Source organism: Arachis stenosperma, chromosome 7 (genome assembly GCF_014773155.1).
Source record: "Arachis stenosperma cultivar V10309 chromosome 7, arast.V10309.gnm1.PFL2, whole genome shotgun sequence".
Taxonomy (NCBI): Eukaryota; Viridiplantae; Streptophyta; class Magnoliopsida; order Fabales; family Fabaceae; genus Arachis; species Arachis stenosperma.
In genome coordinates this window covers 17,037,303-17,109,391 of record NC_080383.1, presented here as the reverse complement: position 1 = coordinate 17,109,391, position 72,089 = coordinate 17,037,303, and the positions used below count along the sequence as shown (strand labels likewise).

Here is a 72,089-nt window from a genome sequence, read left to right as displayed (position 1 = left end):
TATGTCATTTACTCATCTTTGTAATTCTTAAGCTACTAGTTCCCTATAAATAGGACTTTTTACTATTGTATTTTTGAATCTTTGGATCTGAGATCATCTTTTGATCATTTTGTATCTTTAGATCACTGGGGGCTGGCCTCACGGCCATGCCTAGACCTTGTTCTTATGTATTTTCAACGGTGGAGTTTCTACACACCATAGATTAAGGTGTGGAGCTCTGCTGTACCTCGAGTATTAATGCAATTACTATTGTTCTTCTATTCAATTCAGCTTGTTCTTGTTCCAAGATATCACTTGTTCTTCAACTTGATGAATGTGATGACCCGTGACACTCATCATCATTCTCACCTATGAACACGTGACCGTCAATCACCTCCGTTCTACCTTAGATTGGGTAGATATCTCTTGGATTCTTTAACCGGAATCTTCGTGGTATAAGCTAGAATTGATGACTGCATTCAAGAGAATCCGGAAGGTCTAAACCTTGTCTGTGGTATTCTGAGTAGGATTCAATGATTGAATGACTGTGACGAGCTTCAAACTCGCGATTGTGGGGCGTTAGTGACAGACGCAAAAGAATCACTGGATTCTATTCCGACATGATCGAGAATCGACAGCTGGATAGCCGTGCCGTGACAGGGTGCGTTGAACATTTCCACTGAGAGGATGGGAGGTAGCCATTGACAACGGTGAAACCCTACATACAGCTTGCCATGGAAAGGAGTAAGAAGGATTGGATAAAGACAGTAGGAAAGCAGAGAGACGGAAGGGACAAAGCATCTCCATTCGCTTATCTGAAGTTCTCACCAATGAATTACATAAGTATCTCTATCTTTATCTTTATGTTTTATTCATATATCATCCATAACCATTTGAGTCTGCCTGACTAAGATTTACAAGGTGACCATAGCTTGCTTCATACCAACAATCTCCGTGGGATCGACCCTTACTCGCGTAAGGTTTATTACTTGGATGACCCAGTGCACTTGCTAGTTAGTTGTGCGAAGTTGTGTTTATGCCATGGTATTGAGCACCAAGTCTTTGGGGCCATTACTAGGGATTATTTGAGTTGTGAAAAGTAGTGATCACAATTTCGCATACCAAGTTTTTGGCGCCGTTGCCGGGGATTGTTTCGAGTATGGACAACTGACGGTTCATCTTGTTGCTTAGATTAGGTATTTTTCAGAATTCTTAGGAATGAGTTCTAGAGTTTCATGATGATCTGTTGAAATCTGGCTGGCTGTGAAGCCATGTCTAATCTTATTGGACCGAGGTTTCAACTTATCATCACAAGAGCTTGTTGATTTCTATCAATCTTGCTGTTGAAGCAATGATCTGCTGAGGCTTGGCTGGCCATTGGCCATGTCTAGTGTTTTGGACCGAAGCTTTCTTTGAAAGCTTGGCTGGCTATGAAGCCATGTCTAATTCCTGGACCGGAGTTTTAGACTAACATTGCAATGATTCCTGGAATTCTCATTAAGAATTCTGAAAACTTTATTTTCTTTTTTTTTATATATAATTTTCGAAAAAAAATTTATTACAAAATCATAAAAACCAAAAATATGTTATGTTTCTTATTGAGACACTAGTCTCATTTTAAGTTTGGTGTCTTGCATGCTTTGTTTATTTGATCTTGGTTCTATTTTCAAGTTAATAATACAGGGAACTGAAGATTCAGTACATGCAGCAGAGGAATTATACAGAAAAAGCTGGGCGTTCAAAACGCCCAGTGAAGAAGGAAAAACTGGCGTTTAAACACCAGCCAGGGTGCCTGGCTGGGCGTTTAACGCCCAAAAGGGTAGCATTTTGGGCGTTAAACGCCAGAATGGATACCATTCTGGGCGTTTAACGCCAGGATGGCACAAGAGGGAAGATTTTGTTTTTAATGCAATTTTTTTTCAAGTTTTCAAAGTTTTTCAAAATCAAATCTTTTTCAAATCATATCTTTTCAATCAAATCTTTTTCAAAATCAATTTCTTTCCTTTTTCAAAGATACTTGCTATCAATTAATGATTTGATTCAACATTTCAAGTATGTTGCCTTTTTTATTGAGAAAGGTTTAATGTTTGAATCATATATTTTCTTGTTAGGCAAGTCATTAAATTTTTAAAATCAAATCTTTTCTTGTCTTTTTAAATTGTTTTTCAAATCATATCTTCTCAATCACATCTTTTTTCAAAAAAAAAAGGTTTTCAATCATATCTTCTTCAAAATCTTTTTCAAAATGATTTTAAAATCTTTTTAATTAATTTTCGAAAAATCTCTTCCCCTCTTCTCACATCCTTCTATTTATGGAGTACCACTCCTCCTCAATGCACAATTCGAACTCTATCTCACTAAGTTCGAATTCTTCTACTTCTTCCTTCTATTTTTCTGTTCCTCTGACACCTCAAGGGATCTCTATACTGTGACATAGAAGATTCCACATTTTCTCGTTCTCTTCTCTTTCATATGAGCAGGAGCAAAGACAAAGGCATTCTTGTTGAAGCTGACCCTGAACCTGAAAGGACCTTGAAGCGAAAGCTAAGAGAAGCTAAAGCACAATTCTCTGTAGAGGACCTAACAGAATTCTTCAAAGAAGAAGAACCCATGGCAGCCGAAAACAACAACAATGCCAACAATGCAAGGAAGGTGCTGGGTGACTTTACTGCACCTACTCCCGACTTCTATGGGAGAAGCATCTCTATCCCTGCCATTGGAGCAAACAACTTTGAGCTTAAGCCTCAATTAGTTTCTCTAATGCAACAGAATTGCAAGTTCCATGGACTTCCACTGGAAGATCCTCATCAGTTTTTAGCTGAATTCTTGCAAATCTGTGACACTATCAAGACTAATGGGGTTGACCCTGAGGTCTACAGACTTATGCTATTCCCTTTTGCTGTAAGAGACAGAGCTAGAATATGGTTGGACTTACAACCTAAAGACAGCCTGAACTCTTGGGAAAAGCTAGTCAATGCCTTCTTGGCAAAGTTCTTTCCACCTCAAAAATTGAGTAAGCTTAGAGTGGAAGTCCAAACCTTCAGGCAGAAGGAAGGAGAATCCCTCTATGAAGCTTGGGAAAGATACAAACAATTGATCAGAAAATGTCCTTCTGACATGCTTTCTGAATGGAGCATCATAGGTATTTTCTATGATGGTCTCTCTGAACTATCCAAGATGTCATTGGATAGCTCTGTTGGAGGATCTCTTCATCTGAAGAAGACGCCTACAGAAGCTCAAGAGCTCATTGAAATGGTTGCAAATAACCAATTCATGTACACTTCTGAAAGGAATCCTGTGAACAATGGGACAAATCAGAAGAAATGAGTTCTTGAGATTGATACTCTGAATGCCATATTGGCTCAGAACAAGATATTAACTCAGCAAGTCAATTTGATTTCTCAAAGTCTGTCTGGAATGCAAAATGCACCAGGCAGTACTAAGGATGCTTCATCTGAAGAAGAAGCTTATGATCCTGAGAACCCTTCAATGGAAGAGGTGAATTACATGGGAGAACCTTATGGAAACACCTATAACTCTTCATGGAGAAATCATCCAAATCTCTCATGGAAGGATCAACAGAGACCTCAACAAGGTTTCAACAATAATAATGGTGGAAGAAACAGGTTTAGCAATAGCAAGCCTTTTCCATCATCTTCTCAGCAACTGACAGAGAATTCTAAGCAGAACCACTCTGACTTAGTAACCATGGTCTCTGATCTAATCAAAACCACTCAAAGTTTCATGACTGAAACAAGGTCCTCCATTAAAAACTTGGAGGCACAAGTGGGATAGCTGAGCAAGAAAATTACTGAACTCCCTCCTAGTACTCTTCCAAGCAATACAGAAGAAAATCCAAAAGGAGAATGCAAGGCCATCAACATGGCCGAATTTGGAGAGGATGAAGAGGCAATGAGCGCCACTGAGGAAGACCTCAATGGACGTCCACTGGCCTCCAATGAGTTCCCTAATGAGGAACCATGGGAATCTGAGGCTCAAAATGAGACCATAAAGATTCCATTAGATTTACTTCTGCCATTCATGAGCTCTGATGAGTATTCTTCCTCTGAAGAGGATGAGTATGTCACTGAAGAGCAAGTTGCTAAATACCTTGGAGCAATCATGAAGCTAAATGACAAGTTATTTGGTAATGAGACTTGGGAGGATGAACCCCCTTTGCTCACCAAAGAACTGGATGACTTGTCTAGGCAGAAATTACCTCAAAAGAGACAAGATCCTGGGAAGTTTTCAATACCTTGTACCATAGGCACCATGACCTTCAAGAAGGCTCTGTGTGACTTAGGGTCAAGTGTAAACCTCATGCCTCTCTCTGTAATGGAGAAGCTAGGGATCTTTGAGGTACAAGCTGCAAGAATCTCACTAGAGATGGCAGACAATTCAAGAAAACAAGCCTATGGACTTGTAGAGGATGTTTTGGTGAAGATTGAAGACCATTACATCCCTGTTGATTTCATAGTCCTAGAGACTGGGAAGTGCATGGATGAATCCATCATCCTTGGCAGACCCTTCCTAGCCACAGCAAAGGCTGTGATTGATGTTAACAGAGGAGAATTGATCATTCAAGTGAATGAAGAATCCTTTGTGTTTAAGGCTCAAGGATATCCCTCTATCACCATGGAGAGGAAGCATGAAGAGCTTCTCTCAAAACAGAGTCAAACAGAGCCCCCACAGTCAAACTCTAAGTTTGGTGTTGGGAGGCCACAACCAAACTCTAAGTTTGGTGTTGAACCCCCACATTCAAACTCTAAGTTTGGTGTTGGGAGGTTCCAACATTGCTCTGCGTATCTGTGAGGCTCCATGAGAGCCCTCTGTCAAGCTATTGACATTAAAGAAGCGCTTATTGGGAGGCAACCCAATGTTATATTTTAACTATTTTCCTTTGTTATTTTATGTTTTCTGTAGGTTGATGATCATGAGAAGCCACAAAATAAATTGAAAAAGCAGAAACAGAATGAAAAACAGAAAGAAAAATAGCACACCCTGAAGGAAGGTCTTGCTGGCGTTTAAACGCCAGTAAGGGTAGCAGTTGGGCGTTTAACGCCCAGTCTGGCACCATTCTGGGCGTTTAACGCCAGAAAGGGGCACCAGACTGGTGTTAAACGCCAGAAAACGGCAAGAAGCTGGCGTTAAACGCCAGAAATGGGCACCAGCCCGGCGTTTAACGCCAGAATTGGCAAAAGGGTGCATTTTTGCACGCCACTTGGTGCAGGATTGAATTTTCCTTGACACCTCAGGATCTGTGGACCCCACAGGATCTCCACCTACCCCACCACCCTCTCTCTTCTTCTTCACCCATTCACCAATCACCTCAACCACTCTTCCCCAAAAACCCCTCACCTATCAAATCCCATCCTTCTCTTCACCACTCACATCCATCCTTCATAAAACCCCACCTACCTCACCATTCAAAATTCAAACCACTTTCCCACCCAAACCCACCCATAATGGCCGAACCCTACCCCTCTCTTCACCCCTATATAAACCCATCTTCACCCCTTCATTTTCACACAACCTAAACCCTACTTCTCCCCTTTTGGCCGAATCACAAAGCCACCTCCATCTCCTCCATTTCTTCTTCTTCTACTCTCTTCTTTCTTCTTTTGCTCGAGGACGAGCAAACCTTTTAAGTTTGGTGTGGTAAAAGCATTGCTTTTTGTTTTTCCATAACCATTTATGGCATCCAAGGCCGGAGAAACCTCTAGAAAGAGGAAAGGGAAGGCAAAAGCTTCCACCTCCGAGTCATAGGAGATGGAGATATTCATCTCAAGGGTGCATCAAGACCACTTCTATGAAGTTGTGGCCTTGAAGAAGGTGATCCCCGAGGTCCCTTTCAAACTCAAAAAGAGTGAATATCCGGAGATCTGACATGAGATTAGAAGAAGAGGTTGGGAAGTTCTTACCAACCCCATTCAACAAGTCGGAATCTTAATGGTTCAAGAGTTCTATGCCAATGCATGGATCACCAAGAACCATGATCAAAGTGTGAACCCGGACCCAAAGAATTGGCTTACAATGGTTCGGGGGAAATACTTAGATTTTAGTCCGGAAAATGTAAGGTTGGCATTCAACTTGCCCATGATGCAAGGAGATGAACACCCTTACACTAGAAGGGTCAACTTTGATCAAAGGTTGGACCAAGTCCTCACTGACATCTGTGAAGAGGGCGCCCAATGGAAGAGAGATTCAAGAGGGAAGCCGGTTCAATTGAGAAGGCACGACCTCAAGCCCATGGCTAGGGGATGGTTGGAGTTTATCCAACGCTCAATCATTCCCACTAGCAACCGGTCTGAAGTTACTCTAGACCGGGCCATCATGATTCATAGCATCATGATTGGAGAAGAAGTAGAAGTTCATGAGGTTATAGCCCAAGAACTCTATAAGGTGGCGGACAAGTCCTCTACCTTGGCAAGGTTAGCCTTTCCTCATATCATTTGTCACCTCTGTTATTCAGTTGGAGTTGACATAGAAGGAGACATTCTCATTGATGAGGACAAGCCCATCACTAAGAAAAGGATGAGCAAACAAGAGATCCCACTCATCATGAAATCCTTGAGATGCCTCAAGGGATGCACTTTTCTCCACAAAACTATTGGGAGCAAATCAACACCTCCCTAGGAGAACTGAGTTCCAACATGGGACAACTAAGGGTGGAGCACCAAGAACATTCCATCCTCCTCCATGAAATTAGAGAAGATCAAAGAATCATGAGAGAGGAGCAACAAAGACAAGGAAGAGACATTGAGGAGCTCAAGCACTCCATAAGATCTTCAAGAGGAAGAACAAGCCGCCATCACTAAGGTGGACCCGTTCTTTAATCTCCTTGTTCTTTATTTTTCTGTTTTTCAAAAATTTTATGCTTATGTTTATCTATGTTTGTGTCTTACGATCATTAGTATCTTAGTGTCTATGCCTTAAAGTTATGAATGTCCTATGAATCCATCACCTTTCTTAAATGAAAAATGTTCTTAATTGAAAAAGAGAAGAATTGCATGAATTTTGAATTTTATAACAGATTAATTATTTTGATGTGGTGGCAATACTTTTGTTTTCTGAATGTATGCTTAAACAGTGCATATGTCTTTTGAATTTGTTGTTCATGAATGTTAAAATTGTTGGCTCTTGAAAGAATGATGAAAAAGGAGACATGTTACTGAGGATCTGAAAAATCATAAAAATGATTCTTGAAGCAAGAAAAAGCAGTGAATACAAAAAAAAAGAAGCGAAAAAAAAGAGAAAAAAATGAAAAAAAAGGAGAAAGAGAAAAAGGAAAGAAAAAGAAAGAAATAAAGTTGTGATCCAAGGCAAAAAGAGTGTGCTTAAGAACCCTGGACACCTCTAATTGGGAACTCTAGCAAAGCTGAGTCACAATCTAAAAAGGTTCACCCAATTATGTGTCTGTGGCATGTATGTATCCGGTGGTAATACTAGAAGACAGAGTGCTTTGGGCCACGGCCAAGACTCATAAAGTAGCTGTGTTCAAGAATCATCATACTTAACTAGGAGAATTAATAACACTATCTGGATTCTGAGTTCCTATAGAAGCCAATCATTCTGAATTTCAAAGGATAGAGTGAGATGCCAAAACTGTTCAGAGGCAAAAAGCTAAAAGCCCCGCTCATCTAATTAATACTGATCTTCATAGATGTTTTTGGAATTCATTGCATATTCTCTTCTCTTTATCTTATTTGATTTTCAGTTGCTTGGAGACAAGCAACAATTTAAGTTTGGTGTTGTGATGAGCGGATAATTTATACGCTTTTTGGCATTATTTTTAGTATGTTTTTAGTATGATTTAGTTAGTTTTTAATATATTTTTATTAGTTTTTAGTAAAAATTCACTTTTCTGGACTTTACTATGAGTTTGTGTGTTTTTCTGTGATTTCAGGTATTTTCTGGCTGAAATTGAGGGATGATGAGCGGATAATTTATACGCTTTTTGGCATTGTTTTTAGGTAGTTTTTAGTAAGTTCAAGCTACTTTTAGGGATATTTTCATTAGTTTTTATGTTAAATTCACATTTCTGGACTTTACTATGAGTTTGTGTGTTTTTCTGTGATTTCAGGTAATTTCTGACTGAAATTGAGAGACTTGAGCAAAACTCTGAAAACAGGCTGACAAAAGGACTGCTGATGCTGTTGGAATCTGACCTCCCTGCACTCAAAATGGATTTTCTTGAGCTACAGAACTTCAAATGGCGCGCTCTCAACGGCGTTGGAAAGTAGACATCCAGAGCTTTCCAGCAATAAATAATAGTCCATACTTCACTCGGAAATTGACAACGTAACTTGGCGTTGAACGCCAAGTACATGCTGCTGTCTGGAGTTAAACGCTAGAAAAACGTCATGATCCGGAGTTGAACGCCCAAAACACGTCATAACTCGGAGTTCAACTCCAAAAGAAGCCTCAGCTCGTGGATTGATCAAGCTCAGCCCAAGCATACACCAAGTGGGCCCCAGAAGTGGATTTATGCATCAATTACTTACTCATGTAAACCCTAGGAGCTAGTTTATTATAAATAGAACATTTAACTATTGTATTAGACATCTTTTGACAGTTTAATCTCTAGACTGTTTAGCCTTTGATTATTCGGTCTCTTGATCACTCAGGGGGCTGGCCATTCGGCCATGCCTGAACCTTTTACTTATGTATTTTCAACGGTGGAGTTTCTGCACACCATAGATTAAGGGTGTGGAGCTCTGCTGTACCTCAAGTTTCAATACAATTACTATTATTTTTCATTCAATTCTCTCTTATTCTTATTCCAATATATTCATTCGCACCCAAGAACATGATGAATGTGATGATTATGTGACGCTCATCATCATTCTCACCTATGAACGCGCATGATTGACAACCACCTCCGTTCTACATGCAACCGAGCTTGAATATGTATCTCTTAGATTCCTCAACAGAATCTTCGTGGTATAAGCTAGATAGATGGTGGCATTCATGAGGATCCAGAAAGTCTAACCTTGTCTGTGGTATTCCGAGTAGGATCCTGGGAATCCGGAAAGTCTAACCTTGTCTGTGGTATTCCGAGTAGGATTCCGGTAATGAATGACTGTGACGTGCTTCAGACTCGCAAGTGCTGGGCGTTAGTGACAGACGCAAAAGAATCAAGGGATTCTATTCCAGCAGGAGCGGGAACCAACCAGTGATTAGCCGTGCTGTGACAGAGCGCGTGAGCGTAGTTTTCACTGCGAGGATGGGATGTAGCCTTCGGCCAGTGTGATGCCTCCAGACGATTAGCCATGCGAGTGACAGCGCAGAGGACCATTTTCCAGAGAGGATACAAAGTAGCCATCGTCGAACGGTGAACCCCTATACACAGCTTGCTATGGAAAAGAGTAAGAAGGATTGAGTTGAAGCAGTAGGAAAGTAGGCGTTCTTGAGCCATACAGTATCTCCATTCGCTTATCTGAAATTCCCACCAATGAATCTGCATAAGTATTCTATCCCTTTTATTATTTCTATTTTATTATTAATTTCGAAACCATAAGCAAATTTAATCTGCCTAACTGAGATTTACAAGGTGACCATAGCTTGCTTCATACCAACATCTCTGTGGGATCGACCCTTACTCACGTAAGGTTTATTACTTGGACGACCCAGTACACTTGCTGGTTAGTTGAACGGAGTTGTGAATTCAACCGGTGCCATAATAATGATTTCATACAAATACAAAGAATATGGATCACAATTTCGTCCACCAAGTTTTTGGCGCCGTTGCCGGGGATTGTTCGAGTATGGACAACTGACGGTTCATCTTGTTGCTCAGATTAGGTAATTTTCTTTTCAAAAATCTTTTTCAAAATTTTTCTTTTCTTTTCGTTTTTCTAAAATATATTTTCGAAAAAATTTAATAAAAATCCAAAAAATCATAAAATCTTAAAAATAAAAATATTTTGTGTTTCTGTTTGAGTCTTGAGTCATTTTTAAGTTTGGTGTCAATTGCATGCTTTTAAAAATTTTTCTTGCATTCTTTTCGAAATCCATGCATTCATAGTGTTCTTCATGATCTTCAAGTTGTTCTTGACAAGTCTTCTTGTTTGATCTTGATGATTTCTTGTTTGTATTGTTGTTGTTTTTCATATGCATTTTCGTTTGTTAGAGTCCATGCATTAAAGATTTCTAAGTTTGGTATCTTGCATGTTTTCTTTGCATCAAAAATTTTTCAAAATTATGTTCTTGATGTTCATCATGATCTTCAAAGTGTTCTTGGTGTTCATCTTGACATTCATAGTGTTCTTGCATGCATCTTGTGTTTTGATCCAAAATCTTTTTCTTATCTTTTATATCTAATTTTCGAAAATTAGCTAACAATTAATGTGATTGGTTCAAAAATTTGAAGATTGTTACTTTCTTGTTAAGAAAGGTTCAATCTTTAAGTTCTAGAATCTTATCTTGTAGTTTCTTGTTAGTTAAGTCATTTAAAAAAAAAATTAATTAAATCTTTTTCAAAATATCTTTTTCTTACCTTTTTATCTTATCTTTTTCAAAATTTTATCTTTTTCAAAATTTGATTTCAAAATATCTTATCTAACTTTTTTTTCTTCTTATCTTTTTAAAATTTGATTTCAAATCTTTTTCAATCAACTAACTATTTTTCCCTCTCTAATTTTTGAAAATACCTCTCTCCTTTTCAAAAATTCTTTTTAATTAATTAAGTGTTTCATGTTTTAATTTTAATACCCTTTAATTTTCAAAAAAATACTAACCCCTTTTTCAAAATTATTTTTCGAAATTCCCTTCTCTTTTCTTCTTCTATTTAATTATTTAATTACTAACACTTCTCTTCACCTCTCTTCATCTAAAAATCCGAACCCATCATTCTTTACTCTTCTCCCCTTTCTTTTTCTACTAACATAAAGGAATCTCTATACTGTAACATAGAGGATTCCTCTTTCTTTTCTTGTTTTCTTCTCTTTCATATGAGCAGGAACAGGGATAAAGGCACTCTTGTTGAAATTGATCCAGAACCTGAAAGGACTTTGAAGAGAAAATTAAGAGAAGCTAAATTACAACAATCCAGAAATAACCTTTCAGAAATTTTCGAACAAGAGAAGGAGATGGCAGCCGAAAATAATAATAATGCAAGGAGAATGCTTGGTGACTTTACAAAGCCAACGTCCAAGTTTGATGGAAGAAGCATCTCCATTCCTGCCATTGGAGCCAACAACTTTGAGCTGAAACCTCAGCTAGTTGCCTTAATGCAACAAAACTGCAAGTTTTATGGCCTTCCATCTGAAGATCCTTATCAGTTTTTAACCGAGTTCTTGCAGATCTGTGAGACTGTAAAGACGAATAGAGTTGATCCTGAAGTCTACAGACTCATGCTTTTCCCTTTTGCTGTAAGAGACAGAGCTAGAATATGGTTGGATTCACAACCCAAGGATAGCCTGTACTCATGGGATAAGCTGGTCACTGCCTTCTTGGATAAATTCTTTCCTCCTCAAAAGCTGAGCAAGCTGAGAGTGGATGTTCAAACCTTCAAACAAAAAGATGGTGAATCCCTCTATGAAGCTTGGGAAAGATACAAGCAGCTGACCAAAAGATGTCCATCTGACATGTTTTCAGAATGGACCATTTTAGATATATTCTATTATGGTCTCTCTGAATTTTCAAAAATGTCATTGGACCATTCTGCAGGTGGATCTATTCACCTGAAGAAAACGCCTGAAGAGGCTCAAGATCTCATTGACATGGTTGCAAAACCAATCATGTACACTTCTGAGAGGAATTCCGTGAATAATGGGATACCTCAAAAGAAAAGGAGTTCTTGAAATTGATACTCTGAATGCCATATTGGCTCAGAACAAAGTGTTGACTCAACTGGTCAACATGATCTCTCAAAATCTGAATGGATGGCAACATGTATCCAACAGTACTAGAGAGCAGCTTCTGAAGAAGCTTATGATACTGAGAAACCCTGCCATGGCAGAGTTAATTACATAGGTGAACCTTATAGAAACACTTAACTCATCATGGAGAAATCATCCAAATTTATCATGGAAGGATCACAAAAGCCTCAACAAGGCTTAACAATGGTGGACGCAACAGGCTGAACAATAGCAAGCCATATCCATCATCTTCTCAGCAACAGACAGAGAATTCTGAACAAAACCTCTAATTTAGCCAATGTAGTCTCTGATCTGTCAAGGCCACTTTCAATTTCATGAGTGAAACAAGATCCTCCATTAGAAATCTTGGAGGCACAATGGGCCAGCTGAGTAAAAAGTCATTGAACTCCTCCCAGTATTCTCCCAAGCAATACAGAAGAGAATCCAAAAGGAGAGTGCAAAGCCATTGACATAGTCAATATGGCCGAATGCACAAGGGAAGAGGAGGACGAAAATCCTAGTGAGGAAGACCTCCTGGGACGTTCCTCAAGCAAGAAGGAGTTTCCTATTAAGGATCCAAAGGAATCTGAGGCTCATACAGAGACCATAGAGATTCCATTGAATCTCCTTCTGCCATTCATGAGCTCTGAAGACTATTCATCCTCTGAAGAGGATGAAGATGTGACTGAAGAGCAAGTTGCCCAATATTTAGGGGCTATCATGAAGCTGAATGCCAAGTTATTTGGTAATGGGACTTGGGAAAGTGAACCTCCCTTGCTCATTAATGAACTGGATACTTGGATTCAAAAAATTCTACCTAAAAAAAAACAAGATTCTGGCAAGTTCTTAATACCTTGTACCATAGGCACCATGATCTTTGTAAAAGCTCTGTGTGATCTGGGGTCAGGGATTAATCTTATGCCACTCTCTGTAATGGAGAAGCTGGGGATCATTGAGGTACAACCTACCTTGTTCTCATTACAACTGGCAGACAAGTCATTGAGACAAGCCTATAGAATAGTAGAGGACGTGTTAGTAAAGGTTGAAGGCCTTTACATCCCTGCTGATTTCATAATCTTAGATAATAGGAAGGAAGAGGATGATTGCATCATCCTTGGAAGACCTTTCCTAGCCACAGCAGCTGTGATAGATGTCAACAGAGTGAATTAGTCCTTCAATTGAATGGGGACTACCTTGTGTTTAAGGCACATGGCCATCCCTCTGTGACAGAAGAGAGTAAGCATGAAGAGCTTCTCTCAGTTCAGAGTCAAGAAGAGCCCACACAGTCAAACTCTAAGTTTGGTGTTGTGAGGCCACAACTAAACTCTAAGTTTGGTGTTAAGACCCCATATCCAAACTCTAAGTTTGGTGTTGGCAACTATACAACATTGACCTGATCACCTTGTGGCTCCATGAGCCACTGTCAAGCTATTGACATTACAGAGCGCTTGTTGGGAGGCAACCCAATTTTATTATCTAATTTTATTTTATTCTATTTTATTGTTATTTTGTGTTTTATTAGGTACATGATCATGAGGAGTCACGAAAAAAATCATAAAAATTAAAAACAGAATAAAAAACAGCAGAAGAAAAAATTCACACCCTTGAGGACGCACAGGCTGGCGTTCAACGCCAGTAAGATGCATCTGGCTGGCGTTCAACGCCAGAACAGAGCATCATTCTGGCGCTGAACGCCAGAAACAAGCAACATTCTGGCGCTGATGCCAGGAATGCCCAGAGAGAAAAACTGCGCTGAACGCCAGTAACAAGCATGAAACTGGCGTTCAACGCAGAAACATGCTTTACATGGGCGTTGAACGCCCAGAATGTGCACCAATGGGCGTTTAAACGCCAGAATGATGCACGAAGGCATTTTACATGCCTATTTGGTGCAGGGATGGAATTCCTTGACACCTCAGGATCTGTGGACCCCACAGGATCCCCACCTAACATATTCCCACCTTACCTCCTAATCCTATTTTTGTGATTTCTCTTCCCCATGTCACACTTCCCAACAACTTCAATCTCTGAATCCCTCTCTTCCCAATGAACACTCTTTCCCAAACCCTTCACCAATCACCTCAATTCCTCTCCCAATTACCTCCCTTCACCATTCACATCCATCCACTCTTCGCCATAAACCCCACCTACCTTCAAAAATTCAAAACCAATTTTCCACCCATTCCCACCCTAAATAGCCGAACACACCATCCCCCCTCTCCCTATAAATACCCTTCCATTATACTTCATTTTCACACAACACAACCCCCTCTTCTCACCCTTGGCCGAACCATCACTTCCCCTTCTCTACCATATTTTTCTTCTTCTTCTTCTTCTCTCTTTCTTCTCTTCAATATTTTAAGTTTGGTGTGGTCTAAGCTTTTTGTTTTTTCCATTACCATCAATGGCACCTAAGGCCGGAGTACCTCTAAAAAGGAAAAGGGAAGACAAAGCTTCCACCTTCATGGAGATGGAAAGATTCTCTCCAAGAGCCATCAAGACCACTTCTATGATGTTGTGGCAAGAAGAAGGTGATCCCTGAGGTCCCTTTCAAGCTCAAGAAAAATGAGTATCCGGAGATCCGACATGAAGTCCGAAGAAGAGGTTGGGAAGTCCTAACCAACCCCATGCAACAAGTCAGAATCTTAATGGTTCAAGAGTTCTATGCCAATGCATGGATCACTAGGAACCATGATCAAGGTATGAACCCGAGTCCAAAGAATTATCTCACAATGGTTCGGGGGAAATACTTGGATTTTAGTCCGGAAAATGTGAGGTTGGCGTTTCACTTGCCTATGATGCAAGGAGATGAACGCCCCTACACTAGAGGGTCAACTTTGATCAAAGGTTGGACCAAGTCCTTATGGACATTTGTGTGAAGGAGCTCAATGGAAGAGAGACTCCAAAGGCAAGCCAGTCCAACTAAGAAGACTGGACCTCAAGCCTATAGCTAGATGGTTGGAGTTCATTCAACGCTCCATCATTCCTACTAGCAACCGATCTGAAGTTACTGTGGATCGGGCCATCATGATTCATGGCATCATGATTGGAGAGGAAGTAGAAGTTCATGAGGTCATCTCCAATGAAATCTACAAAATAGCCGACAAGCCTTCACCCATGGCACGGCTAGCTTTTCCTCACCTTATTTGCCAGCTATGTTACTCAGCTGGAGTTATCATAGAAGGAGACATCCTCATTGAAGAGGATAAGCCATCACCAAGAAAAGGATGGAGCAAGCAAGAGAGACCCTTCACGGTTCTCAAGAGATGCATGAGGAAGCTCATCATCAAGAAATCCCTGAGATGCCTCAAGGGATGCACTTTCCTCCCAACAATTATTGGAAACAACTCAACACTTCCTTAGAAGGTTGAGCCAATGTGGAACAATTAAGGGTGGAACATCATGAGCACTCCATTATTCTCCAAGAAATAAGAAGATCAACAGCAATGAGGGAGGAGCAACAAAGGCAAGGAAGGGACATAGAAGAGCTTAAGGACATTGTTGGACCTTCAAGAAGAAGACGCCACTAGAGGTGGATTCTTCTTTGTTCTTTATTCTTTCTATTTTTCGGTTTTTAATGTTGTGTTTATCTATGTTTTGTGTCTCTACTTCATGATCATTAGTATGTAACCATGCCTTAAAGCTATGAATAAAATCCATTAATCCTTCACCTCTCTTAAATGAAAAATATTTTAATTCAAAAGAACAAGAAGTACATGAATTCCGAATTTATCCTTGAATTTAATTTAATTATATTGATGTGGTGACAATACTTTTTATTTTCTGAATGAATGCTTGAACAGTGCATATGTCTTTTGATCTTGTTGTTTATGAATGTTAAAACTGTTGGCTCTTGAAAGAATGATGAACAAAGAGAAATGTTATTGATAATCTGAAAAATCATGAAATTGATTCTTGAAGCAAGAAAAAGCAGTGAATGGCAAAAAAAAAATTGGCGAAAAAGAAAAAGCAAGTAGAAAAAGCCAATAGCCCTTAAAACCAAAAGGCAAGGGTAAAAAGGATCCAAGGCTTTGAGCATCAATGGATAGGAGGGCCCAAGGAAATAAAATCCAGGCCTAAGTGGCTAAACTAAGCTGTCCCTAACCATGTGCTTGTGTCATGAAGGTCCAAGTGAAAAGCTTGAGACTAAATGGTTAAAGTCGTGATCCAAAAGCAAAAGAGTGTACTTAAGAGCTCTGGACACCTCTAACTGGAGACTTTAGCAAAGCTAAGTCACAATCTGAAAAGGTTCACCCAGTTATGTGTCTGTGGCATTTATGTATCCGGTGGTAATACTGGAAAACAAAGTGCTTAGGGCCACAGCCAAGACTCATAAGTAGCTGTGTTCAAGAATCAACATGCTTAACTAGGAAAGTCAATAACACTATCCGAAATTCTAAGTTCCTAGAGAAGCCAATCATTCTAAACTTCAAAGGAAAAAGTGAGATGCCAAAACTGTTCAGAAGCAAAAAGCTACAAGTCCCGCTCATCTAATTATAATCAATATTCATTGATATTCTAAAATTTATAGTATATTCTCTTCTTTTTATCCTATTTGATTTTCAGTTGCTTGGGGACAAGCAACAATTTAAGTTTGGTGTTGTGATGAGCGGATAATTTATACGCTTTTTGGCATTGTTTTTAGGTAGTTTTTAGTAAGTTCAAGCTACTTTTAGGGATGTTTTCATTAGTTTTTATGTTAAATTCACATTTCTGGACTTTACTATGAGTTTGTGTGTTTTTCTGTGATTTCAGATAATTTCTGACTGAAATTGAGGGACTTGAGCAAAACTCTGAAAACAGGCTGACAAAAGGACTGCTGATGCTGTTAGAATCTGACCTCCCTGCACTCAAAATAGATTTTCTGGAGCTACAGAACTCCAAATGGCGGGCTCTCAACGGCGTTGGAAAGTAGACATCCAGAGCTTTCCAGTAATATATAATAGTTCATACTTCACTCGGAAATTGACGACGTAACTTGGCGTTGAACGCCAAGTACATGCTGCTGTCTGGAGTTAAACGCCAGAAAAACGTCATGATCCGGAGTTGAACGCCCAAAACACGTCATAACTCGGAGTTCAACTCCAAGAGAAGCCTCAGCTCGTGGATTGATTAAGCTCAGCCCAAGCATACACCAAGTGGGCCCCGGAAGTGGATTTATTTACTCATGTAAACCCTAGGAGCTAGTTTATTATAAATAGAACATTTAACTATTGTATTAGACATCTTTTGACAGTTTAATCTCTTGACTGTTTAGTCTTTGATTATTCGGTCTCTTGATCACTCAGGGGGCTGGCCATTCGGCCATGCCTGAACCTTTTACTTATGTATTTTCAACGGTGGAGTTTCTACACACCATAGATTAAGGGTGTGGAGCTCTGCTGTACCTCAAGTTTCAATACAATTACTATTACTTTTCATTCAATTCTCTCTTATTCTTATTCCAAGATATTCATTCGCACCCAAGAACATGATGAATGTGATGATTATGTGACGCTCATCATCATTCTCACCTATGAACGCGCGTGATTGACAACCACCTCCGTTCTACATGCAACCGAGCTTGAATGTGTATCTCTTAGATTCCCTAACAGAATCTTCGTGGTATAAGCTAGATAGATGGCGGCATTCATGAGGATCCAGAAAGTCTAACCTTGTCTGTGGTATTCCGAGTAGGATCCTGGGAATCCGGAAAGTCTAACCTTGTCTGTGGTATTCCGAGTAGGATTCCGATAATGAATGACTGTGACGTGCTTCAGACTCGCAAGTGCTGGGCGTTAGTGACAGACGCAAAAGAATCAAGGAATTCTATTCCAGCAGGAGCGGGAACCAACCAGTGATTAGCCGTGCTGTGACAGAGCGCGTGAGCGTAGTTTTCACTGCGAGGATGGGATGTAGCCTTCGGCCAGTGTGATGCATCCAGACGATTAGCCATGCGAGTGACAGCGCAGAGGACCATTTTCCAGAGAGGATACAAAGTAGCCATCGTCGAACGGTGAACCCCTATACACAGCTTGCTATGGAAAAGAGTAAGAAGGATTGAGTTGAAGCAGTAGGAAAGTAGGCGTTCTTGAGCCATACAGTATCTCCATTCGCTTATCTGAAATTCCCACCAATGAATCTGCATAAGTATTCTATCCCTTTTATTATTTCTATTTTATTATTAATTTTCGAAACCATAAGCAAATTTAATCTGCCTAACTGAGATTTACAAGGTGACCATAGCTTGCTTCATACCAACAATCTCTGTGGGATCGACCCTTACTCACGTAAGGTTTATTACTTGGACGACCCAGTACACTTGCTGGTTAGTTGAACGGAGTTGTGAATTCAACCGGTGCCATAATAATGATTTCATACAAATACAAAGAATATGGATCACAATTTCGTCCACCAAGGGACCTGAGCAAAAATCTGATTCAGAGACTGAAAAGGACTGCAGATGCTGTTGGATTCTGACCTCCCTGCACTCGAAGTGGATTTTCTGGAGCTACAGAAGCCTAATTGGCGCGCTCTCAATGGCGTTGGAAAGTAGACATCCTGGGCTTTCCAGCAATATATGATAGTTCATACTTTGCCCAAGATTTGATGGCCCAAACCGGCGTTCAAAGTTACCCTCAGAATTCCCAGCGTTAAACGCCGGAACTGGCACCAAAGTGGGAGTTAAACGTCCAAACTGGCACAAAAGCTGGCGTTTAACTCCAAGAAGAGTCTCTACACGAAAATGCTTCAATGCTTAGCCCAAACACACACCAAGTGGGCTCGGAAGTGGATTTTTATGTCATTTACTCATCTTTGTAATTCTTAAGCTACTAGTTCCCTATAAATAGGACCTTTTACTATTGTATTTTTGAATCTTTGGATCTGAGATCATCTTTTGATCATTTTGTATCTTTAGATCACTGAGGGCTGGCCTCACGGCCATGCCTAGACCTTGTTCTTATGTATTTTCAACGGTGGAGTTTCTACACACCATAGATTAAGGTGTGGAGCTCTGCTGTACCTCGAGTATTAATGCAATTACTATTGTTCTTCTATTCAATTCAGCTTGTTCTTGTTCCAAGATATCACTTGTTCTTCAACTTGATGAATGTGATGATCCGTGACACTCATCATCATTCTCACCTATGAATGCGTGACCGTCAATCACCTCCGTTCTACCTTAGATTGGGTAGATATCTCTTGGATTCTTTAACCGGAATCTTCGTGGTATAAGCTAGAATTGATGACTGCATTCAAGAGAATCCGGAAGGTCTAAACCTTGTCTGTGGTATTCTGAGTAGGATTCAATGATTGAATGACTGTGACGAGCTTCAAACTCGCGATTGTGGGGCGTTAGTGACAGACGCAAAAGAATCACTGGATTCTATTCCGACATGATCGAGAACCGACAGCTGGATAGCCGTGCCGTGACAGGGTGCGTTGAACATTTCCACTGAGAGGATGGGAGGTAGCCATTGACAACGGTGAAACCCTACATACAGCTTGCCATGGAAAGGAGTAAGAAGGATTGGATGAAGACAGTAGGAAAGCAGAGAGACGGAAGGGACAAAGCATCTCCATTCGCTTATCTGAAGTTCTCACCAATGAATTACATAAGTATCTCTATCTTTATCTTTATGTTTTATTCATATATCATCCATAACCATTTGAGTCTGCCTGACTAAGATTTACAAGGTGACCATAGCTTGCTTCATACCAACAATCTCCGTGGGATCGACCCTTACTCGCGTAAGGTTTATTACTTGGACGACCCAGTGCACTTGCTGGTTAGTTGTGCGAAGTTGTGTTTATGCCATGGTATTGAGTACCAAGTCTTTGGGGCCATTACTAGGGATTATTTGAGTTGTGAAAAGTAGTGATCACAATTTCGCATACCAGCTGCAACTTCAAAGGTTGTATCTAAACTTAATCCTTGCTGCTGTGAATTGTTTTGAACATGGGAACCATTATATATCCTGCTAAAGTGTTTATCTAGTTGCAAGTGAAGTTGTTTGATTAAGTATGCTAATCTGCATAATGCTTGTCATCCATCACCTAGCTGAATTTTGTTTTGTTTCCCATATGCTTGAATAAAAGAGAATTGTTTGAATTAGAAAGTAAATATCCAATGTTGCATAAGTTAGAATGGAAGTTAATGGTGGTGTATGTGTTTGATTAAATGCATAACTCATAAAATAATTGCTGCATAATGTCATTTTCATTGAAGTGTGAGCTAGCTTGCTGTTATAAAGGTTCTTATCAGTAAAGAAAAAGCCCTTGAGAACAAAAATAAAATAGAAAGAAAAGGAAGAAGAAAAAGCCAATGTGGCAAGAAAAACAAAGAATAAAGGCTGGACACCAATAGCTTGGACCCTAGGACACATGCCTGTGGTGTTCTTGTACTAGGATATGCTTGGATAAGTAAATTCTGAGGGGTATTTCAAAACCCGGTCACTTAGATCAACTGATTTGGGATGACCAATTGAAAGTCCACAATAAAGAGCAACCTAGATACAGAACATTTAGTTATCCAAAGAGATGATGGGCATCAATGATCCTAGGAAGAAATAGTGAGCCATGTGTCTGTGGTGGAAATATGTTGAGTAAAAATAAAGCCAAAGGCTACTACTGCAACATTAGACACGAAGCCTCCAAAAGAATAATAAGCTTGTTAAGCAACATGAGAAAATAAAAGTTAGCAAGGGAGCAAGTAAAGAATAAACCTTATAACAGCAAGCTTAGTAAACCTTTGAGGAAAACTATATATTATGTAACAGCAACAATAACTGAGTTATCATTGTCTGCATAAAAACTCCATGAATCAAGTTCTGCTATATGCCTAATAAGGATATGTTTGCTCTTCTTGTTCATTTCATTTTTTCTTAGTTTTGATGCTTGCTTGGGGACAAGCAAGAATTAAGTTTGGTGTTGTGATGACAGGTCATCATATACCCATTTTTCAAGCTAATTTCACTTGTTTTACTAGTCTTTATGCACTTTCTTGCATCCTAAGTAAGCAATTTGGAATGAAAATGCATAACTTCTTTAAATCAAACAACCACCATTAAATTGATGCTAAATCATGAGGTTTGAGCTAAAATTAATTGATTTTTAATGAATTATAAACCTTATGAGTTTAGAGATACTTTGATTGGTTGTTTTGGTTTCTTGTAGGTGAATAAAGGAAGAAAAGAAGAAAAACGTGGCTTAAAGAAGTGTGGCCAAGAAATGAGAAGTGTGGTGCAACATAGAAGGAGGAGGCAAACACTGCCCTCCACAAGAGCACACTGCCCTACAGGAGAGCAACATATTGAACCAAGCCTTGAAAAGCATCACTGCCCTGCCCACAATAAGGGCGGAGCACAATTTGATGCCAAGGACCAAAGGAAGCAAAAACTCTGCCCTGCCCTCCTCAAGAGCAATATCGGGCTTTCATGGAAAATAATTCAAAGGAAATTGCTTCCTAGTGCTTCCTATGGGTTTCGAACCCAAGAGCAAGGAGGAAAGAAGTAGCGCTCAAACACAAGGAAAACAAGCAAAAATTGCCTTGCTTTCAATCTTCAAGAATCGAACACGGCACCATGAGAAAGCAAGGAACTAGACGTTACTTTGTTGCCAAGAAAACCAAGGAAAAAGGAGCAACATGTGCCTCCACCGAGTTTCGAACGTGGGACTTCACCATTGGCACATTGCCCTGCCCTCCACAAGGGCAGGGCAGCATTTCTTGGTGCATGGCGCAGCATCTTGGCACGGCCAGGACTTGAGCACTCGGCCAGCAGCACGCACGCACGGGCAGCACTTGGCGCACCATGACAACTCTGCCCTGCCCTCCACAAGGGAAGGGTAGCATCCTGCAGCATCACATGCAGCATGAGCACGCCATAAAGCCGCATGCACCATTTCCTGCTCTGCCCTCCACAAGGGCAGGGCAGCCTCCTGGAAGCTACTTTCTCATGGGCTGAAAATTGGATTAAAAATCCAATTTAATTCATTTCTTCACTAAATCAAAAGCCCATCCAAATTCCAAAATCCAAGAATAGAAAGTGTATAAATAGGAGATAGTTTGATGTAATTAGGGAGCTTCTTTGGATTTTTGAATTTTTACATTTTGAAATTTCATCTTCTCTGAGAGCTTTGAACTGAGATTTGAGAGAATTAGGAAGGAGAATTGATCTCTCTTCTTCCTCGTTCTTGCTTGAGCACTTTTTACTTTTCTTGTTTGAGTCTTGGGTGTGAAGAATTGAGGAATTTCTGTCTCAATCTCCATTTAAGATCTCTTTGATTACCTCACTGCATAATTGAGTTGAATCCAATTTCCTTTACTGCTTCCTCTTTAATTTCTTGATTAATTGCTTTGTGAATTTGGATCTGGGAAGGCAATTGAGATCTAGACCTTGCTATCTAGTCTCTGGAGTCCTGAGATCCCATTTTCCTTTTGGTTCTTCTGTGAACCCCTGCTGCAATTTAATTTCCCTTTCTGTTTGAGATCTAACAGAACTCAAATCATCTCTTGCTTTGATAATTGTTGCAATTTAATTTCCCTTGCTTGAATTCTGAAATCCCAGTCCTCAAATCCCTTTTCCATTCAAGCAATTTATATTCCTTGCACTTTAAGTTACTGCAATTTACATTTCTTGCACTTTAAGTTTCAGTCATTTAATTTCTTGTTCTTTAAGATTCAGCTCTTTTACTTTCAGTTCTCTTTAATTTCTGCAATTCACCCCTCTCCCTTTACATCTTCTGCTATTTACTTACTGTTGGATACAAAATCACTCAACCAATACTTGATTCGCTTGACTAAATCAACCACTGAACTAAAATTGCTCAATCCTTCAATCCTTGTGGGATCGACCTCACTCCCGTGAGTTTTATTACTTGATGCGACCCGGTACACTTGCCGGTGAGTTTTGTGTTGGATCGTTTTCCACACATCATATATATTCATTTTCATCATCCTCACAGATCATGTTTTTCAATTTTTTTTCTTCTCATCACTCTAATAACGGAGCAGCAGTACGTGACGGCAAAATCAAATCGGCTACTGAAAAATTCGTGGGCACCCCGGCAAGAAGGTTCAGCTCTCGGAGTCCAAGATTCGGCAGCTCTACCTTATTTCCAGAGACATTTTCTTGCAACAGCCAAATTTATGGGATCTTCAATCTCCCATTTAGATTTGTGGTACTCTAACTTCTTGCAATCCCTGACTCAACTGCTTTCTTTCTTAATAACAAGTGAATATGTACACTTTTGTGCATCCTTTACTCTAATGCTTTCTTTCTTGCAATCCCTTTTGTTTCGGTCTTCTTCTTTTCTTTTTGAAGTCGGCATTTGATTGATTTGTTATTGCATTTATTTTTTATTTTAGTTTTTTTAATAATGATTTTATATTCTTTTAATTTGAAAGTGACATTACTATTATATTTTTTAATATTTTTTTAACCATATTTTAAAATCTTGATTTTCATTTCATATCACTTCTCTAGAATCTTATTTTTTCAATACATTATTGACTAAGATTTGATAACTTTTACAATTTATAATACATGGTTTGGTATCTCTTTTTTGAATTTTGATAATGGAATTTGATAAATGTCTTGATTTTAACTCTTTATATGATCTCTTTAGATCTTTATCATTATCATAACCTCAGAAAAAAGAAAATAATATCACCACAAAAGCAAGAAGATGAAGAAACCATGATAGCAATCCTGAATGTAATAATTGAAAGAGAAGGGAGGAATTAAAGAAAGAAGGTGGTGGTTCAGGTTCACATTTCTCCTTAGCTTGCAAAACTTTCTCTGGCATGGTAGTTTTGCTTATGGTGCGTGGTTCAGTTGTGCCTCAAATAAGGTATTTATGATGGATATGAATGAATCCACAAATTGAGACAATTTCATTTCATAAATAACAAAGTAACTAACTCAGATTATTCTTTGTTTTTGCAAGTAGCACAAGTTCCATTAACACTGCCATACCCATTCTGACATTAGTTTATTTTTTATTTTGTAGTTATTAGTTTAGTGCCTTCATTGCCATACTCTAACCCATTCTGACATTAGTTTATTTTTTATTTTGTAGTTATTAGTTTAGTGCCTTCATTGCCATACTCTATTGTGGCATATATTTTGGGTGCATTAAAACATGCAAATGGAATTGAAGGTCGATCAACAATTATTGTAGTTTTCTTTTATTATTATTTGTCTATAAAAGAAATCAAGTTATTGAAAATTTCATATCAAAATATTGTAATCGAAGGATTACTATGGGTTCATAACACGCAGTAAAAGAAAAGAAAGTAATCCTAAAGACCTATTTTGTGCTTAAACTTTATTCCAATAATAAACAATACATAGTAGATCAAATCTAAATACTTGAGTATGTTAGTAAAAATCTTTTTCTCCTTCGATGGTACGAAGGCGCTATGTGTATCCACACCGAGACCAACATTTGCTGTCAACTCTTTGACCAATAGATATCTTATATAAATTGAGAAACCTCTTGCAACTCTTTGCACACCATAAAATTCTTTTCCAAGAATTAGGCTCACATACATTTATGTGTGTAGAGATAAAGGAATAAAATCCTTGTATTTTATTCTCTCTTCTTTCTCATATTCCTCTAATCTTGGCATACATATATATAGTATGAGATTTGTTACTGATTTTAAATTTGAATCTTAATTTAAATTTAAATCATATCTTAAAATTCTAAATTTGAATCCTACAAATTTATGAATCAAATCATAACTCAATTTGAAACAGAATCAGTTAGGATCTCATCCAAATTTAGAATTCAAATTTAGAAATAAAATAACTAATTATTCTCAAATCTCATTTAATATTCTCAATTATCATACTATTATTATATTCTTGGTGCTAGTAAAGAATATAATAATATTTCATTTGAATTAATATAATTATTTATTTGATCAAATCAAAATAATAATTAAATAATTCTATAGCAAAGATTAGAACACTCGTTAGTGTGTGATCCCATAGGTTCAATACTAAGTAGGTAGTAAATTAATCGTACTAAATTTACTAATCAAGGTTGGCGTCTAGCAACACTCCTCAACGACCCGATAGTATGAAGTAACATATTTTTACTAAGAACCTTAGAAGAACAAAGTATAATTCCTTCCATCTTTCCAACTCTTAGTTAACCCTTCGAGTATGGTTTAATTGTCAAACTCTAACTTGTTACCATTATTATAATGAACTGTGAATGACCTAAGAAACTCATTTTTTCATTCATTCAATCCCCTTGGCCAAGGTTTTATTCATCTCAGTCATTATAATCATAGAGTTCAAACTCTTTACCGAGAGTTGACGGATTTTTTATTGACTAATCATTAATTCTACAAGTATTTAAATCATACCCAATGTCCATTCAACTAGCACCCTAGGGTATTAGGTGTCCGGAATCAAAGTATAATAAATACATTGTTAATTACTATGATAGTCGCAGGTCAAAGGAAACTATTACTATGTTCATCTTGAGAATATTCTATTGACAATTATGCGGTAATTATAATCATTAGGAATTCTCAGAGTGAGTCAGTTCAATGGTCATATCTCTGTATGCACCATCTATATATATAATTTAATAAGTGAGATCTATTAATATTCATCAAATGAAGACCATTATATATATATTGATCTTTTCATATTATTAATGTCATTTTTAATAATCATTTTGACCAAGAACAATTTAGATTAAATTATAAAATATTTATCTCTCAATATTATGATCACTGTCACAATGATAAATCTCTAAATTTAATCAAGGATGTTATTATATTAATATTTTAATATAATAACATAACAAATTATTTGATATGTGATTGATTGGATTGTGGTCATACTACTTATTCCCAACAATCTCCCACTTACACGAAAGCCAATCATGATAGATTGGATCTTGGACATACTATTATCACAATAATCTCCCACTTGCACTAGAGCCAATCAATCATGTGTATAATTTTTCAAAGCACATTTGTGTTTATCAAAACTCTTTTGACATTAAACTCCTTAGCTTTTGAGCATATGTGCTTGACCTTTTGTAAAATACATCTAGTGAATAATAAATATCACGTTTTCTTAAAATATGAAATCTCCCACTACAATAGTGTATAATTTTATTTTAAGGACAATCCTTATTGAATATGATTATAAAAAATCTAAGCAACCATTAGATCTATCTTTATAGAATTGTATCATTATACAAATATGCTACTTTTTCAAAAAAGTTGGTTTGACTATCAAACCTTTTGTATATCCTCTATTGAGTGGTATACAATTATAATAAAAATAGTTGTACTCCCACTCTTTCTTTAAGATGGAATCCCTTTTCTAAAAAAAGAGTTTAACCTCTTATTACAGATATTTTGTCATAAGAAGAGTGATAATAAAAATAATCTCATTATTTCTTTAGGATAACCAATAAATCTCATTTATCGAACCTAATATCAAATTTATTGTTGTGCAATCTCTTAACATATATAAAACATCTCCAAACTCTAATGTTCTTGAGTTTTAGCTTATGCTTTTTTCATATATCATATGAGTAAAAAATTGATTTAGTGAAAAATTTGTTAATTTAGCAACATTTTTAAAATGTAGTCCAAATATTTAACAAATAATGATACTCAACTAAATCAAATTTCATGTTTTTTTTAAACATAATAGGGTACATAGAGTACTAATATTTGTGCATTGAGAAAATCTCATTCTCTATTCAATAGAATATCAATTAGATAATTAGAGATTTTACTTTAAGCTCTTATAATAAAAATACTCAATATCTTTATTATTGATCAAACCAATCCTTAAGAACAATTTTGATTCGCATCCTCAATGCTCATATTGAGTTTTTTCAAAAAAGACCATAAACCTTTATCATATTGAGGCCAATTATAAATTGTTTGTAACAAAATAAATCTCCAAAAATGCTTGCAAGAACAATTCTCGCAAAAGTCATTTGTCTGACATTGTAACTTCTAAAGTTGTTTAATTCAAAATATATTGCCTAATACTCTCACTAGTTTAAATAAAATCTTTGATAATCATACTATCTTATTTTAGGCACCATACATCTTCTCAACATGTTCAGTAATAAATAGTGGGTATATCCTTTTGAAATTAGAACTCATGGTTGTCAAAACAACCTATATTATAGTAAAATAATATTTTAGATACTTCACAAGTACTGAGTATTCCATCACCAATTTTATTGGACAATATTATTTCAATAGGATTATCATGTCCATGAAACCCTTTTATACATAAGAACAATTCTCAATGTATAGCCAATTTATTACTTCCAAGTATGCCATACGAAAGATGGACATATTTAAAATTTAAAATATGAAAGTAAATCAAGGAATCTATATTTCTAGCAAACTTATTTAGAATCGTAAATGAGTACCTTGGTTGTCAAGTTGTTACTCATACCTATTCCAAATAAATATGATTAAATTGTATCACATACAATTATAATCCCAAATAATTATCTGGTTGTCAAACAATTATTTAACTGAATTATATTTTATATCCCTAGGTAGTCTAGGTTCAAGCATAAAATTAATTCTCCTTATACATCATCATATGCATAAATAAATTCTATCTTTGAGTACAAAAATTATAGTTGTCAGGTTGCTCCTTGTAAACAAGAGATAAATTTATTTTTGGTAAACTCCTAATTTTTAGGATTCATCTCTATTGTTAGAGATTTTTTTTATCAGTACTCATAGATAAAATTTTATACTCCCAAGTTGTCTAGGTAAAATATAAAATTAAATCCCTAATACATCAAATGTATATACTGATTATTATCTTGAAAATAAAACTCCTGGTTGTCAGACCGCTCTTTATAATCAAGAAAATTAGAAAAACTAATTTCTAAAATTATAGTGTTCAAAACACATCAATCAAATCAAAATTTGATTTTTCATGTACTAACGTTTAGCTTTTAAAATTATCAAATCAAATTTGACCTTTATATATACACTTATATATAAGAAACAAACAAAAGATATTTTGCATCTTATTCCTTTTATTGTGATCAAAATCACAATAAAATTTAATAAATAAATAAAATCAAACAAATTATTTGATTATAAATATAACTTTTATATTAAAAGAATGATAATTTAATTGCAATTAAATAATTAAAATAAATTAACTATTAATTTATTAGAAAACATCTCAATGAAAATAAATACATCACATGCTTAAAAAAATAATTTGAATTAATCTTATTAATCCACAAACTTTAAGAAAATAGGAATAAAAATTTAAACACAAAAAAGTAAAAAATCTGATACAACTGAAGGATTACTATGGGTTCATACGCAGCAGAAGAAAAGAAAGTAATCCTAAAGATCTATTTTGTGCTTAAACTTTATTCCAATAATAAACAATACATAGTAGATCAAATCTAAATACTTGAGTACGCTAGTAAAAATCTTTTTCTCCTTCAATGGTACGAAGGTGCTATGTGTATCCACACCGAGACCAACCTTTACTGTCAACTCTTTGACCAATAGATATCTGATCTAGATTGAGAAACCTCTTGCAACTCTTTGCACACCATAAAATTCTTCTCCAAGAATTAGGTTCACATACATTTATGTGTGTAGAGGTAAAAGAATAAAATATTTGTATTTTATTCTCTCTTCTTTCTCATATTCCTCTACTCTTGGCATACATATGTATAGTATGAGATTTGTTACTGATTTTAAATTTGAATCTCAATTTAAATTTAAATCATATCTTAAAATTCTAAATCTGAATCATACAAATTTATGAATCAAATCATAACTCAATTTGAAACAGAATCAATTAGAATCTCATCCAAATTTAGAATTCAAATTTAGAAATAGAATAACTAATTATTCTCAAATCTCATTTAATATTCTCAATTATCATACTATTATTATATTCTTGGTGCTAGCAAAGAATATAATAATATTCCATTTGAATTAATATTATTATTTATTTGATCAAATCAAAATAATAATTAAATAATTCTATAGCAAAGGTTAGAACACTCGTTAGTGTGTGACCCCATAGGTTCAATACTAAGCGGGTAGTAAATTAGTCGTACTAAATTTACTAATCAAGGTTGGCGTCTAGCAACACTCCTCAACGACCCGATAGTATGAAGTAACATATTTTTACTAAGAATCTTAGAAAAACAAAGTATAATTCCTTCCATCTTTCCAGCTCTTAGTTAACCCTTCGAGTATGGTTTAATTGTCACTCTAACTTGTTACCATTATTATAATGAACTGTGAATGACCTAAGAAACTCATTTCTTCATTCATTCAATCCCCTTGGCCAATGTTTTATTCATGTCAGTCATTATAATCATAGAGCTCAAACTCTTTACCGAGAGTTGACAAATTTTTTATTGACTAATCATTAATTCTACAAGTATTTAAATCATATCCAATGTCCATTCAACTAGCACCCTAGGGTATTAGGTGTCCGGAATCAAAGTATAATAAATACATTGTTAATTATTATGACAGTCGCAGGTCAAAGGAAACTATTACTATGTTCATCTTGAGAATATCCTATTGACAATTATGCGGTAATTATAACCATTAGGAATTCTCAGAGTGAGTCAGTTCAATGGTCATATCTCTATATGCACCATCTATATATATAATTTAATAAGTGAGATCTATTAATTTTCATCTAATGAAGACCATGTATATATATATTGATATTTTCAGATTATTAATGTCCTTTTTAATAATCATATGACCAAGAACAATTTAGATTAAATTATAAAAGATTTATCTCTCAATATTATGATTACTATCACAATGATAAATCTCTAAATTTAATCAAGAACGTTATTATATTAATATTTTAATATAATAACATAACAAATTATTTGACACGTGATTAATTGGATTGTAGTCATACTATTTATTCCCAACAGTAGCACCGTAGCTGAAAATAATGAATATATTTATGTTATGCATTTTTTTTTACTAAAAAGGGTCTATTTGTCATCTTTATCATTGATTGATTAACTATTGTTCTTTAGCTTATTTCTTCCGTTGGGTGGTTAAGACTCGTATGAGCTATATGTTATAAGGATCTGTATTTTATTTTTATCCCTTTTGAAATTATATGATTTGCTTTGTGTATTATGGTATTTTTGAAAGACATCGCAGCCGTAGAAGGTATTAGTTCAAAGTTTTTATGATAAAAAAAAGTGTGAAAAATAACAAATATTGATAATCATGTTGAATACTACCTTTATTCTCTATTTCAGAGCTTTGGTTAGACATGGTGAATAATATTTGGAGTTACTTTTGCTCATGTTTTGATCTGTGAGAGTATGCATTAGAGTATATATACGTTTGTTTTCTTTTCAAATTTATTTTTTTTTATTTGTGATTGAACTTATGTAAAATATAATGATTAATTCAAATAATCAATATATATTGTTGCACGGAGAGGTTTCTTCATTTTATGGTATTATAAGTTCAAATATCTTAGTGATTAAATGATAGATTAAATAACATATTAATTATGTCATTGTTTTTTGGTATTATTGACAGCTTTGGGTGAACCAGTGTGCCAATCTGTGGTGATAATAATATTGAAAAGACTATGCGTGGCGAACCATTCACTGTATGCAATTTTTATGCCTTCCATATGTGCAAGTGTTTCTATGAGTATGATAGGAAGGATGGGAACCAGTGCTATCCCAGGCCATTCACTGTATTCACCATTCTTCATTCATATGTTGCAACTGTGCTAAAGATTTTTAGTATTATAAGATGTTTTAAATATTTAATGAATTACTTCTAAAAAATAGAACCATTGTATTTCAAATGGTTATGCTGTTTTCTTTTACTTTTTAGTCTCTCTTTATATTATATGAGATATTCCAACTGCATAATTAATTGAGAATCAACAGTTTTGGCAGAATTATTTTATTGACTTAAACCTTGACTAAGGATTAAAAACATGTCATTAATAAATAATGGTCCAGTTAATGGAATCCTCATCCTCTTGGTTGATTTTTTTATTAATTTGATTTTAAAATCTTAGTTTTGGATTTCTATTAATTAGTGCTAAAGAGACATTCTATTTTATCATTGTAATTGATTGTGATTTATGGGTCATACTTTTGCTTTAGTTTATTACTTAGTGTCTTATTAATTGATAGGGTTTGATAGTTGATAAAAAATTTCTAAGCGTGTGACTTTTTTTTTTTGTTTAGCAGAGAATCTTGGTGATCGTTTGAATGTTACTTTTTTAGTTTCATTAATAATATTTTTTATCTTCAAATAATATGACTTTTAAAAGTTTATTCTCTAAATATGGTGATAATTATATTGCACTACATTGTAATTTTTTATTAATAGAATTTTGTCATTTTTTTGTAATTTTATTAGTAAATGACATAACAAATCTTTTTTGTTATATTAAGGTAATAATTTGTTCATTAAAATTTTAATTTTATTGTTAAATTTTTTACAAGATTTTAATATTAAATTGTTTTATTCACAATTTTATTATACAATTATATTATAATGTGTTTATTATAATTAAACGGTATTTTTTATTTTTTTTATAAATTCTTGTATTTTTTTAAAAAGTAAAATATATATCCTTATTTTTATAATCTAATTTAATATAAAAAATTCATATTAAATACTTAATTTAGCTGGATTTTAATATTAATTTATTTTCATTATACTTATCATAGCCGTGCATGCACAGGGCACTTCACTAGTTATGACTTATGAACTAAAAAGGGCCAATTTTAAGAGGTTTATTTAGAGTTTTACTTATTATGCATGGTATAAAAGATAAAAATTATTTATAAATGCTTAAATTGCTAGCTCTAAAAAGTAAAAACCGAAGATGCTTCTCAATTGTTCTTGTTCTTGTTCTCAAGTCTCAACTAAAGTTTGCACTTTTGCCACTCTCCTTCTACCTCCAAAGTCCAAACACAAACATACTGATTATTTTGTTGAAGCTGGTTAATTGCTGCTTCTCTGTTTTCAGTTATGGATCCTGGAACAGCTTTGGAGCTCGTTAAGCACGGCGTCACTCTTCTCTTCCTTGACGTCCCTCAGTACACTCTACTCGGCATCGATACTCAGGTTAACCTAAACCTAAATCAAAATCAACACTCCCTATTTTTTGGTTTGTTGATGTTGGGCAATTCGTATAATGTGGATATTCTTAGTTCACAAGAAGTAATTTTATGGTGTATTAGGCTATTGGCTATGCTGAATTACTAGTGCTTCTTTGAGTTGGGAAATGGGGACGAGTAGAGAGATAGATGAAGTGAAATTACCAACTTTTGTGCCTTTTATTCTTTTGTCAAGATTTTTGGATTAAGCGAAGTAGGAAGTGTTGTGCAAATTGATTAGGAGGGTTTAGGAATGCAAAATTTTGCTCCGATTTTGTCACGTATAGTGCAGGAGTGTATTTAATGCTGTATTTTGTTATAGTATCTGAAAATTGAGTGAAACTCAGAAGCTTGTTTGGAAGTAAAATCTGCCTTTATTGGTGCTTTCAAGCATCAAGTCACTCATCGTTTTGTTTTATTATGCTCAGATGTTCTCTGTAGGGCCTTCTTTTAAGGGTATTAAGATGATTCCTCCAGGAATTCATTTTGTCTACTATAGTTCTTCAACCAGGTTTGCTCATGCTTCTTGATTATCCTGGCCTAATTTTTCTCCAAACCCACCTCTTTTATTTTGTTGGTATATGTTGTAACAACAGGGTTTCTGACACCACTCAATTCTCACCAAAATAGTAAAATACCATTATTAATTGAACCCTTTCCCATCATACTTTGCTGTTTCAAATTAGATAAATAAGAATGGCGGGTATGTCTTTGTTTGTTGATGCAATGCTTTTGTAAGAGTTCCCCCTTCTGTGTGTTTATTGTCTTATCTTTCCAATTACAATTGTAAATAATGTCCCTTGTTTAAGACTTCTCTATATTGTTAATTTGTTATGTTTTATGACCATTAAATATTATGCATGAGATATTACTTTTTTGTATAATTTTTTGAATAAATCAATAAACGATGCTTCTTTCCTCTGACATGCTTTTCCAATTGTTCGGTGCATTGTCTATCTTACTTCGGTTTTTTTCCTTATATTTTGGCCTCTGGCAGAGAGGGAAAGGAGTTCTCACCAATCATTGGATTCTTCATTGACGTTGGCCCTTCAGAGGTCAGAAAATCAATAGTTCAATCTCAATATCTGTTAAATCATTCAGTTACATTTACATTATTTTTTTCCATCAGTTTTGTATCAATCCTTTTTCCTTTCTTGTTTGGTCAACTGTCACTTTATCTTGATGCTATAATTTGTACTATACGTATCATATGACAACAGAATCACTTTTGAGATGGAGCAGTGTAACGATGAATTATAACCTTTCAAAATGTGGAACATCCATGCAGGTAATTGTTCGAAAATGGGACAAACAAGAGGAAAGGCTAGTCAAAGTGTCTGAGGAAGAGGTATATGTTTGCTTGACCTTATAAAGACATCAATTCATGTCTGAATTCCGAAATGTGGCAAATAATTATGATTGATATGATTATTTTGAAAGTAGTTGCTTAGTATTTAATTTACACCTTGTTTCTCAACTAAGATCACTTTGAGAAAGTATCCGGAAAACCCATGGATCATTAGATTTACCTTCATAGAACTTCAGCATTCTTATAAAATGCTTTTATCAAATGAAAGTATGCAAACTTTGAGGCAGGTTAACAATGTTTTGAGCTGCCTCATTGATACTTCCAAATCAATGTCTATTATCTCTATGTCTATGTTTTTTTTCCCCTTGTACTTGTTAAGTCCTACATTGCCATAATAGTCTTTATAAGTGCTTGGTCATCTTTTTTTTTTTTATTGGGTGGAGCTGGGCTTATTATGTTAAGATTAATTTAAATTATTGGTTTGTTCTTGTCTGTTGAAGTATGTGGTTTTGTTGAAATGAAAAATGATGGATATCATGCTACAATTTTATGCTAAGGATACTGGTATCTGTGTAAATCAGTGCAATTTTACTTTGTATGTCTTACGCCATTAAAATGTTTGTATGGTGTTAAACAAGAAAGTAAGAAATATCGCTCAAGTGTGTTAATTCTATTGGTTGAAATCCCTGCACTTCCATGTTTGGGATTTTTTTTCAAATAAATATTTTAAATATTTTGTTTACTAGTATAGGTAATTTGGACACTATTTAAATTGTCTCCAAATTACCTATATCGGTAAATAAAATATTTAAAAAAAATCCTCTATGTTTGGTATTTATTTAACTATTTATTTTGTTTTCTCTACTTTTTCTTTAGGAAGAAAGATATATCCAAGCTGTTAAAAATTTGGAATTTGACAGGCAACTCGGGCCTTACAATCTTAGCCATTATGAAGAGTGGAAGCAATTGTCTAATTTTATTACAAAAAGTGTAATAGAACGACTTGGTATGTATTTTCCTTACCGAGGTGTTCTTTCTATTGATAAATAGTTCTTTTATATGGTATGAATTTGTTCATTTATGAGTAGAGCCAATTGGAGGGGAAATTACTATTGAATGTGAAAATGATGTGGTAAGAAGCTCAAGTGCTCAAAAAACACCAATGGAGAATGCACTAGACAAGCAGCTTAAGGAAAGTAATTCTGCAACATCTGTTGGCGAGTCTCAGAGGAAGGGCTGTTACTATACATCTATTCCCCGTGTTGTAAAATGCAAGGGGATTAGTGGACAGGACCTTACTTCTTTGAATCTTGACAAGGTAGATATACGGAACTTCTGTTCTACGAAAGTAATTGTGAGAAAAGGGTTATCAGTAATTTAATTAACATTTTTATCCTGTCATTTGCTGACTTTTGTATATGTTTTTCTCTTGGTTTGCAATCAGACACAATTGTTAGAAACTTTACTGGCGAAAGAATATGGATGTTCTGAAGGCTTGCTTCTTGGAGAACTGCAATTTGCATTCATTGCCTTTCTGGTATTTTTATGACTAAACACAACTTCTTTGGAAGTCTAGTGATATTGTCAAAATCAAAATGACATTCTGCAATGCATGCAGATGGGTCAATCACTAGAAGCATTTTTCCAGTGGAAGTCTTTAGTTAGCCTTTTTCTTGGCTGCTCCGAAGCAGTAAGTATGATGTTCCAGTTCTACCTACTCTTAATAGTGCATGCATACACTCTTGTACTTTCTGCACAGGTCTGAAACTTTCCAGTTCCTTTTTGTATTCCTGTGCTATTTTTCACGAGAAAATGAAATTGAACTGCTGATGCTGAAAACTGGATTTTATTTATTTAAATATAAATGTTCAAAAAACTACGAAATGTCTGAGACTTGCCATTATAGTGTACTTCAACAAACTAGTTATAACTGGTCTTCTGCTTTAATAATTACACCAATCCCATTCTTCTGTCCTGTTTTACAATATGAACATTAAGTCAAATTGTTCTGTGAAATGTTATATGCCTTCTGTGCCTTGTTTTTCATGTGAGCTGTGTTAGATGCCTCTTAAGTCTTTCAATTTGGGTTGAACCATTTCTTAAGGTCTTCCTTCTACCTCTGAACCCGTGGGCTTAACATCTGTTGCTGGCATGTTCCTCTCATATTTAGTTGTGTGTTTTGAGCTACACAATAGATTTGTAAATGATGAGAGTAACCATTTTCTTTTGTACAAATATTACTATGCTAGTTTTTCCGCTATGAAGATTTTTTTCTGCTTTCTTGGGGAACCCCCCCCCCCCCCCCCCACTCTCTCTCTCTCTCTCTCTCTCTCTCTCTTTTGTGGGCATTGACTTTGTGTAACTTTTTGCAGCCTTTCAAGACACGAACTCAACTATTCACAAAGGTAACCTTTATAAATGCATTTATCTTTTTTTTTTTTTAATTAATTCCGTTTTGGTTAAAACAAAGTCCTGGAATTCTGTTAACTTCACTCTATAAAAAATGTGAGATGCAATCTTAAATCCAATGTCATATTATTCATCGAACTCTTGTCTATGTTGAAATCAGGACTTTTGGCTTCACATAATTTTGGGTGTTGGAAGATGAGTGCTAGGGAAAATAAAATAAGATCTGTTGAATTGACATTGTTTATATGCATTTTTGTACTGGATCTGAGAGAGAATTGTGCAGCAAATTGCACTGGTTGTGATGCTTGTATGTATGCAGACAGCTGTCATCGGAAAAGATCTGCAAATCACATACTTAAAATAAGGGGGAAAAAATAATGATTGGCAAAATTATTCAAGAGTGAAGTGCTCCAAATAATCCAAGTATATTATTGTCCTAATGTTCAATACATGACAACTTGGAACACCTAAATTGATGTTATTTTGGTAGATGGCATAATGTAAAATTTTATTCCGTAGGTGGTACAAGTTATTGCTCAACTTTTATACAAAAATTCATATAACTGTTTTTGTGTGCCTGTGTTTTTCAAGTTTTGATTTAATGATGGTGTTTAATCCTTATGCCTAACCTCGTTTTTTTCTCTTTTTCTCACTGTACTTTTAGTTCATAAGAGTCATCTATTATCAACTGAAGTACGGACTACAGAAAGATCGCATTGATGAATCAGGACCATCATTGTTGGATGATTCTTGGCTTTCTGCTGATAGCTTTTTGCACCGTCTCTGCAAGGTATTTTGCTGATGCCACGAACTCCGAAATCTCGTTAAAATTTTGATCCATTACCTATTTGTTTTTATCATGTTATACACGCACCAATCTTTCAGTTTATGCTATTTGGTCATTGTCACTCTTATCACGATGCAATTTTTATATTGTATGCTTTCCTGAATTCGGTGTAACAAATGGTTTTTGTCTATATTTGGAACTGCAGGATTTCTTTTCATTGTTGGAAGATGGGACAGTCGTAGACGGGGATCTTTTATCTTGGGTATGAACATTGAAACTAGGCCTTCAACGTTTTAGTTAAGCTTAACCGTTGTCTTTGATTCTAAGTCAACCATATGTTTTGTCGGTCTTAAACTTCAATCCAGCCTTACAGCATTTGCTGCTAACTGCAATACTTTTGGTGAGACATACTGAATTATAGTCTCTCTCTCGTGTAGGCAAGAAAATTTAAGGAGCTGTTGGAGAACAATCTAGGGTGGGAGTTTCAGCATGGTAGTGCTATTGACGGAATGTATTTTGAAGAGGACGATGAGGTTAGTCTATGAGTCTTGGTTTTTTGTACTCTGCATAATATGTGTAGAAAAATTCTTGAATGGACTCGAGTCTAAAAACTCGTAAAAAAGTTGGTAGGATCCACATATAAGTAAATTTGTCGGGCCCTTTTTACGTCCGCAATTGCGCTGACAAGATTTGTGATCATGCAAGAATGTCTTTGTCTACTGTTTTTAATCTTGAATGGTTGTTATTTTGCAGTTTGCTCCTCAAGTTGAGATCATGGATGATGAGGCTTGAGCTGTTTATTAAAGTGGATCATTAACTCTCAGTTTAGAATACAATGCATTTGGAAATTAAAGCATGAAGTATCATGCTTTTTGTGCCCTATGGCCAAGTTATTGTCATGGTTGATCCCATTCTCACATTGTACAGTTGAACATATGTAAATGCACTTCACCAAACAATAGAAACTCAGCTTAGAGCTTACAAGAGTTCACGTGCACTTCCAGCTTCCATTGTGCCTAAAGTCAACGGCACCTAAGGTACAAAGAGAAGAACACAAGAAAATTATGGTGCGTTTTTATTTTCTGTGTTTTCTGTTTTTTGGATTTTTTAATGAAAAAAGTGAAAATGATAAAATTTTGTTTTCTGTTTTCACCTCCTATTTTTATTTTTTTCTTCACAAAATTTAAAAAATAGAAAACAGAAAATGAAAACGCAAACAAAATTTTTAATTTTCCAGATAATTTTCTAACCGCCATAACACATTTTGCGGAGTTGAAAACCGCTGCAAATCCATAGTGATATTTTCGTTCGGCATTTTTAAATTCCTAAGATATTATATACGTATTTATTATTCTATTTATTTTAAATTTCTTCATATAATTGTAGATAATTTTAAATTGTTAATTATCTTTTGTATTTCTTTGTATATTATTTATTCTCAAATAGTAATTCACCAATTAAACCAATAGCTTGTAAGTTGTGACCTAATAATTCAACCGATTCAATTATCAATTTAATTCTGATAACAATGGCACCAGAATGTTGATAATCATCACACTTGGTAAATTAATCTAATTCAATTTGTACTTAAATTTTGATTGATTTAAATGTAGAAACTTGCAACTAAAAATCTTCTAAGTTCATCATCCTTCCTTCGGGATTTTGACATTTTCACACTTTTTAAGAAAATTACAGACATGGCTTCAACCAAAATGGATGCTTTAATATAGATTGTCCAGGGTTTGTTCAAACAACTCATGAACAATATCTTGGGTCAGTGGTGGTCTGGTGGATAAAACATCTGTTTATGAAGAAGACACAACAGAGAAGGCTTTTTCTATTACAAAAATAATTTTGCCACACTTCAACTTTTTATTAATGATACAATCCTTTATATGGGAGCAAACTTGAGAGATGTTACTATGTTTTATATTTCTCAGATATTTTTAAAGATTTGTATATTTCGCTTAAATAAAATTTTGAATTAATGTTATGGGACAGGGTAATACTACTCTTTAATTAATAAAATTTTATTGTAAATGTGTTTGGTATTAAGAGTAATATGTTTAAGTCTCTCAAATTATTATATGCATTAATCATTACATTTTTGTCATTATATATTATATTAATCAAAATAGTTAACCAAATAATAAACACGAGTTAAATTATTTCTAAATATGAGTTAAATTTAGAAACTAATATTTAGTGAAAATAGTTAGATTTATTAAAACCTATACTAATCAAAGTGACTCCTATATCCAGAGATCAAACGAGTGTCAACCCATATGTCTATTGTCATTACATAAATTTTGACTTTGAACTTTGTAACTCTTATTAGATTTTAATTTTTATAAAATTTATGTTTTGATATAGTTTTATAATTCTTGTAACCACGAAAAAAAATAAGATAAAGTTTCACAGAAGTTGCATAAAGGAACTCTTTCTAGGCATCCAACTATAAATGATAATTAAATTTATATGTGAAGAGGATATATAACATATAATGCTTATTAAAACAAAGTTGATGGATGCATATGCAGGACCACCAAATGTTTTCTAAATAAATTCAAATTACGAAATAGCTGCACCTAATGATAAGCTTGCACAATCTTGCAAAGATAATGAGGATTGGTCTATTTATTCATGTTAAATCAAGAAGCTTTGTTTTGAATTAATTAATAAATTAATGCTGTTACAATCATTGTGGTCTTTTCTTCTCCAATAATACAAATTATTGCATTCTATGTATTTTTGGTATAAAAGTTCATTGGAATTTAACTAGCTAGTCTGACTTAAGTTGAATTGATTCATTATATTATACAAGAACTAGCAAATATAACAAGATTGTATGATTATTTCAAAACATTATCTACTTCCAAACTTTTTTAATAATGGAATTGTATTATTTTAGTCTGGTCATCAACATCTAATTAATAATATTACAAAGAGGTTATAATAACATTCTATTGTAATATATAAAAAGTCTCCAAAGAAATATTATAGTTGTAAGTTGATAACACTAAAATTTTTAAGGTTTTTTGTTATAAATTTGTTATGTTAATATTAAACTAATATATAAAAGGAGAGACCAACTTAACGTGTGTTATAGTAAACTTATGATGCTGAAGTTCTTAAATTTTCTATAAATTTGTCATGTCAAACCTCAACTTTTCTTTTAAATTATGTTCACTCACTTATATATAACATCTATACCAATATATAATGGGGATATGGGAATTTGGTATCCAATTCCTTCTTCCCATTTTACCCTCTTTCTTTTTTTCAAAAAAAGGGTTTACCCACTTTACTTTTAATTAAAAAAAAACTGTTACTACGTATTTAATTTTTTATTTTTTTTAAAAAAATTGTTTTTACCAATGACAAAGTTTAAAACTAATTTATTTTATTTCAAGTAATAACATAATTTATTGATATTCTATAACAAAATTAATTATATTACAATACACTGTTTAAATATTTTTCTGATATCTATTGTTTATCTTAAAAAAATTACATATAAATGTGTATTCTTAATTAAATCTATACCAATTAATTAAATTACAATACACGGTTTATATATTTTTTTGATGTCTATTGTTTATATTTAAAAAAAATTACATACAGAAGAGTACTCCTTAATCAAATCTATACTAATATATAATGAATTATACCAATGTATAATGGGATAGGAAAATTTGATATCTAATTTCTTCTCTCTATTTTACCCTATTTTTTTATGTTCATTAAACACTGAATTCAATATAATAAACTGTTACTACGTCCTCCATTTTTTTATTTTTTATAAAAAAAGAATTTATCCCACGACAGAGTATCAAACTAATTCACTTTCAACCCCACGACATATTTTAAAACTGATTTAAAATAAAAAAAATGCTACCACTACGTACTCAATTTAAAAACCGACCCACTTTCAATAAAAAACTGATCCACCTTCAGTCGTACTTAACTCCCAAGAGAATTAAATTACTCTTTCACTTTCAATTTTGGTCTCGCAAACATTTTTCTTCTCTGCATCTCGCTATCACGAAATCAACAATCACGTCAACATCAACTACTTGGACAGAATCTGTTAGGCGAAGAAGACAGAAAATGACAGAAGAACAAAGACAGCAACACCTAACTAGAAGACGTGTAACTTATTGGGAGATAATTCGACAAGAAAACAAGTTGCCATATCAACTAATACAACTACATAAGTGGAGGTACCACAAACACAGGAGTAGCCCAAACACAGGAGAGCAAGTTCTTCAATTCTTTATTCCAATAATTTATCCTTTTATTAATTTTATCCGTTTTCAATTTTTCTTATTTCTCTTTCTAATTCTGAATGTGCTTCTCTGTATGTAACAATTATTTGGATGAGTTTCTGTGATTTTCTGAACTAGATAGTGACTATGCTAAATGTTGATTTTGGACGCCATGTATGAAAGGAGAAAAAAAATAATTAGGGATGATAAATAATTTTTATCGTTTTATTTTGGGTATATTCTTTATGTGAGTATTTTATACCAATAGTTGATCTCATTATTCAATTTTTAGTACTTCTCCTCTCACCATTAGGTGCACTTTTCTGTATTATTACTGTTGTCATCATTCTCCTTTCTTTAATATCGTGATTGTATCGCCTCCATTTTTTCCTCGCTTCCATTCACTACAATTGCAAATTCTATACCGTTTTACTGCAGTTATTAATTTCACGCATAACTTTCACCTTCATTTTCCTTTCTCTTCAGTTTACTTATCAAACTGTATTAATTCTTATATATTTTTAATCTATCTTTTACATCCAAAATTTTATTTCATCAATTTAATTTTAAAAAAATTATTATTTTTTTATCTGATATTTGTTTTTAAATTTTTTTTGACATATATACCTATCAATAATGAACCGAAGAACTCTCATAAATTATTTTGTTAATTTTTTTTATTTTTTAAATGGTTTTGTACAGGATAAAATTATTTTTAAAATTTTTTAAAGTATTAATTATGTAAAATATTTTTTTAAATTTTAAGTGCATCAATATTTACCCTTTAGTTAAATCTCAATTTTTTTAAACTGCTTTGTATTTAATGATGTTATTTTTTTAATTTTTTAAATTATTGATTATATAGAGTATTGGAATTAAAATTTGAGTACATAAATATTTATTTTTAAATTAAATTAAATAAATTATACAGCAAGAAATTTAACTATTTTGTATTTCACAATATTATTTGTTTGGCATATAGTCCTGATTATTTTATGAGTTTAATTTTGATGGTGATTAGATGCACGTGTAAAACTATTTTACACTAATAGCACATCAAAATTAAATTCTTATTTGATTAGCATAAAAAGATGAAAAAAATTGCAACTACCAATGATTTGTTAAAATATTGATATGTTTATTTCTTAAACTATTAACGATGTAGAGTTCTGACATTTAAGTACATGAAAATTTGTTTATAATTCAATTAAAATAAATAATTTATTTTTCAAAAAAATTAATTAAATAAATATTATTTGTTTGGCATATAGTATTGATTATTTGATTGGCATATAAAAGATGCAAAAAAAATATATATGTATCTATCAATAGTAAAGTGAAAAAATTCTCATAGATATTTTGCTAATTATTTTTTTAATTTTAATCAGTTTTATGTCGGTTAATATTATTTTTTTATTAAATATTAGATTGACATATAACATTAAAGATATGGTAGGATAATAACACTTATGAATTAGTTTTTTTAAATAACCTGATAACACAACAAATATCTAAATTTTTTGTTATATATTTTTTAACAGTTTCAACCCTTACAATATTATACAAGCTAATTTAGATAGCCAATATAAAGTAAAATAAGTAACAACAAGAAGATATAGAATTTCACTTTTTGTTATATAGTACAAAAATAATATAATAATATAATAAATTATAATAAAAATAAAGTAAAATAAGTAACAGCAAAAAGATATAGAATTTTATTTTTTATTTTGTAGTACAAAGATAATATAATAATCTAATAAATTATAATATTCTGGTACAAAAGAACATAAAATTTAATCAATAATACTATTTGTACACTAAAATCAGCCACCAATATATTTGTGTATAATAAAATGTGTAGTTTAATTTATTTTCAATGTGTATTTGTATTCTAGCATGTATTTTATACTGGTGGCGGACTTTGGTGTACACATAGCATAACTCAAACTTAATATTATTCTTTTCGGTAGCTTTTTATCTTTTTATATTAATTTTATTAAAAAATACTAATATAATTTACTTTTAACTTTTAACTTTTAAGATAAATGTAAGAATGTAACATTTTATGTATTAGATAATGTAAAAAATTTATTATAGAAGAAGTTAAGAATATAAGAGAGAGAGAGAATTTTTTAACCTATTAAATATGAGTTATATCAAGTGATGATTAAGAAATATATTAGAACTTTTAATTCAAAAAAAAATTTTTACTCTCTTTATACAGTGTTTTACTTTAACTAACTATTTTTTATGAATAGTATTTAAGTGACAAACAAAATAGTAAGAAGGTTCGTATTAGATTATGAAAATTAATATCATCCTTATAGTAGGATCGCATTATTTTAAAACATACAAAATAAAATAATAAAATATAGTTTAATTAATTTACACAATAAAACAAACGTACAACTTATAATAGTAGTCAAATGTAAGAAGTAATGACAGTCTTTTATTCTAAGGGCCTATATTAAATTGCAACTTAATTTTATAATTATTAGTTAAAAACTTACAATAATGTACTATTTTTATTATATTAGTTAAAATAATATATTTTAAAATTATTTTTTAAAGATTACTGACATCAAATTTTGATAATTTGAGCAAAAATTTCGAATGTTTTATGTGGGTACATTTTTTTAATAGAATAATAAGACAACTTAAAATTCACATCAAGAAAAAACTATTGTTTTTATACATTTAAATATTCAAAAGACATAAAAACCAATTCTTTTAACAACACTTCAACGACTCATAAAATTAACATAATAAATGATTATAGATTAAAGTGATAAACAAGATTGAAAGTTGTGATAATAGTACTTGGTGATAATTAATTACGATTGGGTGAAGAGAAAGTGTGAGGAGAAGAAAAAATGAGAAAGGAGAATAAGGCAATAATAGTGTGCGATAGAAATAATAGTAAGAAAAAATAATAGTGTGTGGTACAATAAGAAGATATAATAAAAGTATACATTAATAATTCAAAAAAAAATCTTAAAATTAAAGATAATTTAATAAATTGAATATAAAATTTAAAAAATAAAATATTTTTTATCTATTAGAATTATGAATATAAAATTAAAAAATAAAATATTTTTTATTTATTAGAATTATTAATAAAAATAAAAAAATACTTTAAATATAAATTTTTATATTTACTTCAAATTAAATACTGTTAAAAAAAATAAATAAATAAACTTTATAATATTTATAAATAATTACTTTATAAATATTTATCTTAATTTTATTACACATAATAACAACATAATAAATTTTTTAATATCTTATTTAATTTAAATTTATAATTTTTGAACGTCTAAAAGTTAAATAACTTATAAAATTTTTATATTTATTTTTAAATATATTTTTTAATTTTTAAATTATTTTATCAAATCTATAATTAATTGAATTAATTGAATTTGTCCCTACTATATTAAGGAATCAATTTAATTGAATAATCTTGAAGTGTTTATATAGTTATTTTTGTAGTAAATAAATCTGATAGTTGTTCAAGACTCAAAAAGTTATTAATAAGGATATGTATGATGAACTACGAAGATTTTTTTTAAGTACACAATTTTTATATTCTCCTATTTTGTTATTAATTATTCTTATAGTTTGATATTTAAAAATAAAAAAATAAACATTCTCATTTCTTTTTTTTTTCATTACTTATAAGAAAATGAAGACCTCTTCAGATTCATATTTTGGCCTACCACTTAAAAAATATGAACACAAATATAAATATCTGTGATATTTAAATAAAAATTATCTTTTGTAAATAACTAATATGTATTTTGATTTATATATAATTTTTTTGAATCAGGATAATATTATTATCATTATTTTTTGAACTATATATATATATATATATATATATATACTTCTTTATTGTGTGTTTTTATAATTTAATATTTTAAAATTTTTTTATAATAGTTTTAATTTTAATAAAATATTATATAAATAAAGTCATGTTAATATTAAAATAATAAAAAAATATTTATCTAATAAATTTAAAAAATAAGTAATAAATTAGCAAAAAATAAATTTTAATTAAAAAAAACAATAGAAAAGCGGCTGAACAGGCACGTTAGTGCCTGTTGAGCCGCTAGTAGAGAATAAAATTTATATAACTATCCTCTTATAATTTCTCACATTAAATTCTTCAATTATATAAAAAAATATATTTTAGAAAATGTTAATTATTCATGTACAAGGTCATGCATGATTATATAAAACTATAAAAGAAGAAAATGAAATAATGTTATCTTGAGTTAAAAATGACACCTAATTCTAAGGTTTTTTTTATATCTCATGTCAACACTAAATTTAGTTTTTAACTGCATAGAAAAAAAATCTATCTATAAAGTCATATTGATAATATAATAGAGAACATCATCTATATAGCTTATAAGAACTAAAAGATTATTTAGATAATTATTTAATTTTAAATTGGGCTTAAGAGGATTTAAATTGGCCAATTTAGGTTAATTGGCTAAAAATTTAAAGTTGTCAATTTAAAAGTTTGCAGATAAAATTTGAATTTAGTAAATTATTTGAAGTTTAAAAATATAATTATTTTTTCTAATAAATACCGTTGTCATAATTAACTATACACACTTGAATCAGGTACTCCCAATACACAAAAAATAATAATAAAAAGAGAATAACTAAAATAATATTTAAAATTTAAATCTCATATAGGACTAAAAGGAGAAAAAATTAAAGAAAAATGTCCCATTGTGCCTAAAGTCAAAGTCAAAGGCACCTAAGGTAGAAAGAAAATAAAAGAAAAAAAAAAAGATTTTCAGATAACCGATTTTTCTTTCTTGTGGTGTAGGACTCAGTTATGCAATGCTTCTTAAATTGAGATATTATTTCAGGTTTTAAGCATGCATGATAAACATTTATAGTGTAGAGATTATTAAGTAGTTTGATATAAGTATATAACACTTTTCAAAAGATTTTAAAATAGATATAACTTGAACATTTTTAGTGTATTGTTATGTCCATAGATCTCCATAAGCTAATTCATGCCAATGATTGATGGACAAGCACTACAAGCAATAAGCAAATAAATAATCCTTGACTTTCCTGTGCCAAGCAATTAGTTATTGGGTATAATTAAGAGTAGCTGTCTAAACATGGTCTACTAGAATTGAAATCTTGAAGCTAGTGGTAATTATTAAATGGTTAAAAAGATTTTTTTTTTTTTTTGTCATCATGAATGGTTAAAGATTAGTTCTCTGTTTAGTTATCAAAAAGATCAATAAAAGGATTTTGATATTGTAAGTGTCTTGTTTTAATAGCAAAAAAGATAAAATCTCTTTATTAAATAAAAAAATATTTTATATATATTTTTAATATATTAAATATACCAAAAGTTCATTATTCTTAGTTTTTTTTTTTCTGAGTTAATTCTAAAAACTATACTAAATAAATAAGTCATTTTAACAACTGTTTAATCAGATGATTCTGTTTTTTTCTCATGTTTTTTTTGTTATTAAATATTAAATTGATTAATTTAATTAAATTTAATTACTAAAATTACTTGATCATACCGTATCTAAAAAAAGAGGGCACTTCATGGATTATAAGAAGTATGTCATAATTGTACTTCCAATAACAGGCTAATGTTTGTATTTTTTCTTTCTTTTTTTTTTGAATTTGTTTCCTGGGTCTTGATTAGCGTTTGTTCTTAATTAAATATACATATTGCCAAAGTCAAGCATGTTAAAGTGTAAATGATTCTTTTTGGATGGAATGGTAAGAGCAGGACGCATTCAGAAGAAATCTAATTATGGAGGGCCGAAAATTAAAATTTTATATAATCAAATATAATAATATCATATATTTGATAATAGGTATAATTATAATTAATTTTTTAATTGAAAAATTAATAAATACTTATCAAATAAAAGAATTATCTCAATTTTTATAATTTTTTTCATAATTTTTTATGATTTTACATCTAATAAAATATAAAATTATCTATTTTTAAATATTTTGTTAATTAATTTACTTTAGTAAGTATTTATGTGCCAAAAATTTAATTTTTATGTTTTATATCATTATAAAATATGACATAAAATAATATAAATTAATTTCACTAATAATTTTATTATGTGAATTTAAAATATATTAAAGTATTTTTATATAATAATAACAGTAAAAAATAATAGAAAAATAATAAAAAAAACAATCAATTTGTCAACTAAAAAAATATTATTATAAATAATATTAAAATATTTTTTATATGATTATAAAAATTAAAATTAATTAAAAAAATAAATATAAAAAAAACTTTAAATTAAATAAAAAATATAAATAATATAAATGTATGTAAAAAATTTAAACTTTAATACATCAAAAATATTTATTCTTCTTTATTATTATTACGCTATTAAATTTTATTTTATATGATACATTTCATTAGCATCTATTATAATAACATATAAATTTAAAATTTATTGGGACAAGGCCACTATTTACCCCCTTTAAATTCATCCGTGAGTAAGAGTGATATCATTGTCTACGTCATGGAAGTTTGTAGGGCATTGTAAATTATCTTTATTTTTATATTTTTGTTTGTCATGATAGGACATTATAATTTTGTTTATTTATTGAATGAAAGACTATTGTATTATGAATAATTCATGTCGTACCATTCCATGCTACTATGTTTTATATTCTTCTAAACTTCCATTACCGGTCCTATATATCTTCTTTTGCAGCTTTCACACTGATTGTCAAATCCACGTGCATGTGTGACAACTTTATTTTCTTTTCAAACCTTGTATTAATTATTTTTAATTTTTAGATAAGTTGGCTAGGTCTAATATTCAGAATAATATTACATGATTAATTGAAAAATGCATGCATTTAGTTTAATTTTACATCTACGATGACTTGTAACGTAGAGATAGGACATGACAATAACCTTAGTTTTACATTCATGACAATAATATTACGATTTTATATTTTGTACATTTAATTTTTTTATTAATTTACATAAAATCCGTATAGAAAAAAATTCTCATGCATAGTTTATGAGAGGATTTTTTTAAAAATAAAATAAAAAATAATCTATTTTTTAATTTTAATTTTTTAAATATAATTTTTTTTATATTTAAGACAAATTTGCACTTTCAACGAACTCTATAATTTATATAAAATTTACTTGATCTTCATGCAAATTTTTATATTTTTATAGAATTCGGCTTATACCTGGCGAATTTTAATATGCTCTTTCAAAAATATCAGATTGGACGAGAAAAAAAAATTAAAAGATTAATAATGACAATTATTATCACTATTTTTAGAGTATATAGGAGTACATAAGAATAAGTTGTATTTTTTTGAAAAATATATTTTTTTTTAATTTATAATAAAAAAATTTTTATTAAATATGATGTATTTGTATATTTTTTGAGACGATAATAATAGTTATCATTATTTTATTTTAAAAGAAAATCCGTTTATGAGATATAGAGAGTAAGAGGTGTGTCATATATAATTATATATCACATATGTATGTAACGATGTATTGGTTATGAACATCCGTAGTGAATAGTCAGGTTGTGATAATGTTATTAATTTGAAAACGGCACCCTTTAATTTTTTATTTTCATTGATGTTATGATTTATTATCACTGACCATTAATATATATATATATATATATATATATATATATATATATATATATATATGGAGTTGCCACGATATATGGTAGTGTTATGAAAATAAATTGTAAATTTGCAATAACAGAAATATTCACTGATATATACATGGAGTTGCCACGATATATGGTAGTATTATAGAGATAAATTGTAGATTTTTTATAACAAAAATATTCACTGATATACACATGGAGTTGCCACGATATATGATAGTGTTCTGGAGATAAATTGTATGGAATTGCCACTATATATGATAGTGTTATGGAGATAAATTGTAGACTTTCGATAATAGAAATATCCACTAATATATACATGGAGTTGCCATGATATATGGTAGTGTTATGTAGATAAATTATAAATTTTTTATAACAGACATATCCACTAATATATACATGGAGTTGCCACGATATATGATAGTGTTATGGAGATAAATTGTAGATTTTTTATAACAAAAATATTCACTGATATACACATGGAGTTGTCACGATATATGATAGTGTTCTGGAGATAAATTGTATGGAATTGCCACTATATATGATAGTGTTATGGAGATAAATTGTAGACTTTCGATAACAGAAATATCTACTAATATATACATGGAGTTGCCATGATATATGGTAGTGTTATGTAGATAAATTATAAATTTTTTATAACAGAAATATCCACTAATATATACATGGAGTTGCCACGATATATGATAGTGTTATGGAGATAAATTGTAGATTTTTTATAACAAAAATATCCACTGATATATACATGGAGTTGCCACGATAAGTAGTGTTCTGGAGATAAATTGTATGAAATTGCCACTATATATGATAGTGTTATGGAGATAAATTATAGACTTTCGATAACAGAAATATCCACTAATATATACATGGAGTTGCCATGATATATGGTAGTGTTATGTAGATAAATTATAAATTTTTTATAACAGAAATATCCACTGATATATACATGGAGTTGCCACCATATATGGTAGTGTTATGGAAATAAATTGTAAACTTTTGATAACAGAAATATCCACTAATATATACATGGAGCTGCCACAATATATGATAGTGTTATGGAGATAAATTGTAGACTTTCGAGATATCAAAAACTCAGTATAAAAGTATTTTTATTCACAAAATTAAAGCAACATTTTTATGATCCTTTATATTTTTAAATACAAATTTTAAAAATTATTACTTGATTGAAAAGAAAATAATCTATCACTTTTGATTTTTCAGAGAGGTAGTATAATACATTAATACTCAATTTTACTTTTTTTAAAATAAAAAATAAAATAAAAACTATTTTTCATAAAATAATTTGTCAATACATTTTTTATTTATTTTTATAATTATAATTTTTCTTCTTTTTTTTTTCTCTTTATTCATTTCTTATCAAGGTATTCGGCTTTCTACTGTTCATTTAATTAAAAAAAAAACACACATTTTTTTCCTTTTCTTGGATGAAAATAGACTTTAAAAAAATTATTAAAAAAAAATTTCAACACAAACCTAAATAAAATAACATCCTCCCGTATAGGGGCAGAATTACGTGTTGTTGTTGAAAAAATATATATTAATAATAGTAAATTAATTTATTTTATATTAAATAATTTAGATAACGGTGATCTTATTTATTATTATTATAAATACTGAATTAAATAAATTATTATTTTTTTAATTTAAAATAAAATAAAATAAAAATTAAAAATATTATTTTATTTAAATTTTAAAATTTAATGTGATGAGTTTTGAAAATTCTAAATTAAATTAGTGATGAATAAACATTATTAATATGATTAATTACAAATTTATTAATTTGATTTTGGTTCATATGTGTTAATTAAATAATTTTGTTGTGCAGATTTTAATATTAGGCCGAAAAATAGCAAGTCCAATATGTTGAAAGAGAATCAGCCTTGGTTATAAAAATGTTAAATGTTATAGCTGAATTGTTATTACTCTTGTTCGGCCAAATTTAATTATTAACCCAAATCAACTTTAAAGAAAAGATCCACTAGTTTGGTTCGAAATCAAAGAAAAAGGAAATGGGGCACACTATTTTTTTACTCATTTAACATGATCCATTTTCTTTAAACTGATGCATGCTTCCAACGGATTCCACATCCTTTACTTGGTTGAATTCAAATTTTTATTAAAAGGAGTTAATGCAGACATTAGAACCATGAAAGAGAAAGAGAAATTGATTTGATGGCAACTTAACGATGATCCACGCCACTCAAAACAAGAGGGAAGTAAAATTAATTCATTTTAATTCATTTGTTCAAATCCATTGAATACTTTTCTTTTTACTCTCTCTTCTCTCTCAAACTTTTGGTCACTTCTCTGTCAAAAAGAAAAATGAAGAAACAAGCCATCAGAGAAAGAAGTGATGAAGCTAGGCACAAGCAAAGAGCCATTGTGATGATGGCATCAAGAAAAAGAAAATTTGAAGTATGGAGTGGCTAAGATCTTTACCACAAAAGGTAAGATGTGGTGAAGTAAGCTTAAACTCTCCATAACTTAAAATGGAAGAAGATCCATTCGGTCAGAGGAAGAAGATCCTTGGAGTCATGGCTCGTCTTTGCTTTTGATCAACCACCACAGGAGGTAGTTACAGTAGCTACGTGATGGAAGAGGCAGAAGTTAGAGCAGATGGAGTTATCATCATCAAAAATGCATCAAGGGCTAGGAATCCTTCTTGGAGTGCAAGTCAAGATGGAAGGCTTGGATTAATGAAGCTTGGTGACAAGGAAAGACACAGAGGTAATTGTATGTTGGATTTTACATTCAGTTATCTCGACTCTCTCTCTCTCTCTCTCTGGCCAAACCGATTTTTTGGTTTGAAGAAGAAGAAGATTAGTTTGGTTCAACAGTTTCAACCATGGAGGCTTCCCCTTCTATAAATAAGGAGAACAGCCAGGGCTTGAAGTAAGAAAAAGAGTGAAAGCACATTGTTCTCATAGCTACCTAAGCTAATAGAAGTTCTTCTCCTTCAATGTTTTTTATTTTGTATTTTTCTGTTTAATTTTGTCTGTCTTGAGTGTCATGAAAAAAGACAAACAGTGAGGTTTGTAAGAAAAAGTCATAGAGCGGAAAAAGGCAAAGTGCACAAAATTAAAAGAAAAAGCCATAGATGTCCGTAGAGGTCATTTGTACATCTGTGTTGTGTTTCATGATTCTGTGGGAATCCCCTTTCAAGTTGGGTTAGCACTTAGCAGTTGAAAGCTTGGTGAGTTACCAAGTCAAGTTCAGTTTTGGGGTTAGATTATGGACTTGTCCCAGATAGGAAGGGTAGTTCCTAGGGAGAATTGGTGTATGTAATCATAATTATAGTGAAATTCCATCATTGTTGTGATGGAGACTGAATGTAGGATGCATTACACTTAGCAGCTGAACCAGGATACATCTTTGTGTGATTTTCTCTCTCTTCTACTCCATTTCTGATTCGGTTGCATAGGAGACAAAACTGAAAAATATCTCCTGATTGGTTACAAAACAAAAAGAAAAAGTCTCTTGATTAGGCACGAGACAAAAAAAATATCTCCTCAAGTGTTCTAAAAACAGCAAGTGCTACTAAGCAAAAAAGGAGCTAAGATTCAACCCCCTTCTCTTAGCCACTGAAAAAGTCTCTTGACTAGGCACGAGACAAAAAAAAAATATCTCCTCAAGTGTTCTAAAAACAGCAAGTGCTACTAAGCAAAAAAGAAGCTAAGATTCAACCCCCTTCTCTTAGCCACTGATAAACCATCAATTGGTATCAGAGCCTAGTTTCAAAGAGATCAAGCTTTGCAGCTTGGAGAAAAGATCCAGATGGCAGAAAACAGTGGCTCAAACCTAGTATCCTACAATCTAACAGAAGGAAAGTCAAGCAACAGACATCCTCTTTTCAATGGGAAAAACTACACCTATTGGAAGGAGAGAATGAAGATTTTTGTGCAAGCAGTGGATTACAGATTGTGGAAGATCATCCTGGAGGGTCTCCAATATCCAACCACCATAAGTGCTAAAGGAGTAGTCTCTCTTAAAGCTGAAGCTATTTGGACCGAAGAAGACAGAAAGAAGGTGGAGCTAAATGCCAAGGCTATCAATTTGCTTGACTGCGCAATCAGCTTCGAGGAGTACCGATGGGTATCACGATGCACAACGGCAAAGGAAATCTGGGACAAACTTCAAGTTACCCACGAATGAACCACCATTGTGAAAAAGACCAGGATAGATATGCTGAACAGAGAGTATGAAATGTTCACAATGAAAGAAGGAGAATCCATTGATGAACTGTTCGAAAGATTCAACATCATCATTGTTGGCTTGGATGCTATAGGGATCAAGTATCCTGAATCTGTGCTTGTGACAAGAGTGTTGAGATGTCTCACAAAAGAGTGGAAAACTAAGGCATTAATAATATCTAAGATTTAGTGGTCTTGACTCTATGACATATGATGATTTGAGAGGAAATTTACTAGCTTTTGAAAATACTTATTTGAAAAATGATTCAAAAAGAAAAGGAATAGCTCTTATATCTGTTTCTAACCCCTTGGATGATGAATCCAGTGATAATTTCTCTGAAAATAAATTTGTGTTGTTTGCCAAAAAATTCAGGAAAATAGTAAAGCTCAAGGAAAGAAGCAAATGAAGCAGCTCAAGAAAACAAAAGAAAGATTTCAACAAGGTGACATGTTATAACTGCAAAGAGACTGGGCATTTCAAATCCAATTATCCTAAGTTGAAAAAGGAGGAGAAGCCAAAGAAGGAAAAGAAAAAGGGACTGATGGCTTTCTGGGAGGACTTGAAAAATGACTCAGAAGATGATGAAGAATCAGAAACCAAGTCCCAACCATGTCTCATGGCAGATCACATTGAACAGGTAGTCTTTCATAACCCTGACACTGAAGATCTTCATCTTATGATAGACCACTTTTCTGAAAAAATTAGATGCTTCTTGCTTGATAACCAAGATCTTGAACAACAAATCACCATTCTTAAAGCGGAAAATGGTTTCCTTAAAGATAAATTAAGGGAGGCTGAAAATGCTGTTAAACTTGTTGAAGAAAACAAGCAGTTAAGAACCTTATTTTATATATATATATATATATATATATATATATATATATATATATATATATATATATATACACGTCACTTAATCCTTAACCTTCAAAAGTCTAACCACCCTGATTCCACTGCGTCATTCTGACTCTCGTCCTTTAAGAACCTAGTCACTCATCTAAGTTAGTTAAGTATCGCTCCATCTTAACAACTAGTAGTCTTCGACTAACCATCGGTTCGGACTCCACGATCATCAAAACTTGTCGTGCTTCACAATTGGATCATACATATATTAATGATACGCAAGGTAGTTAAAAACTCAACTGCTAACTTATGATTACCTCGAGTCTGAAGATCGGATTCAACTGCATCATGGCGTTTCTTGTGTGGACAGTCTTGAGCTATATGCCCCGGCTTCCCGCACTTGTAACATACGCCTAATCCGGCCCTGCACAGTCTGTTTGGATGGTACTTCTTGCACCTTGGGCACCTTAAATCATCCAGTTGAGTACTAGTTTTCCCTTTAGCATTCGGATCCGGACGGTTATCGTTCCTTCGGTCATTGCTCCAGCGCTGAGAATGTGAAGCGACAAAGCGATTCTTTTTGAAAGTTTGGCTCCTCGGTGTAATCTTTCCCTTTTTCTTTGTGAAGGGTTCTCGGTGATCACTTCTTGCTACCTCAGCCCTCCTTGAGCTTTCTCCCGTTGCCTGACCCACATTAACCTGCTCCAGATAACTCAGTGGTACCCCTGTATTCGGAGCATTATGTCCACCTTCATATTCATTATCATCATTGTTGCCAGTTCCAGCTTGTGGTTCTATCCCATCCATTACTCGGATGGTCGCGGCAGCAACAGTACCAATGGCAGCAGCAACACTCGTCATTGCGATCACGATATCGGTCAAACTATCTATTGGTATAGTTACCTCATTAGCTCTCCGTCCTTGATCTCGATTACGCTCATGACTGTGCACACGAGACGCCATTTGGTTTCTGTTCACACCAAACAAGTGATATCAAGGTGATCAATCTCAATATCTCTAGTTTAGTATTTCAAAGTCCCAAATGCATGCTCATGAGCATTCATGCCTCATATATCAGTTAGATACCCTAAATAGCATGTATAGACACCCAGAGTATGTCCAGAGGCATAATCAGTCTGTCCCTCAGGCTCTATAGGAACGAACTGCTCTGATACCATAATGTAACACCCTACTATACTAAATCTTATGCTTAATTCATAAGACTGGGATAGTAAGGTATTACTTGCGTGCTAAGAAACCTGATAGGAAATGAAAAAGATAAACAAGAGAGTAAAGGAAAGCCAAGGAAACATCATAGCTAGCTCTTGACTCAGCCTACGAAGCCAAGGCTAGCCGGAGAATATATATATATATATATATACATACATATACGGATATCTCGAAATACCCAAAATACTGAAGTAAAGTCCTAACTCTCCTGTAACCTCTATGAGGAACAAAATAACAAGTTTATTGGAGAGTAAGCTAGTAACTAAGTACATAAATACATAAACTGATAAACCAAAACATCCCAGGGACTACTCCGCTTGAAGATCCAGACGCCTAGCGAGGAGCCTCTCGACCTGCATCTAAAAAATAGCAACATAATATGGAATGAGAACCGGAGGTTCTCAGCATGGTAAAAGCACCACGCGCATAATAAATAAGGTCCTGAGAATGCCATAGGCAATCCTAGAACTCCGTTATACAATTATCCAACTTAATTACTAAACAGAAGCTATAACAAGGGTAGATATTCTAAATCTACCTAACTTACTCAATTTCAATCCTAATCTAACACCAAACCATTTCTCCTTTTCCTCCATCCCTCCCTCATCCACAATGCAACAGAAACAAGCAACCAAACAAGGTCACGCACAAGTAATGAGCATATAGTACAAATAGCAAGTATAACAGATAGCAGGTGATATATATCAATTAAGCAAACCCAAAAAATGCATAGCAATCAAAACAAACAAATGCATATGATGCATGCCTGTCCTATGGCTGATGGGGCCCATCTGTCAGTTATCCAGCCAACCCGACAAGTCGAAAAACCTTAGACTGTCCCCCGTCGCGTATCCCCAAGAGTCTATGCATAAAGTTCACATTCAGTCATCATATAAATCACTCAATAGGGGTTATCCATACCCGAAAATTTATACGTGCCCGGTCACCCTTACGACGTAGGGTTAACAGAGTATCGAGAATCAACCTGGAACACGTGGTGGCGAGCCACAGTTTTTACCCAGGAAAACTAGTATCTCAGATATCATCATTCATAAGCCATTTCATAATCATAATCATTATTTAATCATTCATCAAGCAATGGCATGTTAACTCCTTTTATTAACAACCTCCCTTTCACATTTTTCATCATCATTCCCTTATAATTCATCTTAATTACCCCTTCCGGGTCTTGACCAAATTATTTATCAAACTCTTCTCAATATTTTTAATATCGAATAATCTTAAAGTCAACCTAACTCTAACATTAAATTATTCACATAACACAAAGATTAACCTTTGACTTCTCGGACCCATGACTATCACTAAGACATCCTCGACTCTCTATTTTCTTTTCTGTTTCTAATATAGCAAATAAACTCGGAATTGCACAAACTTTATGTCCAGGCGTTCATCTTGAAATAATATTTCTAACAAATTAAAGATCATAATTTTTTGATTTTTCTAGCCTCAGGAATAAAGGAAAAACCGTGACTGCTCTGCAGTGCGTAAAACCAGAAAAACAGCAGCAACATGTGATATTCAAAATTCAATATAAAATCCAAGTTAAATCCAATGACTTTAAAAATTAATGTAGTTCAACTTCACTCATCCAGGTTTCTTTCTCAATTGGTTCTGAGTTAATATCATTTTTAATGAAGAAGTTACATTACCTGGAAGTTAAGTAAAAATGAGTCAAAATCTGTTTTAGAAACCAACAAGCTTAGTACCTTTCAATTTGAATAACTTTTATTACAAAACTCCAATTAAGCTAAATTTTGGTTTGGGAACTTCTAACTCATGCGGAAACAAGTGTGTCTTAGTTTTAACCCAATTTCTATTCAATTCTAGGAGTTATAAGAATTGGAAGTTGATGCATAGCTTGCTGAAATCTGTTTCTTTTCAGCTTTGACTATCAACATTCAAAAATTCACAACTCCCAATCCTTAACTTTTAAAATTCTGAAGTTTTAGAGAAATAAATAAAGTTAATCAAATTTTATAACAAAATTGGTTTCACTCCAAAACTCAACTCGTAGAAGTCGCAGCAAGACAAACAAGTTGCTACCCTGTCTGACCTTTTCTGCTGCAGGACAGATTTAACAACCTAACTTTAAAAATTTGCCATAAATTGTATATTTAACAAAAAGGTCCCAAATTTTCCAGTTTAGTTCCTTATATTCCCAAGTTTTGTCCAAACTTAGTCTCATGCAATTCCGATCATTACATAATTAGTTACAGCATCTGCAATACCACCACAACACAACTCTATATTCTTATTAACAAACACCAATCCTAATCCATCATAAATAAATATAAGAGCATACCATTAATAGCTTCCACACCTCATAATTCCAATATATACCCACCAACAAATCTATTCCAACAACATTACAAGGCTAATCATTAAATACAACAAACAATTCAACTTATCCTATGGTTCCTCTAACCTAAATTTCACAATACCGTAAATATTAAACGTGCGAAACTTAAACCATACCTTGGCCGATCACTTAGTTCACCCAAGGCAGCCTCACAACTCAAAATTACAGCCCCTCCAAGCTCAATCATACAGCCCCAAAACAAGCCTTGGTCATCAACAAACTTCCAAGTAATCCCAATTCAATTCCAATGCTTATATACCCACTTAAATCTACACCTAATACATATACATGTTCCAATTTTAGATTTCTCATCATAAATACAAGATTGGGCTAGGGTTTAGATTGTCCTTACCATGCCCACACACGTAACAACTCGAGCTCAATAAGCTCCGCAAGCTAAATTAAACCTAAAACACCAAATTATACAAAATCTCAACACCAAAGCCCAATAAATTCAGAACTGAAAATGAGAAAATTGAGGAAGAAAGCGTGGCTTTCTTACCTTACAATGTTATGGGCTTTGTAGAGTTCGACGCCGTGGTCGCGTGGCCGCAAACAGATCGTCAATCGAAGCTCGGAGCGAGAAGTTATGTGGATTTGAATGAAATCAAGGGTTTTGGAATCTTCAACATGTTCTTCCCCATTTTGGCTCTGCCCAGCGTGTTCTGCATGCTGAATAGAAATGAAATGAGCTTCAGCTCATTATATATAGTGAGTTGGTTGGGCCCACGGCCCGGTTCGGGTCCGGTTCGACCGGTTTGGTCCGTTCGGCCTAATTTTGGGCCAAATTTTTTCGAAAGTGATATCAAAATTCTTGTTTTGATGAGCTCTATCCTATTTTGATATTAGTTTTGCATATTTAATTTTCCTATTGAAAATTCGATTTTTTGACTAATTATTTACCGATTTTAGCGGAGTTTACAAAAATGAGATTCCAAAATTTCTATGGGCTGAAGCTGTAAATACAGCTTGTTATATTTTGAATAGGACCATCATTAGAAAAGGGTTAAAGAACTCCTTATGAGCTATGGAAAGGAACCCCTCTTAATCTTAAGTATTTCCATATTTTTGGATGCAAATGCTTTGTACTTAACAACAAAGAAAATCTTGGTAAATTTGATCCAAAATCCTATGAGGAGATGTTTGTTGGATATTCCACCACTAGCAAGGCTTATAGAATTTACCTCAAAGAACATAGAACCATAGAGGAATCCATACACGTATCTTTTTGTGATTCTAACTCTATTCCCAGTGCTGTGATAGAAGATGATACAGATTGTGAAGATGCTGTCAACAAGGAAGCCAGTGAAGAAAATCCAAAGTCTGTTCACAATGAAGAATCTGTCCGTCCGGTTTTGTCTCACAGGATGGAGGAGACATTTCTATTTTGTCTCCTGAGCCAGCAAGAGAATCTGGAATAGAACAACCCTCTGAAACTCATCAAAGCTCAACATCACTCCGAAAACCAAGAGAATGGAAGTCCATGAGGGGTTATCCTCATGACTTTATCATTGGTGATTCCTCAAAAGGTGTAACAACAAGATCCTCAACCAAAAAGCAATCTGAACCAAGCAATCTTGCTTTCTTGTCACAAATGGAGCCTAATAATGTGAAACAAGCTCTTGAAGATCCTTCTTGGGTCAAAGCCATGCAAGAAGAGCTAGCTCAATTTGACAAGAATGAGGTTTGGATATTAGTACCTCATCCGGATGGTAAGAAGGTAACGAGTACTAAATGAATTTTCAAAAATAAATTGGGAGAGGATGGTAAGGTTGTTCGTAACAAGGCTAGATTAGTGGCCTAAGGTTACGATCAAGAAGAGGGTATAGATTTTGATGAGTCTTTTGCTCCGGTAGCAAGAATGGAAGCAATTCGGTTACGTCTTGCCTATGCTACCCATAAGGGTTTTAAAATGTTTCAAATGGATGTCAAATGTGCTTTTCTTAATGGCTTTATTGATAGAGAAGTATTTGTGGCACAACCCCCTGATTTTGAAGATAAAGAATTTCCAAACCATGTTTTCAAACTTTCAAAGGCCCTTTATGGCCTTAGGCAGGCTCCAAGAGCTTGGTATGAAAGGCTTAGTGCCTTCTTGTTGGAAAATCACTTTCAAAGGGGTACCATCGATACTACTGTATTTATTAAAGAATCGAATGATGATATTCTCCTAGTTCAAGTTTATGTGAATGACATTGTGTTTGGGTCGGCCAATAAATCCTTATGTGAAGAGTTTGGAAAACTCATGACTAGTGAGTTTGAAATGAGTTTAATGGGAGAGCTAACATTCTTTCTTGGCCTCCAAATTAAACAAACTCCTAGTGGCACTTTTATTCACCAAGGAAAGTATGCTAAAGAATTAATAAAGAAATTTGGCCTAGAAAATTCAAAACCAATGGGAACACCAATGCATCCAAACACTAAACTTGAAAAGAATGATGATGGCAAAGATGTGGATGAAACATGGTATAGAGGAATGATCGGCTCGCTCATGTATCTTACTTCCTCTAGACCGGATATTGTTCAAAGTGTGGGTGTATGTTCAAGATTTCAATCTCACCCAAAAGAATATCATCTTTCGGCCGTTAAACGCATCATTAGATACATTAAGGAAACTAGTGATTATGCCTTATAGTATCCAAAATCTGATTATTTTTGTGCAGTGGGGTTTTGTGATGCAGATTATGCGAGAGATAGGGTGGATAGAAGGAGCACATCCGGCATGTGTGGCTTTCTTGGAAGCGCACTTAACATGTGGTCAAGCAAAAAACAAGCCACAGTGGCTCTATCCACAGCCGAAGCTGAATATATTTCTGCATTTGCATGTTGTTCACAATTAATTTGGTTGAAAACTCAGTTAGAAGATTACAAATTAAAAATCAATAGTATACCCTTATTTTGTGACAATATGAGTGCTATAAACATTTCTAAGAACCCTGTTTTGCACTCAAGAACCAAGCACATTGAAATCAAATATCATTTTATTAGAGAACATGTGCAAAAAGGTACTATTGATATTCAATTTGTAAAATCCGAAGAACAACTTGCTGACACTTTTACAAAACCCTTGTGTGAAGACAGATTCTGTGCTTTGAGAAATAGTTTGGGAATGATAGAATTAAATTCTGTTGATAATTTGTGAATTTTTTTTATTCTGTTTGGTTTTGTCTCGTAGGAAAGTAGGAGACAAATTTCAGGTTGTGATGAACAGGCCATGATACAGGGGGAGACTGAACTGAGGTTAATTATCTTGGTCCCCACCAAATCTCTTTGACCTTACCCTGACCCGTTTTTGAGTTCCTCATTTTTTTAATCATACTTTTGGGAAGTTGTCTTATCAAATCTTGTAGGAAAGAGTTGTTGTCAAATTAAATCTTTATCATTCCCTCATCCCTTGATTCTAGGAGCTAAAATTTCAGTTTTTAATTTTAAAATCCTTTCTTAGTTAATAATCGCTCAACTTAATGGGTAATAACTCCCTCAATTCTCTCTCCACTCAGCATTAAATGCTTCCATAACCTCCCTCCTCTCACCACTCTCTTCGGCAATCTTTTCATATTCCCTCTTCCTTCTCCATCTTTCATAACATGAAAAAGAAGGTTGCACCAAGAAGAAGCAACCGAACTCCTCTCCCCAAAAATCTTCCATTTTCTTCTACCCCCCAAACTCATACTCACATTCATATACATTCCACATCTTTTTCGTCTCCCTCACCCTCCTCCAAACAAACCAAAACCATGAGGAGAAAGGTTATTACCCAGAAAACTTCATCTCGAAGGAATATTGGAAAAGACAAAGAGCTAGTTGAAGAAGAAGAAGATGAGTCACACACTTCCTTACCTCATTCTCCACCAAAGAAAGAAACTCCTGGCCGTAGCTCTCAGAAGACAAAAGGTTACGTGTTACGTAACACAAGGGAACCACCTAATCTGGAATCCCTGGACTTCAAGAATAAATACCAAAAAAATCATTCACATTTTGATCCAGGAAGATTCAATTCTTGTGCGTCTTATGAGTTTCACAAAGATGTGTTGAAGAAATGTCATCTATGTGCTTCCCACTTAGTGAACCTGGACTCTCTTGCTTCTAAAGGAATCAACTTTATCACCCTTGTTGAGAATATGAAGTGGACTCCCCTGTTCAATATTCAGAAACCTGTATACCCAACCTTGGTTCGAGAGTTTTATGCAAACATGAGGCTGATTGATGGTGCAATACATTCCTATGTGAAGCGGGTTTACATGACTCTGAACAGAGAAACAATAAGCGCTGCCCTGGGTTATGTTGATGAAGGACCAGCAGCTTATATGTCAGAAAAATGGGATTTTCAAGTTGGAGTCACATATCAGATTGCTCTGCATCAAATCTATGAGAATCTATCTAGTTTGGATGGCACGGTTCCAACTCACAAGGCCCTTGGTCCAGAAAGAGCAATGTTGTACAGAATCATTACTCACATTCTGACTCTACAGAGTGGCTCATACAATAGAGTAACCATTTCTGATACCTTTGTGTTTTTCTCTATTATTACTTCAACTCCTATTTCCTTTGCATATCTCATGGTAAGGCATATGTGGGAATGTGTTAGAAGTACAAAAAATGCTAACCTTCCCTATGGCATATTTCTTACCTGCATCTTTGAATACTTCAATGTTGATCTAATTAATGAAGATGTAGAGAATAAAGTTTCATCAATTAAAGGAGGAGGAGTTTCAGGTACTATGAAAGGCACCAAAGAAAAACGGTCAATGCCCTCTGACAGTGATCTTGAGAGCCGCCCAGCCGAGCCGTCCAAGGTGGCAGAATCAATCAAGGAGGTCCTCACTGAGTTTTCTAACATGTCCAAATTGATGGTGCAATCTTACAAGGCCGCTCGTAAGCAAGCATACGAAAATGAAAAAGCTTGGACAAAGTGCCAAGAAAGAGTAGGTTTGATGCTTCAGAATCTTGAAGAAGAGATGGGGGCTGCCGATAAGGATGATGAATCTGGATCTGAGTACAACCTTTCTGATGATTGACTTATTTGTCTCTTGTTGAATTCTGGTCCTGTTTGGTTTATTTTAGTACTTTGTAGGCTGTTTGGATACTCTAGACCTCTGTTATTTTGTTACACTCTTGGATATTTTAGCTTTGGTTATACTTGTGTGTGTTTCATTGTCACTTTTTGCAAGTTTTTCTTTAATGACAAAAGGGGGAGGAAAGCTAGAAAAATTAAAAAGTTGAAAGAAACAGGGGCTGAAATCTTTTGTGATTGATGATCACCCATGTACACAAACTCCTTGTTCCAATTTGATTATGATTTGTTTTGTTAAAATTTGGAACTTAGTTATTTTAATAATCCCTTTATAATTTGATATGTGAATGAATGCTGGATAATTTTTTTGTGCTCTGATATGATTATGTTTGATTAAAAATGTTTTCTTTGCTATAAATTGATAATTATTTTGCTTTGATATGATGGCTGGAAAATGTTGTTTATTTAATCAAATGATTTGGCAGCAAATTTTTGGAAATTATCAAATGTGGTTTTTTTTTTTTTTTGTACCTTGTACTCAAAACATTTTTTATTGTTATTGAGCAGAAAATCATTTAAATGATAATAAATTAGTTTTGTTTATCACTTCACCTCTGCTCATAAATCAAACCATTCAACATTTCAAAATTTCATATGTTGAATACATAGTTGCCTTAAGCTTGATTTTAAAAGGTTACAGGTAAAATTTTCCTTGGTAAAATGGCATATATTTAGGAAGAGCCAAGTAACTATTAGAAAGGGGGAGGAATACTAATCTTTAAAGGGAGTACTTTTTAATACTTACTCTTACCATTTCAATTTTTAATAATGTTTGTCATCAAGGGGGAGATTGATGAGTTTGAAAAACTCTAAATTAAATTAGTGATGACTAAACATTATTAATATGATTAATTACAAATTTATTAATTTGATTTTGATTCATATGTGTTAATTAAATAACTTTGCTGTGCAGATTTTACTATTGGGCCGAAAAATAGCAAGCCCAATATGTTAAAAGAGAATCAGCCTTGGTTATAAAAATGTTAAATGTTGTGGCTGAATTGTTATTACTCTTGTTGGGCCAAATTTAATTATTAGCCCAAATCAACTTTAAAGAAAAGATCCACTAGATTGGTCCGAAATCAAAGAAAAAGAAAATGGGGCACAATATTTTTTTACTCATTTAACATGATCCATTTTCTTTAAACTGTTGCATGCTTCCAACGGATTTCACATCCTTTACTTGGTGGAATTCAAATTTTTATTAAGAGGAGTTAATGCAGACATTGGAACTATGAAAGAGAAAGAAAAATTGATTTGATGGCAACTTAATGATGATCCACGCCACTCAAAGAAAGAGGGAAATAAAATTAATTCATTTGTTCAAATCCATTGAATACTTTTCTTTCTACTCTCTCTTCTCTCTGAAACTTTCGGTTACTTCTCTGTCAGAAAGAAAAATGAAGAAACAAGCCATCAGAGAAAGAAGTGATGAAGCTAGGCATAAGCAAATAGCCATTGTGATGATGGCATCAAGAAAAAGAAAATCTGAAGTATGGAGTGGCTAAGATCTTTACCACAAAAGGTAAGATGTGGCGAAGTAAGCTTAAGCTCTTCATAACCTAAAATGGAAGAAGATCCATTCAGTCAGAGGAAGAAGATCCTTGGAGGCATGACTCGTCTCTACTTTTGATCAACCACCACAGGAGGTAGCTACAGTAGCTACGTGATGGAAGAGGCAGAAGTTAGAGTAGATGGATCTATCATCATCAAGAACGCATCAAGGGCTAGGAATCTTTCTTGGAGTGCAAGTCAAGATGGAAGGCTCGGATTGATGAAGCTTGGTGACAAGGGAAGACATAGAGGTAATTGCATGTTGGATTTTATATTCGGTTATCTCTAATCTCTCTCTGGCCGAACCGGTTTTTTGGTTTGAAGAAGAAAAAGATTAGCTTGGTTCAACAGTTTCAACCGTGGAGGCTTCCCCTTCTATAAATAAGGGAGAACAGCCAGGGCTTGAAGCAAGGAAAAGAGTGAAAGCACAGTGTTCTCATAGCTACCTAAACTAACAGAAGTTCTTCTCCTTCAATGTTTTTTATTTTGTATTTTTCTGTTAAATTTTGTCTGTCTTGAGTCTCATGAAAAAAGGCAAACAGTGAGGTTTGTAAGAAAAGCCATAGAGCGAAAAAAGGCAGAGTGCACAAAATTAAAAGAAAAAGCCATAGATGTTCTTAGAGGTACTTTGTATATCTGTGTTGTATTTCATGATTCTGTGGAAATTTCCTTTCAAGTTGAATTAGCACTTAGCAGTTGAAAGCTTGGTGAGTTACCAAGTCAAGTTTAGTTTTTGGGTTAGATTCTGGACTTGTCCCAGATAGGAAGGGTAGTTCCTAGGGAGAATTAGTATATGTAATCATGATTATAGTGAAATTTCATCATTATTGTGATGGAGACTAGATGTAGGCTGTATTACACTTAGCAGCTAAATCAGGATACATCTTGGTGTGATTTTCTCTCTATTTTACTCCATTTCTGATTCTGTTGCATAGGAGACAAAACTGAAAAATATCTCCTGACTGGTTACGAGACAAAAAGAAAAAATCTCTTGACTAGACATGAAACAAAAACAAAAATATCTCCTCAAGTGTTCTAAAAACAGCAAGTACTACTAAGCGAAAAGGGGGCTAAGATTCAATTCCCCTTCTCTTAGCCACTGATAAACATCATAATGAATGTTACACTTAAATATAATGAAGGGGATATATAACATATAATGCTTATTAAAACAAAGTTGATGGATGCATATGCAGGACCCTCAAATGTTTTCTATATAAATTCAAATTAAGAAATAGCTGCACTTAATGATAAGCTTGCACAAAATAATAAAAGCTAGAATTTAACTAGCTAATCTGACTTAATAAGTTGCATTGATTCATTATATATTATGCAAGAACTAGCAAATATTATTGTTATATTTAAAGATTGTATCATTATTTCAAAACATTATCTAGCTACTTCCAAACTTTTTAATAATGGAATTGTATTATTTTACTCTGATCATCAACATCTAATAAATAATATTACAAAGAGGTTATAATAACATTCTATTATAATATATAAAAAGTCTCCAAATAAATATTATAGTTGTAAGTTGATAACACTAAAATTTTTAAGGTCTTTTGTTATAAATTTGTTATGTTAATATTAAACTAATATATAAAAGGAGAGACCAACTTAACGTGTGTTATAGTAAACTTATGATGCCGAAGTTCTTAAATTTTCTATAAATTTGTCATGTCAAACCTCAACTTTTCTTTTAAATTATTTTCTCTCACTTATTATAACATAGAGAATAAAATTTATATAACTAACCTCTTATAATTTCTCACATTAAATTCTTATAGAAAATGTTAATTCATGTACAAGGTCATGCATGATTGTATAAAACTATAAAAGAAGAAAATAAAAATAATGTTATCTTGAGTTAATAATGACACCTAATTCTAAGGTTTTTTTATCTCTCATGTCAACACTAAATTTAGTTTTTAACTGCATAGAAAAAAATCTATCTATATAGTTATATTTATAATATAATAGAGAACATCATCTATCTAGCTTATAAGAACTAAAAAATTATTTAGATAATTTTTTAATTTTCAATTGGGCTTAAGAGGATTTAAATTGGCCAATTTAGGTTAATTGGCTAAAAATTTAAAGTTGTCAATTTAAAAGTTTGCAGATAAAATTTGAATTTAGTAAATTATTTGGAGTTTAAAAATATAATTATTTTTTTTAGTAAATACTGTTATCATAATTAACTATACACACTTGAATCAGGTACTTCCAATACACAAAAAATAATAATAAAAAGAAAATAACCAAAAAAATATTTAAAATTTAAATCTCATATGGGACTAAAAGGAGAAAAAATTAAAGAAAAATGTCCCATTGTACCTAAAGTCAAAGTCAAAGGCACCTAAGGTAGAAAGAAAATAAAACAAAAAAAAAAGATTTTCAGATAACCCATTTTTCTTTCTTGTGGTGTAGGATTCAGTTATGAAGTGCTTCTTAAATTGAGTTATTATTTCAGGTTTTAAGCATGCATGATAAACATTTATAGTGTAGAGATTATTAAGTAGTTTGATATAACACTTTTCAAAAGATTTTAAAATAGATATAACTTGAACATTTTTAGTGTATTGTTATGTCCATAGATCTCCAGAAGCTAATGCATGCCAATGATTACAAGCAATAAGCAAAAAATAATCCTTGACTTTCCTGTGCCAGGCAATGAGTTATTGGGTATAATTAAGAGTAGCAAATTGAAATCTTGAAGCTAGTGGTAATTATTAAATGGTTAAAAAGATTTTTTTTTTCTTGTCATCATATATGAATGGTTAAAGATTAATTCTCTATTTAGTTATCAAAAAGATCAATAAAAGGATTTTGATATGCAAGTGTCTTGTTTTAATAGCAAAAAAGATAAAATCTCTTTATTAAATAAAAAATATATTATATATATTTTTAATATATTAAATCTATCAAAAGTTCATTATTCTTAGTTTTTTTTTTCTGAGTTAATTCTAAAAATTATACTAAATAAATAAGTCATTTTTACAACCGTTTAATCCAATTATTCTATTTTTTTATGTTTCTCTTTTTTGTTATTAAATATTAAATTGATTAATTTAATTAAATTTAATTACTAAAATTACTTGATCATATCGTATCTAAGAAAAAGAGGGCACTATGAATCATAAGAAGTATGTCATAATTGTACTTCCAATAATAGGCTAATGTTTGTTTTTTTTTTTTTTTTTTTGAATTTGTTTCTTGGATCTTGACTAGTGTTTGTTCTTAATTAAATATACATATTGCGAAAGTCAAGCATGTTAAAGTGTAAATGATTCCTGTTAGATGGAATGGTAAGAGTGATGTCATTGTCTACGTCACAGGGGTTTGTAGGGCATTGTAAATTATCTTTATTTTCATATTTTTGTTTGTCATGATAGGGCATTATAATTTTGTTTATTTATTGAATGAAAGACTATTCTATTATGAATAATTCATGTCCTACCATTCCATGCTACTATGTTTTATATTCTTCTAAACTTTTATTATTGGTCCTATATATCTTTTGCTTTCACACTTATTGCCAAATCCACGTGCATGTGTGACAACTTTATTTTCTTTTCAAACCTTGTATTAATTATTTTTAATTTTTAGATAAGTCAACTAGGTCTAATATTCGGAATAATATTACATGATTAATTAAAAAATGCATGCATTTAGTTTAGTTTTACATTTACGATGACTTGTAACGTAGAGATCAGAAGTGCATCATGACAATAACCTTAGTTTTACATTCATGACAATAATATTACGATTTTATATTTTGTGCATTTAATTTTTTTTATTAATTTTATATAAAAGTTCAATTTATATAAATAATTACACAAAATCAGTATAGAAAAAAAATTCCCATGCATAGTTTATGAGAGGATTTTTTCAAAAATAAAATAAAAAATAATTATTTTTTTATATCTAATTTTTTAATTTTAATTTTTTAAATATGATTTTTTTTATTTAAGACGAATTTGCCGCACCCTCAACGAACTCTATAATTTATATAGAATTCTCTTGATCCTGCAAACTTCTATATTTTTTATAGAATTCGGCTTATACCTGACGAATTTCAATATGTTCTTTTAAAAATATCAGATTGGACGAAAAAAAAATTAAAAAATTAACAATGACAACGATTATCATCATCTTTAGAATATAAGAGTACATAAGAGTATATAAGAATATGTTGTATTTTTTTTTAAATATATTTTTTTTAATTTATAATTAAAAAATCCTAATTAAATATGACGTATTTGTATATTTTTAGAGACGATGATTATTTTATTTTAAAAGAAAAACCGTTAATGAGATATAAAGAGGAAGAGGTGTGTCATATATATCACATATGTATGTAATGATGTATTGGTGATGAACATCCGTCGTGAATAGTCGGTTTGTGATAATGTTATTAATTTGAAAACGGTACCCTTTATTTTTTTATTTTTATTGATGTTATGATTTGTTATCCATTGACCACTCATATATATATATGGAGTTGTCACGATATATGGCAGTATTATGGAGATAAATTGTAAATTTTCGATAATAGAAATATCCACTAATATAATATATATATATATATATATATATATATATATATATATATATATATATGGAGTTGTCACGATATGTGGTAGTGTTATGAAGATAAATTGTAGACTTTCGATAACAAAGATATCCACTAATATATACATGGAGTTGCCACGATATATGGCAGTGTTATGGAAATAAATTATAGATTTTTTATAACAGAAATATCCACTGATATATATATGGAGTTGCCACTATATATAGTAGTGTTATAGAAATAAATTGTATGGAGGTGCCACAATATATAGTAGTGTTATGGATATAAATTGTAGACTTTCAATAACAGAAATATCCAATAATAGAAATATCCACTAATATATACATAGAGTTGCCACGATATATGATAGTGTTATGAAGATAAATTGTAGACTTTCGATAACAGAGATATCTACTGATATATACTTAGAGTTGCCATGATATATGGTAGTGTTATGAAAATAAATTGTAGACTTTCGATGACAGAGATATCCAGAACTTAATATAAAAATATTTTTATTCACAAAATTAAAGCAGCATTTCTATGACTCTTTGTGTTTTTAAATACAAATTTTAAAAATTATTACCTGATTGAAAAGAAAATAATCTATCACTTCTGATTTTTCAAAAAGGTAGTATAATACATCAATATTCAATTTTACTTTTTTTTAAAAAATAGAAAATAAAATAAAAATTGTTTTTCATAAAATAATTTGTCAATACATCTTTTTTATTTTTTTATAATTATATTTTTTTTTCTCTTTATTCATTTCTTATCAATATACAAGGTATTTTGCTTTCTACTATTCATTTTATTTGTAATTTAAAAAAAAAAACACACATTTATTTTCTTTTTTAGGATGAAAATAGATTTTAAAAAAAATTCAACACGAACCTAAATAAAATAACATCATCCAGTATAGGGGCATAATTACGTGTTGTTGTTGGAAAAATATATATTAATAATAATAAATTAAGTTATTTTATATTAAGTAATTTAGATAATGGAGATCTCATTTATTATTATTATAAATAATGAATTAAATAAATTATTATTATTTTTAATTTAAAATTAAATAAAAATAAAATAAAAAAAATATTATTTTATTTAAATTTTAAAATTTAATAAATGTTATACTTAAATATAAATAGTAACTTTAGGATTTTGATTTTAATTATCAAAACCGTTTTTATAACTCTTTTTTTATTAGAAAAATTATAATTTAACTTTACCAGAAATATAGAAGATTTTGATTGAGAATTCAATTTGTGTTAAATAAAGAAATTAACAATTGATTAATAAAGATTCACAATATTATGAGATTGTTATACATTGCATCTTTTTTTTTTATACTATGTAAGCATATTGAATTTATTGCACAAACAAATTAGTAATAATTTAAATTATTATATCCAGTTATTTTATAAAATTTAGTTTTAGAATAAATTAGTTGAACATTATGCTACTAAAGTGGCCTCTTTTGTGATAATTAATTTATTTTAGAATATTAGAAATATAGTGATATGTAATCTACTCATTTATGTGAATATTGGTCCGCCCAAAAGAAAGTCTATATTTGGCCGAATTACATATACACATACTGATGGTAACTATATGGTTGGATAACTATTCAAACTTAAATCAATGCTTATTATTTTGCATATAATAATTGACCCAAAGAAAGTTTATTATTGGCGAAATAATAAATATTGAACCTTGTGTTTATTTTCTATTTAATCATACAACCACTAATCGGATCGAAGGAAGGTTGGTATTTGGTCAATTAATAGAAATATATGTCGTAATAAATAGATATAATTCTCAAGTTTTCATGTGAATAATAACTCGATCCAAAGATAGGCTTATTGTTTGACAGAATTTCGTTGAGAATATTTGATAAGCTACACTAAATAAATTTATGTCTGTGTAATTTATGCGAATTCAAATCGGCCCAAAAGAACTTCTGTACTTAACCAAATTACATGCAAATTTGTGATAATAAACATGTGATACTTATTTAATTCCATGTAAACAATAAGTTTGTCCAAAGATCCACTTATTATTTGATAGGATTTATTATCAGTGTTTGATTACTATATTAAAATACTGCTTACAAATTAATATTTTTATCTAAAGACTAAATATTAATGTTGTGCTAGGTATTTGTGATGGACCCATCATTATATGAATTTTATTCATATGATATATAACATGTGTGAATATATTATTTTGCTTTAAAAGTTATATCTGTTAATGTTAGTCTATTTTTTAAATAAAATTTTTAAATTAAATAAAAAAGACTTTCTGTGTCATTAATAACTTATATTTTCATATGGTTGAGATAAATGTGATTGATAACTTATATTAGTTCAGTAGGAGTAAATATATTTTCACTATTCTTGTATGTCAGCGCATGCATGATTGTAAATAAGGTTATATACTCAATTTTAAGAGAGATAAGTATAGTCTTATTAGATGCCTCAAGAAAGTTATAAAACTCAAAAGGTGCATAAGGTTTATTATGTTTCAGTAGTAATCTGATCAATAATAAATTTATACAGTTACAGTTATTATATATTTTATTGATATTTTTGATAGATATTTGAGTCAGTTAAGAATGGATCACTAAATAGTAGACAAATAAATTTTGTTATAGTAAAACATTACATGTTCACACATATAAAATCAAAAAATAAAGTTAGAGATTATTTGGTATTCAGATTTTGATTTTGTTGGATGTCAACGTAATTTTGATCTATTGCAATTATATTCATATATGCTCATTGAAAAAATTCTTTGAAAAAGTGTTGAGAAAATACTTATTACTCTTTCCATTAAAGTACTTGAGTATAAAACATATTTTTAAGGCATCCAATTTTACTTATTATAAATACTTGTCACAAATTATGAAAATAAATTTGAAAAACTATTTGAGTTATTTTGTGATAATGTGTTAGTAGTCTAATATTTTAAATTATTATTAAATAAAAAAATTCAAAATATTTAAATGTCTAATGAGTAAATTAGCACAAATTTCATAAATACATGCATATTTGGTTTATAAAAACAAGGGTTAAGTATGATTTTGGTCCCTAACGTAGGGGCTGAAAATTTTTTTCGTCCCTCGCCTTTTTTTCGCTCCAAAATGGTCCCCAAAGTTTGAGTTTTTTTTTTAAAATGGTCCTTCGGACCAAAATTCCCCTATCCCTTCTTCCCCAAAATCATGCCACCACCACCACCACCAGAACCAGAACCAGAACCACCACCCCCCACCCACTGTCACTCCATCACCATCTCCATCACACCAACCAAAACTCAGAAAATCAACATCATCATCGTCATCCTCATCAGAATTCAGATCCAAAATTCAGATCCAGATTCAAACTCAGACAAACAAAAACTCAACTCAGAAAATCATCATAAAAAATTCAGAACTCAACTCAGATAAACAAAAACTCAGATCCAGAAATTTCACAAAAAAATTCAATTAACAGAATTCACAGAAGAAGAAGAAGAAGAAGAAGCGGCAGACGGCGGTGGGTGCAGCGGCGGGAAGAAGAAGAAGAAGAAGAAAAAGTGGGGGCGGCGGTGGGTGTGGCGGTAGAAGAAGAAGAAGAAGAAGAAGAAGAAGAAGAAGAAGAAGAAGAAGAAGAAGAAGAAGAAGAAGAAGAAGAAGAAGAACTGGGGGCGGCGGTGGGTGTGGCGGCGGGAGAAGAAGAAGAAGAAGAAGAAGTGGAGGCGGCGGTGGGTGTGGCGGCG

General features: G+C 32.4%; 2 protein-coding genes across 5 annotated transcripts; one reads left to right on the top strand and one right to left on the bottom strand.

Annotated features, from left to right (window-relative positions):
• The first annotated feature begins 31,693 nt into the window (after positions 1-31,693).
• Positions 31,694-38,480, top strand: LOC130940203 (uncharacterized). Of its 2 annotated transcripts, XM_057868273.1 has the most exons (14): positions 31,694-31,765; positions 31,865-31,962; positions 32,423-32,505; positions 32,992-33,049; positions 33,283-33,342; positions 34,180-34,309; positions 34,392-34,621; positions 34,748-34,840; positions 34,922-34,993; positions 35,676-35,708; positions 36,377-36,502; positions 36,705-36,761; positions 36,937-37,032; positions 37,253-38,478. In XM_057868273.1, exons 2-14 carry the CDS (start codon positions 31,867-31,869, stop codon positions 37,289-37,291), a joined length of 1,173 nt encoding a protein of 390 aa, XP_057724256.1. In that variant the 5' UTR covers positions 31,694-31,765; positions 31,865-31,866; the 3' UTR covers positions 37,292-38,478. The 2 variants fall into 2 exon arrangements, with proteins under 2 accessions (XP_057724256.1, XP_057724257.1); XM_057868274.1 differs by lacking the exon at positions 32,423-32,505 and having other exon boundaries at positions 37,253-38,480.
• A 15,111-nt stretch (positions 38,481-53,591) lies between these two features.
• On the bottom strand, positions 53,592-57,796 carry LOC130941871 (uncharacterized). Of its 3 annotated transcripts, none has more exons than XM_057870495.1 (4): positions 57,629-57,796; positions 57,479-57,533; positions 57,243-57,401; positions 53,592-55,105 (listed from the first exon to the last, which is right to left on the bottom strand). In XM_057870495.1, exon 4 carries the CDS (start codon positions 54,477-54,479, stop codon positions 53,763-53,765), a length of 717 nt encoding a protein of 238 aa, XP_057726478.1. In that variant the 5' UTR covers positions 54,480-55,105; positions 57,243-57,401; positions 57,479-57,533; positions 57,629-57,796; the 3' UTR covers positions 53,592-53,762. The 3 variants fall into 3 exon arrangements, with proteins under 3 accessions (XP_057726478.1, XP_057726482.1, XP_057726479.1); XM_057870499.1 differs by having other exon boundaries at positions 53,592-55,099; XM_057870496.1 differs by having other exon boundaries at positions 57,634-57,787.
• Positions 57,797-72,089: the final 14,293 nt, after the last annotated feature.

Bases quoted from the DNA above. Each gene is read 5' to 3' on its own strand.
- LOC130940203 (XM_057868273.1), top strand. From the start codon at position 31,867: ATGGATCCTGGAACAGCTTTGGAGCTCGTTAAGCACGGCGTCACTCTT. The intron at 34,622-34,747 runs GTAGATATACGG...GTTTGCAATCAG, and splicing joins CTTCTTTGAATCTTGACAAG to ACACAATTGTTAGAAACTTT. The intron at 36,503-36,704 runs GTATTTTGCTGA...TTGGAACTGCAG, and splicing joins TTTTGCACCGTCTCTGCAAG to GATTTCTTTTCATTGTTGGA.
- LOC130941871 (XM_057870495.1), bottom strand. From the start codon at position 54,479: ATGGCGTCTCGTGTGCACAGTCATGAGCGTAATCGAGATCAAGGACGG.